This window comes from Desmodus rotundus, chromosome 11, assembly GCF_022682495.2.
Source record: "Desmodus rotundus isolate HL8 chromosome 11, HLdesRot8A.1, whole genome shotgun sequence".
Lineage (NCBI taxonomy): Eukaryota > Metazoa > Chordata > Mammalia > Chiroptera > Phyllostomidae > Desmodus > Desmodus rotundus.
Genome location: NC_071397.1, coordinates 82,388,473 through 82,443,449, shown reverse-complemented (window position 1 = coordinate 82,443,449; position 54,977 = coordinate 82,388,473). Strand labels below are relative to the sequence as shown.

The 54,977-nt window shown below is 41.7% G+C and overlaps 1 protein-coding gene and 1 pseudogene across 2 annotated transcripts; one reads left to right on the top strand and one right to left on the bottom strand.

The window, feature by feature from the left end:
* Window positions 1–11,343: 11,343 nt before the first annotated feature.
* Window positions 11,344–12,217, bottom strand: LOC112297263 (small ribosomal subunit protein eS4, X isoform-like; annotated as a pseudogene).
* Window positions 12,218–23,521: 11,304 nt separating this feature from the next.
* IL20RA (interleukin 20 receptor subunit alpha) lies at window positions 23,522–54,578 on the top strand. Of its 2 annotated transcripts, XM_053914302.1 has the most exons (7): window positions 23,522–23,688; window positions 40,296–40,431; window positions 45,821–45,999; window positions 47,159–47,334; window positions 47,905–48,049; window positions 50,650–50,789; window positions 52,709–54,578. In XM_053914302.1, the coding sequence occupies exons 1-7, from the start codon at window positions 23,583–23,585 to the stop codon at window positions 53,498–53,500; spliced, it is 1,674 nt and encodes a 557-aa protein (XP_053770277.1). In that variant the 5' UTR covers window positions 23,522–23,582; the 3' UTR covers window positions 53,501–54,578. The 2 variants fall into 2 exon arrangements, with proteins under 2 accessions (XP_053770277.1, XP_045044762.2); XM_045188827.2 differs by lacking the exons at window positions 23,522–23,688; window positions 40,296–40,431 and adding an exon at window positions 46,894–47,060 and having other exon boundaries at window positions 45,833–45,999.
* Window positions 54,579–54,977: the final 399 nt, after the last annotated feature.

The following is a 54,977-nucleotide window of genomic DNA, read 5'->3' as shown; positions in this document are numbered from 1 at the left end:
TGTTGACTGGGATGCTATAACTGCAATCCAGCTGTTAACTCCACACGGTACGAATAAAGGTGTCTCAAAATCACTCACCTAGTGACTTATAAACATCAGTGAGGGGAGAAAAAGTAACTTGTTTGTTTCTACTGCATCATAATGATCAATGCATTCTCTTTATTAGATTTCGTTACCTGCATTTTCCCTTGTTTATTTTTGAAAGGTAACATCATCCCTTTGACCATGTTTCTCACACACGTCATTTTGGAGATTTATACACCAGAGTTGGTAAACAAAGGCTGCACAAGGTGTGGCTCTGCCTCGTACAGAAAGAAGCCATTTAAGACTTTAAAGTGATTCAAAAAATATTTAAGAATTAGAGGGTAAGAACCATCATGTAAAGGCATTAAGTTGAGAGAGTTGGTTTCAAAAATGCAAAGGAGGTGAGGGAAATGAGCTGCCTCCTTTTCCCCATGATTTTTATCTCATTTTAACTTTATTTAGGTCCTCTGTATGCAAACACGTCAGTAAACATGCAAATCTGAAATTACACAGCTTGAATTTGAAACATATTATTTAATGGAATACTATAAATGTGACCACAGCTGTTTCTTCACATTCTTCAAAACATAGGTGCCAACTTGGCTCACCAAGCGGCTTCTAAACATTGATGATGCAAAAAGCATTAACTTGGTTTCATGTAATTGGGCACCGTGGAGACTTTGCAAGGCTTCCAATTTCACTGCGTGGGCTGTAACAGCCAGAGGTCACACAGAGAGAAGGAACCGTCTCCCTTTGCCCTCCACTGGGCTACGCAAGCCCAGTCTCCCATTTACCTGTAGATTCTGCCCAAATAGGAAGAACAGAACCATAAACTGTTCACAGCTTTATGTTAGGCACTTTATCTACACTGTCTCACTTGATTGTGACAATAAAGCTATAATCCCCATCGTAACCATTAGAAATTGGGGCTCAAAGAGATATGCAATTGTCCATAACGATGAGATCCAAGATACTCAAGTGCCATCCCAGATAGCAAAAAAATATATTATGCTTCTTATAATTCTAATGATGCGCGTGTGAGTGTATTTTCTTTGAGAAGTTGTGATCTAAATATGAGATATATGGTAATACAAGGGTATTAAGCAAAACATAGGTTTAATGAAAATGCCCTTCCTTCAAACACAATGGTATCATAGTGCGTGAATCTTAAAAAGAGATCAGTGCCTATTCTAGTTTGTAAGCGGCAAACATGCTTTCTTCAAGTTCACCTGTCAATTTATCTGAGTGTATGGAAGGAATAAGGCACTCCTGGTTCAGAATAAGGAATTTATAGATTCCAAATAGAGGGGGCTCAGTTTTTTGCCTCTTTGTAGACACGTAGCACACTACTGACCTCCTGTGGTTACATTTCAAGGTGCAGTCTTCAACTTAAAACCCGCTTCTTTGGAGGGCCAAGCAGCCGCCTCAGGAAAGGACTCTGTGGAGTATATCCCCCGTGCTCCTGTGTCATCATCGGGAAGCTGGTTGCCATTGGACTTGAATATGGAATCACTAAGCTAATAAACACAGCTTTTCTCTGCTTGAAAGCCACAGTGCACATCTTAATGATTTGCCCACACCTTCGCCCACAGCACAACTTCTGAGTTTTGTCTGTTTGTATTCACTGAGCACCTATTATCTTTGGGGCATCTGACAGGTATTTAACCTAAATTGTCTCATTTAATCATTGCAACAATTGTATTGTCCCTATTTTACAGGTAAGAAGTTGAATTTCAAGGAGAAATATTTTCTCCCAAATCAGATGCATAAAAAGGAATTTTGAAAAAAGAATTCACATCTTCCTCCCCATCTGCAAGGTCTGCTAACATCTCCATGAAGGTTTCCACAGCTGCCTGGCATACAGAAATCTCACCCACTTCAAACTTTTGTACTTAGCATACCCTGCTTTGAAACATCGTCTGTGAGTGGTAAAAGCTCTGGGTGGTGTCTGGAGGGGAGGGTGTGGGGCTGTAAATCCAGAACTGAACGTTTCCCAGGGTCAGCATCTGCACGTGTCGTGTGAGAGAACAATGGTGATGGCTGACACTTGCCAGTCGCTCGCCGTGTGTTGGGGACAGGACACCTCAAATGCTTTACCAGCTCTGACGACTGAATCTTTATACCAACCCCACAGTGTGGGTATTGTTAATAACCCTGTTTCACAGGTGAAACTAAGACACTGAGAAGTGAAAAAAGTTGTTACAGGTTGAATTGTGTCTCCAAAATATTCATATGTTGAAGTCTTATCCGATATCTCAGCATATGATCTCATTTGGAAATTGGGTCATGGCACGTGTAATTAGTGAAGATGGGTGTTACAGTGCAGGAGGGTGGGTCCCTGACCCAGTGAGAGTGTGTCCTATTAAAAAAAACACCATGTGAAGAGACAGACGCACACGGTGGGACCGAGGGGAGACGCTGCCCCCAAGGAACACCGAAGATTGCCGACAAACCACGAGAAGCTAAGAGAGTGGCGTGAGACAGATCCTTCTCACAGCGCTGAGAACAGAGGTCATTTTCATTCTTCCTTTCCAACCTGGATACCTTTTATTGATTTTTGCTGCCTAATTCCTCTGGCTAATAAAAGCAGTATGAGGGAGCATTCCTGTCTTGTGCCTGATCTTACAGGAAAAGCTTTCAGCCTTTCAGTATTGAGTATGATATTTGCTGTGAGTTCTCTCATACATGGTTTTTATCATGTTGAGGTAGTTTCCTTCTAGTCCTAGTTTGTTGAGTGGTTTTATCATTAAAGGATGTTGAATTTGTCGAATGCTTTTCCTGCGTCCATTGAGATGATCGTGTGGGTTTTCGTTTATTCTGTTAAGGGATGTACAGGCAGGCCTCGCTTTATTGCACTTCACTTTGTTGTGCTGTGCAGATATTGCATTTTCTACAGATTGAAGGCAAGGTCCACCACTAGGAAAAAGATGACACTCACTTTATTGCAACGCTCAGTTTATTGCAGTGGCCTGAAACTGAACCTGCAATATCTCCTAGGTATGCCTGTATTACACGAATAGATTTTCGTATATTGAAACATTCTAGCATTACAGGAAAAGATGCATTTGGTCATGGTGTTTAATCCTCTTAATATGCTGCTAAATTCAACTTGCTAGTATTTTGTTAAGGATTTTTACACCGAGGTTGGTAAAGGATCTATGCCTACAGTTTTCTTTCTTCGAGTGTCCTCGCTCTGTTCTGCCCAGGGCCCTAGGTCCTGTGTCTCATCCACTCTTCTTTAACTCACGGGGAGACCACACCTGGCCTGCCTGGTGGCCCTTCCCTAACAACGGTACTGAATGAAGCACACAGAGTTAAACTGTTGTGATTTGAACCTTCGTGGGCATGCTGATGTAAAAGAAAGAAGGTGTCTGTAGGAAATTGGACAAAAATGAGTAAATAACTCTTTAAAAAAAACAACAACAACAAGAGAGCGGATGTAGTCCCTGATGTCAATGGGAACTGTTTCTTCTGTCCTCTGGGTGTTCACTTCCTGTGAAAAGGGCGGTAACTCCAGGCTGCTCTCTATCCCTTTGAGGCAGCGATTTTCAGCCTTTTCCATCTCATGGCACATATAAATTAATTACCAAAATTCTGGGGCACACCAAAAAATACATTTTTTTCCTGATCTGACAAAAAAAAGTTATAGTTTTGATTCATTCATACCAGACAACTGTTGCTGTGTTGGCTTTTGTCATTTTATTATTTAACAATCTAAGGGAAAAGAGGTTAGTGCCCCTGACTAAATAGTCAGGTGTTGCATATTTTAAAAATTCTTGCAGCACACCGGTTGAAAATTGCTGCTTTAACTACTTTGCTGGTGAATTTAGGAAGAATAATTAGACATTCTCAACCCCACTCTGCCTTTCTTCCTCTTGGGAGTGAGCTAGTCGGAGAGAGCAGGAACTCCGCTCTGCTTTTTGCTCCCAGGAGCCTGCCACCATCCAGTACTGCTCGGGCAGGTGGGAAGGTACTATGAACCTATGAATTCATAGCAAGCCCATTCGGCTCTCATATGATGCTACATCCTCCGCTTTAAACGCTCATCAGTAATGAAGGTATTATTTTTACTTTAATATTTGCCTTTCTGTTTGCTTTTTCAACTAGTTTAGAACTTACGTAAAAAGAGGGGCATTATCTCTGGATGACATCAACAACTGGCAGCCTGAATAGAATCTGCAGTGAATCAGCAGAGGCTCAAAGAATATTTTTCCTCCTGCAAAGTAGTGCATAGCTTCCACCGCCACTCACAGTGTGGTCTGCAGAATAGAAGCAGGCCCGGTACCCAGGTATTTGTGAGAAACTCACTGTATTGGGTTCCAACCCACACTTACTGCAATGGAGTTGGCATTTTAATAGGATCTGGAGGTGATCCGTATGTTCATTAAAGTTTGAATAACAAGGCTCTAGAGAGTCGGTAACAAATATAAACAAGAATAGCATTGCTTTCTCCCAACTCCATCTTACACCATACGTCTGATTTCTAGTTATTTTATTATTTAAAAAATAGTTTTAATTCACTTATGAATTATGTTTAGTACAGATAGTACCTCACAGCAAGTGTCTTCACAAACTTTTGCAACCGTAATAAAACTGTATAAATATAAAACCATTTTTGTAAGTGCATAGCAACTTGCATTTTGTGTTTTTTTCAATTTTTAAGCTATTTTATTGTTGTTCAATTACAGTTGTCTGCATTTTCTCCCCACCCTTCTACCCCACCCCATTTGCACCCACCTCCCTCCCTTGCTCCCTCCCCTCCCTCCCTCCCCCTTGGTTTTGTCCGTGTGTCCTTTACAGTAGCAACTTGCATTTTAAAAGGAGGGGTAAATATTTTACATAATAGAAAAATAAATGGATTCTATTAGACAGATTTATGTTTATTTTCTACAGTATTTGGTTTTCCATTCAATAGTTTGGCTCTTCCACAGAGGGCCACAACACTCCTGCAAGTGGAATAAAAGCTTTCATAGGGGTCTTTACGAAAGCCTCATTTACATTTTTTGGCGGTGATTCACCACTTTTGACAGAAGAGGGTGAGAGGCAAAGGAAAATGTGACTCATTTATTTCATCTTTTCAACAGACTGTCAGCCTGCGTCTTACCGAACACATCTCAAGATCCTGTTGCAGGATAATACCTGATGTTTGGTGGTGTACCGCCAGTAGCAAAGTGCCTTCCCATCTGTTGTCTTGTCTCGTCCTCCCACCCACCGGCAAGGTAGGTGCCTGAAGCCTTTTCTCCAATGAAGAAAGTCAGGTATGCTGAGGTTGACTTGCCTGAGATGCAAACTGGTAAGTGCAGAACGAGAAGTCCCTTCTTCTGACTCCAAGTCCCAAGTTTTCTCCACATGGCACCTGGGTGGGATTTGTCTGAATGTGCTCTGTTCCACTGAGCTACAACCTGGGTGTGGATATACAAAGGTTAACACTGATAGAATAATTAGCATATTTGGGCACTGCTTTAAATGTTTTATCTTTGAAAATTTACTGAAATTTTATAAGTATCAACATTTCATTCTCACAACAACCCAATAATGTAGTTATGGTAATTTTATTATTCCCCTTATATAGATGTTAGGTACCCATATGTGCTCTTGGTTTGGGGTTCTAAGAAAATTTATCAATACCATGTCACAAATTAGCTTCTATGAAATTCAAAAATTCTCTTTAACCTCCAAACCAGTGAGAAATGAATGTGAGTTGCTTTGAAGGCACCCCGTCTGTGGTGTTTTGTTATGGCAGCCCGAATGGACTAACACAGCAAGAAAGGAAATGTTTTAGGCTCTGCAGGCCACCTACTGTCTCTGTCGCATATTCTTCTTTGTCTGTATCATCCTTTAAAAGTACAAATGTTATTCTTAGCTCTTGGACTAAACAAAAACAACAGGATTATGCCAGGAACTAGATTTGGTCCACAGGCTACGGTTTGCTGATCCTTTCTCTAAGCCTTGAGAAGGCAAATGGGGGACAAAAAATGAGAATGGTCACGGGGTCAGATACTCACGTTCTTTACTGAATATGTGATTTATGTGAAAAAGCAGGTCACACCCTTCTACCTTACAGTGTTCTCTGTGTTAAATTAATTAATTCCTGAGAGCTCTTCCTAAGTACAATGTTTCAACAACCATAGGAAATTATTAGCATTAACCTAAATTGCCCATGAACTACTGCAACTACAATCCCAGTTTAGCTGAATGAGTACCCAGAGCAGAAAGTACCCGCTCCTCGAATGGAAGCCCCAGAAATACAAAAGAACCGAAAGAAGTTTGAGTCATTATTATAAAACCCTCTGCTTGTTCTAAGCCACCGTTGAGGCAACATCCAGGCCTCCTGGCACTGAATAGCAATTCCAACCGCAGCTTGACGTAGCACTGTTCTGGGCTGGGACACCGCAAATGCACTGCCTGGCATATAGATGGTGCTCCGTCTATACTGAGTGAATGAATGAATGAATGAATGATCATATCCAACAGCTGAGCCTTCGTCTTCTGTGAACTACAGCTCTCCCAAGCCACAGACCTAACCCATCTGCTCAGACAGCCCCCTGCCTATCCCAGCGCCAAGTATGGAAATGTTCCCTGGGCTCAGTGGATAGAGACAAACGAAGAGAACACTGTTTATATAAGATATTCAACCATCCATAATTGTTGAATAAATATCCGACCCATTCTTTATATTTTCAAAGTTAAAATATTATAACCCTAATTATGTTCTACTGATAGATAATAATTTTAAATAAATGAATAAGTAGGAGGAAGAAATCTCTCTTTCAGGCGGACTGTGAAGTCCAGTCTGACACTGAGGAGGCGTGTCCTGTGAGCTGGATTGATAGGAGAACATCCTGGGCCACAGGTGAGCATGAGCTCCACCTCTCTGTCACTATTATTTAATGTTCAGACAAAGTGTCATTATTTGAAAATGCTTTTTAATAATTTAATAATCTGGTATATTTTATGACCAAGAATTTTAGAGCATTTTAATTTTTAAAAAGATTTCTACTTGAACACATTAGTTGAGTTTCAAATTTTGATGTCCAAATTGCAACTCATTCCTCTCAATTCTACTGTCCCCGAAACTCCCACCTTCACTCTGGAATGTGAGCTGGGACCCCCTTTTGAGGTTCAAATAGGGACAGTTCTACCTACCTGAAATGTGTTTTTACTTTATCTATTAAGTAAAGTGTTTTACTACATGGACAATGAGTTAAAAGATGATAAATATAGATTCAGGAATCTAGTTTCAGAAAAGGCAAACATTTTTTTTCAGATGCCAGAAAAAAAAACTGTGCTTTTTTTCTCTATCAGTAAATGAGGAAATGGAATTTGGCATTGAATTACAACATGTGTTAGAATCCAAAGAGACACCACAAAGTCCCCCGGAACACAGGAGCTGGAATAATTAGCAAAGCTGGTATTGAAATAAATAGAGAGGGTTCTTCATAGGCCAATTCTAACTGGTCGATATGTTTTTATAGAGTTATGAAATCACGCAGCGTTCAGTTACATTCCACTTTTATTCATCTCCAGTGGAGCCGTGTTCAAACCAGGAAACTCATTTCCAGTAAAAGAAGGATGGAAATACCACAAAGTAGTGATATTTAAATCAAATGAGTGAATCTAGAATTTTTAAAAATCAACCCTGGTGGATTAAAAGACATGAAACAAAGTTGCTTCGAACCTTACATAATTGATCCTAAAATACCTAGCAACAGATTGCTACTGCCAAACCTCACTCACGGAGTGAAGAAAAACGACACCGGTGCCCATCCTCGCCTTCCACTGTGAAACTGAACAGTGGCGGCTGTCCAGCCTCAGTGATTTGTCTATATGAATGCGCCATTTCTGAGTTCTCTGCAGCATCACTTTACTGAGAGGCTCATTTTATTCTTTACTATTCCATGTGTTATGAAACATCTTCCTTTCCACCCACTGGTGTCCCCAAGAGAATAAATTAATTTAGTAAGTAATCTAAGCCTGTGTTTTCCAAACTTCATTACAAGCAACATTATTCCTATAAGATGTTCTGTAAAAATAAAGAGGTTCGTCATCAGATAAATCTGCATATACACTGCCTGAGTTCCTCTCTTGGTAATGCACAGTGGGACCTTGATTTTTAAATTTCTGAGAAGATTGGCAGTGAAGAAACGTATTTGACCATGGATAGCTTTTGAGGTTTTTTTTCCCCATGTGGTATCCCATGGAATAAGTACTCACAGAATACATTTTTTGGAAAACTTCTATAAATAAACTAAGAAGGAGAAAAACTAACTGATAAATAAATCCTATAGCTACACTTCAAAGCCAAACTTTGGCACCAGAGCCTCACTACACGGCTCTGGGCCCTGGGGTTCATGCTGACTCGTTCTTTACTTTCACAGGCACTAGAAGGCCCCAGCACCACCAGGCCTCTCTCCTCCGTTCTCCCTGCAGCCCACCCTAGTCACCTACCAGCACTGTTTGTTTAGAGAACAAAACTCTTTGAAGTTCTTTGAGCTTCAGTAAAAAACCAGACTTCTGCCTTCAGTTGGAAGTTAATAGTACTTGAAAAAAATATAGGCATCTCAGCAGGACATTAAAAGAATGTCTAAGCAAAATAGAATAAAAGCATAAGAAATGATATTTTAAATGTCATTTTTTTAGGGTGTATAATAAGTTTTGGACTAAGCAAAGAAGTAGAACTATGACTATTTCCCTCATAAAATCTCATTAACTCAAAACACCAACAGGCAATTGTGGAAACTGGTCAAGAAGTACAGAGAAGAACAGAGAAGGAAGTGTTGAGAAGTGGCCTGCTGAATTCCAGAATGTTTCTTTCAGGCAGCAAAGTCACAATGAAAATGATCTCATTTCGGGAAACACTGTGTGGTAGGGACGTTAACTAGACTTAGCATGGCGATCATTTTGCAATACATACCTATACTGAATAATTATGTTGTACACTTGGAACTAATATAAGGTCACAATTACATTGTATTTTATCAATTATACTTTAATTAAAAAATACTAATAAAAAATTGTACTTTCACATTCCCCCCTGCCCACAGTACCCAGAAATTTTCAAACACAGCTCTTCACCACGATTTCGATCCTACGGTTCTTGGAGCAATGCTCTGTTTAAAGTCTCTCTCACCCACTAGAGGGCGATCTTCCTGAGGAAAAGCACCGCATGTCTTTGCCCGTGGCTGTGTCAAGCCAAGCACAGAGCCAGCACCTAGAATGAATGCACGGATAAAATAGCCGCGGAAGTGAGGAAAGAAGGGAGAGAGGGAAGACAGAAAGGGATCTTTCTGAGGTTTGGTTGTTTTACCAAAGTGTGGATGGATTTACAGTGCATTGTCTGGTTTTCCTGTGGCCCCAAAGGTTAAGTGTGAACCAGGAGATAATGAACCTGCATAAGCATTAGATCATGACATTTCTTTCATGTGCGTTGTGTTCCAGTCATGTGCATAGAGGTAGTACACCCATGTTTTCAGAGGAAAAAAAGTGTACTTCTTTTTTTAATCCTCACCTAAGGATATGTTTTTATTGATTTTAGAGAGAGAGAAAGGGGGAGAGAGGGAGAGAGGTAGGGGGAGAGAGAGAGAGAGGAACATTGATGTGAAAGAAACATCTATCAGTTGTCTCCTGTACAGACCAGGGATCGAACCTGCAACCTAAGTAGGTGACCTGACCGGAATCAAACCCACAAACTTTTTCGTGTGCGGGATGATACTCCAATCAACTGAGCCACCTGGGCAGGGCAAAATGTAGCTCCTATATCAAATGGACTCCATCCATGTTGGAGTCCATGTTATATGGACAGAGTCGTATGCTCACATGAGGTCATAGGAGGAAAAGAATAGGATGAGAGGAGTTAAACTTTGGTATTTTTATATTGTTTGCATGCCACTGAGAAATTAATATTTGATCACTATGGTTTTCTCAGAAACCTCCGTGTGGTGGGAATCATTGTGACATTCCTAAGGTCGTACTAGTGCTTTGCTGGAATTGGTGGGTGTTCAGTTACCACTCAGTTACCAAGATGCATTAAAAAATTAATCTGATTATAAGGGAAGGAGGAAAATAAAGGGAATCCAGTCATTCTGCCTCACTTTCCATTTCTGCCTCTAAAGCATGACTAGGTGACCCACTTAAGCTGCTGTATATTTCCCCCTATAATTTAGCAAAATCTGCAAAGTGAAACTCAGTAGACAACCTGACAGCATACAAGGCAGCAAACATTTAAATATCATCAACTTACAGGCTTGCTGCATGAGATCACTGATACATTCTCGCAGAATAACAAGCAGGTGGGTGGGGGAAGAAAACTGTTCACTTTTTTTACTCTGGTCAATTTGAAGCAAGCAAAGTCACAAATTAACATCCTTTTTATTATTATTCTGGGGAAGGTGTAGGAAAAAAGTGCTGCTTCAACAAAACAGAAAAGGACTCAGGTGTTCTCATATTTCTTTTCTGAGCCTGGATTTGAGCGGGCCATTCCATCTGATTGTAATTCCTGTAGGTAAGCAGATGTTCAGGAGGCAGGACAAGAATTAGAATAATCTATGTTGGATGTTCCTAAAACATGAGTTAGTGCTTTCAAACCCATAAAGCTTGGGATTTTATGGAGATGAACCACGTAATAGGTCCACGTGCAAGCATGTGCTCATCAAAATTATCTCAAGTGGATCATTTGCACCTCCTGACCTTCTGGAACTGACCTGTAAGATCTCTCCTCAAACCAATGTCTTCCTTCTAAAGATTAAAATCAGATATATATGTGTAACCAGCAGTGATAACATGCATTTTCAGGTTCAGATTTCTTGATCTAAAACAAATATGGGAAACAAGGTAAAATGCCAAAAGGAAATAATTTTAAATTATAATGCATTGCCTCCCTAATATTTCAAGGGACACTGCCAGAGATGACTAGTCAGAGACAGGAGGGTGGACAAATGGGAAAAATCACAGTAGTAAACCAATCTCCACAGACTGTACACAATTAACTGAGAGTTGGCTCTGGTGCAGTGAAAAGAAGGCAGGGCTTGGAATGCAAAAAGCTGGATGTGAATTGGCTCAGACACTTGTCAGTCAGTGGCATCAAGAGGGTATTTAACCTTTTACTGCCAGAGTGTCTTCAGCCTTAAAACAGGGAGAACGACACCTGCCTCACAGTGCAGTTGTGAGGCAATCTGTGTGAAGTCCCTGGAACCCTGGAGTCCACAGCTGCTTCTTGTTTTTCGTGTTTCTTCCCTCTTATATTTTCTCTTTTTCACAATAACACTTCCATTTTTAAAGCATCTGTTTTCCAAGCTCTTCTTCACATAGACTCTTTTTTTTTCATGCTGTATTATCTTTAATTAACTTCAAACACTCTTGCAAGCATGTCACTGGGAGGTCACTTCCCCCACTGCTCTGCTTGGCTGCCAGTCTCTTGTCTCCCTCTCTCCAGCAATGGTGAGGTGGACACCCTTTCCATGGGGAAGGGAAATCCATGGTTTGTTGCCTTTGCCAATAACAAAAATGGTGGGAAGCTGGGTGGCAAAGCTGTTGCCATTGGCATCTTTCACATGAACTATGTCAAAACAACCAATGTGTCTTTCTATGTTGGCAATCACACTGATTCTTCCCAGGTTATCATCTCCGGTGACCATACACTGGTTACTAGTGTCAAATTGATGAAATCAGTAATTTTGCCCATCTCCAAATCAGTCTGAATGGTGCCTGCCATTCACCTTGATGAAAGGATTAGGGTAGCAGAAGATGTGAGCATCACGGGTCACCAGATGAGGGATTCCTTTCCTATGCGCAAAGACCTTCCTCACTTTGCACAGCTTGTAGTTGGCTTCTCCAGGTGTAATACAATGAGCAGCAAAGCGACCTTTGGTGTCATAGATCACATAGAAATTCTCTCCAGTCTCGTCAAGGTTGATGACATCCTTAAAACCAGCAGATAGGTGACATTGGTTCGGACCTTGCCGTCAATCTATAAATTACTGCACATAGATTTTCTTTGCTTCATCTCCTGTTAGGGCATCCTTAAGTCTGTTCCTTAGGAAAATGATGAGAGGGAGACATCCTCTCAGCTTGTGTGGACCAGTAGATGGCCGAGGAGCAAACACACTGGTCATTTATCCAGCACCCAGTGCTTTGGAGCTGCTGTACGCTTCAGGTGCTTCTTGGGCCCACAAGCCATGGCTGTGGCAGGCACAGAAAGAGGCCACATAGATTTTTCTTAACTGATCTCACAGCAAAATATGACATAAACATTAATTCTGTTTCAGATACGAGAAAGCTGAGTCTCACAGTAGGACCCAGGCTAGCTAGATTCTAGCCCTGTGCTAATCCCACTGGACTGGACATTGAGGTGAAGGAATTACATGAAGAAATAGCTCAAAACAGTGAACATAGTCAGAGACCAAAGTTTAATAATGTAAGATTTTTAAAGCTGTTAGGTCAGATAGACATAAGAATATTATGCCAATCCAGATTATTTCAATTTCACTTTTTACCACATAGTTGGGGCTACCAGAGAATGGAAATAAATATCACATTATAGAGAGCACGGTATGGAATTTAGTAGGCTTGTGGAGAGCTGTGAAATGACTCACTTAAAAAAATTCTCTCTCGTTTGTGGTTGTTGTTTGCAGAAATATACAGATAATATGCACACATAAATATATGAGTTAATTAGAAGTTCTTGCCATACTAAAGTTAGTGTTAACTAATAATAATGCCTCAGTTTTAGCAACTTGAAAAATAATAACAATATATTGAAATACTACTGGTAAAACCTTTTTTGTTTTATGTCTATTTTTCATTTCATTACTACCGCTAGCATACATAAATACTATTATGAGAAGTCTTCATTTAAAAATGAAGTTTTAGAACAACTTTATGAAAATCTCAGGAAAAAAAGGTGAAGCAAAGAGGTAACATAAGGGATCAATGTAGTTTTTTTAACGTTTTTTTTTTAAATCGTATTTTTCCCATTACCATTTCATCCCCTTATACACCCCTCTCCCCAGCAATCACCACACTGGTGTCCACATCCATGAGTCCCTTGTGCTCAAACCTTCCACCCCCTAACATCCCCTCCTTAGCTCTCACCCTGCTCTCTAGGAGTCTATTCTGCTTGCTAGTTCAGTGTGTTCATTAGATTCCATATATGAGTTAAATCACATGGTATTTGTCCCTCGCTGACTGGCCTATCTCACTTAGCATAATGTTCTCCATCCATCCATACTGTTGCAAAGGGTAAAATTTTCTTCTTTTTTATGGCCAAGTAGTATTCCATTGTGTAAATATCCCCTAGTTGTTTTATCCACTCATCTGCTGATGGACACTTGGGCTGCTTCCATATCTTGGGGATTGTAAATAACACTGCAATGAACATAGGTGAGCTTATGTTCTTTTGAATTAGTGTTTTGGGTTCCTTCAGATATATTCCCAGAAGTGGGATCACTGGGTCAAAAGGTATCTCCACACTGCTTTCCACAGTGGCTGCACCAGTCTGCATTCCCACCAACAGTGCATGAGGGTTACCTTTTCTCCACATCCTTGCCAACACTTGTTGTTTGTTGATTTATTGATGATAGCCATTCTGACAGGTGTGAGATGGTATCTCATTATGGTTTTTATTTGCATTTCTCTGATGACTAGTGACATTGAGCATCTTTTCATGTGTCTATTGGCCATCTGTATGTCCTCTCTGGAGAAGTGTCCATTCAGGTCCTTTACCCATTGTTTAACTGGGTTGTTTGTTGTTGAGTTTTATAAGTTCTTTATAAATTTTGGATATTAACCCTTAATCAGATGTATTATTGAATATGTTCTCCCATTCTGTGAGTTGTCTTTTTATTTTGTTGATGCAAAAACTTTCTAGTTTGCTGTGCAAAACCTTGTTAGTTTAATGTAGTCCCATTTGTTTATTTTTTTTCTTTTGTTTCCCTTGCCTGGGGAGATATGTCTGATAAAATATTGCTATGAGCAATGTCTGAGATTTTGCTGCCTATGTTTTCTTCTATGATTTTTATGGTTTTAGATCTAACATTTAAATCTTTAATGCACTTTGAATTTATTCATATGCGTGGTATAAAAGGTGGTCTAGTTTCATTTTTCTGCACATATCTGTCCAATTTTCCCAACACACTTTATTGAATAAACTATCTTTAGCCCATTATATATGCCTGCTTCCTCTGTCAAATATTAATTGATTACAAAGTGTGGGTTTATTTCTAGGATCTCTGTTCTGTTCCATTGATCTGTGTGTCTGTATTTATGCCAATACCATGCTATTTTGATTACTATGGCTTTATAGTAGAGTTTCATATTAGATAGCATGATTCCTCCAAACTTGTTCTTCTTTCTCAGAATCACTTTTGCTAAGCAGGACCCTTTGTGGTTCCCTATAAATTGTTGAAGTATTTGTCTGAGTTCTGTGAAAATACCTCATTGGTATCTTGATGAGAAAGAGGGTCTGGCCATGAGAGGAACTGAGAAATGGGCAATACATCTCTAGAGAGTGGGAAAGAGACAAGGTGCAGGGCGGTGCCAGACGGCGCTAGAGAAACAGGCAGGGCCGTGGAGATCTTTGTTCTTAAGAGCAATGACAAACATTTCTTCTAGCAAGAAAGCTACAAGATAGATCTGCTTGAATAGGAAATCTCTTCGGCTTGTTGTGAACTGGTTGGAGAGAGCCAAAATGGGTGTCCAGAAAACAGCCGCTTCCCGGCGGCTGCTGTGGCTGGTGTGGGCGGTCGGGTGCGGTGGTGCTCGCCAAAAACTCGTTTACTTATTGAGCTCCCAAAACAATCTGGGCGATTTATCCCTTTAGGTTAAAATTTGATTTCTATTTAAACACTAGAATACAGGCTCCACAGTAAAAGGGCTTTATCCGCTGTGGCACTGCCGGGTCCCCAGCTCCAAAGCAGTGCTTGTACTTAGAGAGTGGTGCTCAATAAATAATTGTTGAACAACTGAGTAATGAATTTTAAAGGAAAGATTCCTATTGGGAGTGTAGAAAGTTCCAATGGGTCATTCATACCTTGATAGGAATGACGAACGTGAGCACCCGGGGGAGGCGGTGGGAAGCAGTGGGTAAGGCAAGCAACTTGCTAACTTCGTGGTATTTGTGTTTACGTGAGTATGGGAGACGGACAGGTAATGCCTTGGGTTGGAAATCTTAATAGGAATGACTACAGATACACTTGTAAGTCAAACTGTAATCTTGTGTGGTTAAAAAGTTCTTTCTAAATGACAGCAACTTTTATGTTTTGACATAAATTGGTCACTAAACCGTGTTTTTCATTTCTTGGTTTCTTTTTTCTTTCAGGGGGAGGATCTGGGTGCTGTCTTTGCATGTAGTCTGCACTAGCTGTGAAACCCCAGTGATTTCCAGTCCTGGTCTCCGGGCCTGGGCCTGCAGAGGAGCCAGTCGCTCTTGACAGAAACGTCAGTGGCAGCCGTGTCCCTGCTCCTGAGCACTGTTTGGGGGCTGAGACTAAACTCCAGATCACTCATCTCTTCTAAACCTTTCTGTGCTGTTCAGAACCCAAACTCGGTTTTACGTGGGAAGAATAAGTGATCCTGTATTGAGAAGGTCTGTACCGGTGGGTCTCTACCCTCTGTCAGCATTGTAACCTAGGACATGGCATGTTCCTGCGTGGATAAACCCTGCAGGACACCCAGACTCCGGAGCGTGAGAGCACAGTGACATCGGTGGCTGGCCGGGGCACTTCCCAGGTTCCGTGCGCACAGATGGTGAAGGACAGAGCTCACGCCACTCCAGCCTCTACTTCTGCTTTCGTCCTTCCGAGCCTCGGAGCCCTGCAAAACTCCAGGAAGATTCTGGATTCAGACCAAGCAGGTTCTACCAATAATATTTCTACCTCTAAATCTACCTTTCATATTCTCTCCCAGGTTTTTACTGTCAGGATAATCATCTCTTTCTAGAGTTGCAATGTTTTAAGTTGGATCTTAAATGTTAAATGTTAATGTTCAACATTTGAGAAAATACCAAATTCTGAAATTACACTTTGGGTTTGAAAATAAGGTTTTGTCATTCATTCAACAAATGTTTCTTGTGTACCTGCTTGGTACCAGGCAGTAAGCAAAAGAGGAATTCTGACCCTCTTAGAAATCCTCATTGGGGAAGACAGACGGGGAAGTACACAAGCATGTATTTACACACCTATACACTACGGGCGGCCACTATGTTGAAGTGCCTGTGAAAGCATTTGTCCATTCTTATATTGGGTGTCTATTTTTTCTCATCAATCTGTAGGAGTTATTCACACTTTCTGCCTTCTTTTGATGTACACATGTATTACAAATTTCTTCTGCTCTGTACTTTCTCAATCTCTTTAAAAGGCAATTTTTGGATGACCAGCTCTCATTAATTTTAATGAATTCTAATGTATCAACTTGTACTTTATAGTAACTTGGTGTTAATTGCCCAGTTTTGCTTTTCTTTGAGATTATCTTGTTATTCTAGCCCATTTTGAAATAAAAACTCCAAAGGGACCTACGTGCTAACCTAGCATTTTCAAACTCTTCAGATCTAAATTACTTAAATTATCCAGCAGAGGGAACTATGCTACAAAAGAGGAAAGCGGAACTACCTCTGGGTTTGGAGCAAAGCAGATTATTAATGTTGTAGTTTTGTCTTTGCATGTCAGAAAACAGGACTCTTTAATTTCTTTTCATATCCTCTGGCTAATTAGCATGCCTGGCAGGCAGGTGTGACCACCAGCTGAATTATTATACCAGCAGTTGCTGCACTGAGAATTGTTTTGGTGATCACGCGTGCCAAGGACATTCACATTTGCCGGGATTTTCATCTTTATTACCACTGTTCTTTATGGTACTGACTAAAGTAACTTCTGTGGCTATTTATAATCCTCCCAGAAGCCATTGTTTCTATTAGGAGAACTGTTTCCATTTTCCACAGTAGTTCTCAAATAGAAAAGAAATGACCAAAGCAACATCACAAATCCCTTAGTTAAGATGTTCTTGAAATTAAGCAATAATCACCTCGTATCCAGAATACACGTATATAGAAGGTTCTAAATATACAGTTTTCTAAAATCATTCCAGTTTTGCCTTCATATTCAGTTATTGAATTGGTTTGTTATTGTCCCGCAGTTCTGGAGGCCGGAAGTCTGCAGTCAAGGTGTTGGCAGGGTTGGTTCCCTCTGCAGGCTGGAAGGAGGACTCCGTTTCATGCCCCTCCCCTAGCTTCAGGTGGTTTCTGGCAGTCTGGGGTGTTCTGGGCTTGTAGACACATGACCCCAACCTCTGCCTTTCCATTCACACAGCATTCTCCCCGTGTGCATGTCTGCACCCAAATTTTTCTTTTTATAAGGACACAAGTCATATGGACTATAGCCCCCCCCCACTCCAATAGGACCTCACCCTAACTTAACTAATTACATCTGCAACAACCCTATTTCCAAGTAAGGTCATTTTCTGAGGAACTAGGACTTAGACCCTCAATATATGAACTTGAGGGGGGGATATTATTTAACCCATAATAGCTCTTTAATGCACCTCAAATTATTTTTGTATGTGCTATGAAATATGATGATTTTTCTGTAATTCACTGAAAATCCCATTCTTTCCCCCATCCATCTAAAACACCCCCTTGGCCATTTACATGATGTCCACAAATGTAGGGCTGTACACACTGTTTCATTGGTGTTTTAGTCTACCACATTGTCTCACTGTAACTTCACAGTGTCTCTCCTACACTCATTCGTTTCTCTCGTTGCAAGGTTGTTAGACTTGGAGCCATATGTTCCCATTCAAAGGACAATAAAACTTATCTCCTTCAAAGCCAAATGTTTGCAGTCCAGAGTAGGGACTCTACTCTTTGCATTCCCAGAGATAAGAATTCATTTACTTTCCAAAGTACTTGTTGAAATCAGGGACAGAGTTTCTCTCCCTCTCTCAAAACGTGATAGTGGCAGCTAAGCAGTGTGTAGTCTGTGCAAACCTCCAGATGCCTGGCTTGGGGCTTCCTTGGCTCTGGTGCACCCTCAGCTTCCACCTGGCTCTCGTCTCATCGCCCCGAGATAGAAGGAATGGGGCATGGAGAACTGATACAGTTACTGCTACATGTCAGTGATTTTCACCCGTGTGCCACAAGAATTTTTAAAACACACAAATACCTGACTATTTAGAGGTCAGAGGGCACTGACCTCTTTTCCCTCAGATTGTCAAATTAAAAAATGACAACAGCCAACACAATACCTATCTGGTGTGACTGTATCAAAATTATACCTATTTTTGTCACATCAGCAAAAAATATATTTTCTGGTGTGCCATAGCATTTTAGTAATTAGTTTATGTGTGCCACAAGATGAAAAAGGTTAAAAATCGATGCTGTCTGTAATAACTAACTCTGATCTCTGTTCTAGAAACCTCGTTTGTTTTTGACATAAAAATGAACAAATGTAGATACTAAGAACTTTATCATAGTACACTCCCAGCAATAAAAAAAGATAAAAACTACTGATACATGTAACAACATGAATGAACTTCAAAGATACTCTGTTGAGCAAAAGAAGCCAGCTACAAAAGGATACATACTGTATTGTTTCATTCATTGGAAGGTGAAAGAAGAGTCAAGCAGCAGTCAAGTGGTAGCGGAAGTCAAAACAGTGATCTCCTATGTTACTGGGGTCTGGGAAGAAGCCTGAGGGAATCTTCTGGCGTGCTGGAAACACTCTATATTTTGATCTGAAGTTGGTAACTTGGTTGTGTATACATGAAAACCTTAAGATTAGTGTGCTTTGTGCATGTTATGTATGCCATACCTTCCTAAAAAACTTTAAAAAAACCCTTCAGCCAGTTGTTTTGTGGGAATTGGCAAGTGATTCTGAAATGTATATGAAACTGCAAAGGGCAAAAAATATCCAAGATACTTGCAATAAGAGCAAAATAAAGGGACTTGCTCTACCAGGGAAAAGATAAAGTAATTAAAATAGTGTGGTACTGGAGTAATAACAGACAGGCCAATGGGACAGAGTAGAACCCATATTCCCATATGACACGTAGTTTATGAAGAAGATGGGACTGAAGAGCTGAAAGGAAAGGGTGCTGTAAATGACACTGGGTCCATTCGACTCACATTAAAATAAAACTGGAACCCCTACTTTATATCATACATAAAAATCAATTCTAGGCATGTCATAATTTGAAATGTGAAAAAATGAAACAGTAAAGCTTTCAGAAGATAGCTTAGAAGAATATCTTCATGATCGGAGGGTGAGATAACATTTTTTAAACAGGACACAAAATAGAATGACCATAAGAGAAACAATCAATAAGTAAACTATGTTATATTTAAGAACTTCTTTTATTACTCTAGTAAGAGAGCAGAAGGGCAAGCCACAGCAAGAGGAAAAGTACTTGCAACATATACAACTACTAAAGACCTTATATTTGGCATGTGTAACAAATTCCTTCAAATGAATTAAAAACAAAATAAAAATACAATCTAATAGAAAAATAGGCAAGAAACTTGATCAGATCATGACACAAATGGCTAATAAACTTTAGAAAAAGTTCTAAATGTCATTATCATCAGAAAAATGAAAATGAAAACCACCATGAGATACTACTACATACCCTCTAAAATGGCTAAAATTACGAAGCTTGAACATACCAAGTGTTGACAAGAATGTGGAAGACAAACTCTCATTACAGCTAACAGGCATGTACATTGTTACAACTACTTTGGCAAACAGGTTCGGCGTTATTTACTGAAGGTGAAATCACGTCTATCCTATGATCCAGCAGTTAGACTTCTGGATATACATCTGGCAGAAAAATGTGCACCTAAGCAAGAGACACAATGGGTATGTTCAAACAACACTCTTGTCAATAGCTCCAGCCAGAAACAAAGTTCACCAGAAATAGAATGAATAAATACATTGTGGCATAGTCAAACTTCACAGCATTATGCAACTATAAACAGCAACGTGGATGACTCCCATAGTATAATGTTGAGTGAGAGAAGCCAGACACAGTGGAATAAACACCGATATGGGGAAGAAGGGAAGTGGTAAGAGAGAGGCCTCTGTGGGGTTAGCACTGTTCTATTTCTTAACTTGCGTGACACATACCAACGTTGGCACTTTGTGATAACTCATTGAGCTGTAGCATCTATCTTTGTGCGCTTTTCTGTACGTGAATTATACTTACAATTACAACGTCTTTTAAAATGCATGAACCGCTTCTCAAAAAAATTGAAAAAAAAGACGAGAAACATGATGAAGATAGCCTTCCACAGGACTTTAAATAGTAGGTATTATTTGGATTTAAGCAGAGGGCATAGTATAAAAATTGCTAGTGGCTTCACATACCCACAAAGAATGGCAGAGTACACCAAAAGGATTTTAGAAATCTCAGTACTGGATGCTTATCCTCTCCCAATACTCTCTCCTTTCCTCAAATTTGCCCCCACCCCAGCCCTTTCCAGAGAACTTTATCTTGCCAGCTCTTTCCCTCCACCACCTGTCCCCTGATTTTCTGGCTTACTTTTGCAGCAGTCCCCTTAGTACATTCTGAACCTGCCTTGAAATACCGGAAAGAATGGGTATCTGTTGCCATTCACAATTGAGTTTACAGTATGGGAACTGCACCAATGCTGCATTTTCTTAATTAATAAGTATATATCTCAATATGTGTGTTATTTTACAGTTCACCCCTCAAAATATTTGATTGATTTTCTTAAGTGCCAGAGGCATGTAAGGAAGTCATTAAAAGCATGGACTTTGGAGTTAGATTAACCAGGATTCAGACTCCAGTTCTGTTGTTTATTAAAAACATTTTGTAACTCAGGGTACTGTGACTCACTCAGAGAGCTGCTGCAAGGATCTAAGAAGGCAGTAAATGTAAAATTCTTAGCATAACAACTGGCTCAGAGTAAGGAATCAGTAACTTCAGGTGATGATGATGATGATAATGATGATGATGATGGAGGAGAAGGAAGAGAAGAAACATTATTATTATCATTCCTGGAAAGTATTTAAACTGCAATAGGAAAAGTTCATATTTTTTGTTTGTAGTATTTACTGCTGGGGTTGAGGGTGGGAGGTATTGGTGTATGGCCTTTCTGACCAGAAAGCCCCAAAACCCATACAGCAGGCTCCAAAAATTAAGATCTCAGCATGATAAATCATGGCAAGAAGCACAATCTTTATGGCAGAACAAAATATCCATTTAAGTGTGTTGACTCATTTCAAAAATCTCCTGAAGAATATACTATTTATTTTTGACCAGGAAGGTTTAGACTGGGAGGAACTGGGACAGGGGTGAGTAAGACTATAAAGACACAGAAGAAACTCCCTAAGGTGAGTTCTGGGTCATAGGCAAAAAACAAAAGAAAAGCCATAACTCCGCTCTCTAATTTAATGCATGAGAAACCTCAACTGCACACCTAGCAGTTGCTCAGAGTACACTCAGCCTACAAAAACCACAGGTGTACTGAGTGCAGAGTGATAGGTCAGTTAACAGGAATGAGACCTGTAAAATTCTGACCTGCTGTCTGACTAGTGGATAGGGGAAGTTGAGGAGGAAGGGACAGAGGGAGGGAGGGGGACACAGATTACTGGCTCACAAGCAAGGGGTGGCCCACTTATGGGGAAGGACTCCAAGTCCCAGGTACCCTACCCTTTTCCACTTGCTAGCGGAGGAGACAACGAACTGTTACTGATCAAGTTAAGAAGGGTCGGGGAGAAGGGATGGAGAGCCACGAATATGGCTGCTTTAGCCCCTGTAAGGCCATGAACCATTCATGTTTGAACAGAAACGTATACAAGCCCTAAAGCTCATACCAAAAAATAACTGGCGCAAAATATCTTCATGGCAAATAGGCATCACATTTATTAATCCACTAGACTTAAAATGATAATGGAGCTAAACTAATATAATTTCCAGTTAGTAAGAACAGCAGCTCAAGATAATGCCAACGATGTACTAACAAGCTAGAATCTTTCCTAAAATGCTCAGTCCTTCCTAAACGTTTACTAAATCGGTAAGAATCCAGCCAGGAAAACAGAAACCATACCAGTTATTTTAACAGAAAGAATTTGCTATGAGAAGTTGGGTAAATGGATGTTGGAGAATTTAAAAAGTACAGTAAAAAGGGGATTCTGAGACTGAGACAGAGAGTAACTACAGCAAGCAGTCCTGGGGCTGAAGAAACAAGGAGAAGACCGGAGGGGGGGGGGAGTCCATCCTGGAAGATGAAGCCAGGAAACTGCAACTCAGACCTCTGGGAACGGGGCATGGCCAGCCCCTTGCTGGGATCCTTGAGGCAGAGCAACAAGGCTAACGACGGTCGTAGAGGAAGAAGCAGGAAACCAGCCGCAGCTCCCGCCGCGACAGGGACCTCTGGGCGCAGCGCCCCTGAGCTCCTCCTCCAGCTTTGAGTGTTCCTCTAGCGCCCACTACTGGTGGAACCTATAGGACCTGGCCCCAACACAAGGAGTTTGCAGAGTCCTAGGTTCTCCATCACAAAGCCAAGTCCAGTCAAAGAGACAATCTTAATCTGGGTTCATCCTCTGTTTCCAAGTCTTTCTGGGGAGGGGGAGGTAACCGGTTTAGGGGACTCTGAAAATCCTGACCATCCTCTCACTCCTTCCCATCAAAAAAATTAAAACAATCTTTTTTCAATTATTGAAGATTCTTTTTTCTAAGATAAAAAGGTAGTTGAGCGAATTTTAGGGTTGTTTCGCATCATCGGTACATTTGAAAACAGGTATTCATGAGAGAAAGAGAGGTAACCCATCGGGAGTGAATAGTTTATTTTATTTTAGGGCTGTGCCCAATTTTTATAACTCCTTCCAAGGCCTAGAGCCAAGACTGCCTCTCAGATTTTCCTTGTGCCGTTTCAACACGTTTCCTAATTGCAACCCCCGCCCTCCCGCTGCGAAGAGCGTGAAGCCGAGAATCGGGCCTGCGTGGACGTCTCCACGCCACTGCTCACAGGCCTGGGAGGCTGCATTCAGGCCGACGCCTCACTTTCTGAGTCTCCCTGTCCTCATCCGTAAAATGGGACAGCGCCTAATTGCAGGTGGCGAGGATTAAACATGCTCGAATACAATGCATGCCAGAGTGCCTGGCGGTGTGTTGAGAAATAAGTAACCCATTTTATTCTTCCAGCACCGAACTGTGACATTTCAGAAGTTTTAGGGAGGTGGCCACGGGGCCTGGTTACGAGAGTCAGTTTCCAGTGTTCCGCCTCTCGCTTTCCTGCGGTGCGGTTTTGCCCCTGGTAAGCGGCCTCGCTGGTTGTGGCGGCAGAAACTCGCACGCTCGGAACCGAAACTAGCAGCGGCGGGGGACGGGGACGTGAAATCGCCAGGACCCTCCCCCGCGCTCCGGAGTCCAGTCCGCGACTCGGGCCGGACGAAGGTGGGGCGCGGACCCGGCACCGCCTCCCAGGGCGCCATCGGAGCGCTGTGCGCAGCCCGAGCTCCGGGGCCGGCGCGTGGAGGGGAGTCGCCGCCGGCGGCCTTCGGGGCGTCGGACGCTGCGGCCCGCGGAGATGTGACCCGGATCCGCCGCCCATGGGGGGCTCCCGACCCCCAGCGAGGGCGGTGTCCGGCCGCCCGGCCCTGCCACTGTTGCTGCCACCGCTGCTGCTGCTGGCGGCCGCGCCGTCGGGACGCGCAGGTAAGGGGGCGCCGCGGCCGCCTGCTGCGGGACGGGGACGCTGCCGAGCCGACTCCGGCCTGCCGGTGCGGGGCTCGCAGCGCGGAGAGCGCGAGCAGAAACGCTGCGGCCACGTGGGCGCTCAGTCTGAGCCAGGTTTGCAGGGCGCCGCGTTTCACACTTTCCCTTGTGGGTTGCAGTCGGGGGAGGAGGAAGTTTGACGGTGGTCGCCGCAGCCCCTATTAACCCCATGCAACGCTTCAGTCCGCGAGTCGCGGGCTCCCGCCGCCCCCCACCCCTTGCTGGGGCCGCGCGCAGAAGCAGCGCGGGGGGGGGGGGGGTGCGGGGGGGGAAGGAGGGTTGCGCGCTCCGGCCACCTGGACCTGTTGCCCCTAAACGCGGAGCGCGCCGGAGCTGGAGGTGATGTGTGCGCTTTACAAAATCAACACCCCTGAAAGAAAGGCTCTGATCCGAAGGAACCGGGTCTAGAAGGACGCAGCGTTTTTAAAGAAAGGTTCCCTCCCCTGGGCACGTCGTTTTTCCCCTTTCCCGTACTACCGTGTACACGGATATGGGGTGTCCTTTGATTTTTTTTGGAAATAAAACTTGTAACTGATCCATGACATAAGGTAACTGCACTTTTTTTGGTTTTGCTCTTAAGTTTAAACACTACCAGTTGGGATCCAGTAAACCAGAATGTTTCATTCATCTTATTTCTTTTTTTCTTTTGAATTTCTGGTATAGAGAAAAAGGGTTTTTCTCGGAACGTCCCCTTTTTATTGACATAGAATATTATAAGAGCTTTACATGTACAACATGATTCTACATTTGTATACATTGCGGGATGATCTCCACCATAAGCCTATCACCATCTATTACCACCCAGAGGTCAAACAATGCTATTGATTATAGTCCCCATCTGGACAGTACATCCCCATGACTTACTTTGTAACTGGAAGTTTGTACCTCCATCCTCTTCATCCATTTCGCCACCCCTTCTTCCTTTGGCAAGCACCAACCTGTTCTCTCTCTCTCTGAGTCTGGTTTTGTTTTGCTTGTTTGTTTTGTTTTGCTTTGCTTTGCTTTGCTTTTTAAAAATTCCACGTCCAAGTGAAATCACACGATATCTGCCTTTCACTAGCATCATACCTTCAGGGTCCATCCACGTTGTCACAATGGCGAGACTTCATTCTTTATTATGCACACACGCACACACCCTGCATCTTCCTTATCCACTCCTCCATTGATGGGCACAGGTTGTTTGTTTACCTATCTTGGCTATTGTAAGTAATTCTGCTTTGTACATGGGGGCACGTGAATCTTTTCTAATTAGTGTTTTGTTTTCTTCAAATAAATACTTAGAGTTGGAATTACTAGATCATATGGTATCTCTATTTTTAATTTTTTGAGGAACTTTTGCACCGTTCTCCATAGAGGCTGCACCAATTCACATTCCCACCAACAGTGCACAAGGATTCCATTTTCTCCACATCCTCACGAGCACTTGTTATTTCTTGTCTTTTTGATAAGAACAGATATGAGGTGTTATCTCATTGTGGTTTGGGTTTGCATTTCCATGATGATTAGTGATGTTGAACATCTTTTCCTGTGCCACGTGGTCATTTGTATGTCCTCTTTGGAAAATTGTCTATTCAGATCATCTGCCCATTTTTAAATTATGTGTCTTGTTTGTTTTTCTTTTGTTATTGAGTTGTATGAGTTCTTTATATATTTTGGATATTAATCCTTCATCGAATATTTGATTTGCAAATATTTCCTACCATTCAGGTTGCCTTTTCACTTTGTTAATGGTTTCCTTTGCTGTGCTAAGTGTTTTATTTTGATGTGGTCCCATGTGTTTACTTTTGCTTTTGTTTCCCTTGCCTTTAGTGTCAGACCCCCAAAAATCATCACCAAGATTGTTTGATGTCAAGGAGCTTACCTTGTGTTTTTTCTAGGAGTTTTGTGGTCTCAGGTCGTACATACAAGTCTTTAATTCATTTTGAGGTAATTTTTGTATATGGCGTCGTAAGACAGTGACCCAGTTTCATTCTTTTCCATATGACTGTCCAGTTTTCTCAACATCATTGACTGAAAAAAACTATCTTTTCCCCAGTGTATAGTCTAGTCTCTCCATTCTTTTCCACTGATCTACAAATATGCCTGTTTTTATGCCAATACCATACTGTTTTGATTACTATAGCTTTGTAATATAGTTTGAAATGAGGCCGCATGATACCTCCAGCTTTGTTCTTTTTTCTCAAGGTTCCTTTGGCTATTTGGGATCTTTTGTGGTTCCATACATATTTTAGGATTGTTCTATTTCTGTAGAAAATACCATCGTGATTTTGATAGGTATTGCATTGAATCTGCTTTGGGTAATACAGACATTTAAACAATATTCTTCCAATCCATGAGCATGGAATATCTTTCTATTTATTTGGGTGTCTTCTTTAATTTCTTTCTTCATTATCTTACAATTTTCAGTGTACAGGTCTTTCATCTCCTCAGTTAAATTTACTTCTAGGCATTTTATTATTTTTGATCCAATTGTAAATGGATTGTTTTCCTTATTTCTCTCTCTGCTAATTCATTGCTGGTGTATAAAAATACAACAGATTTGAAATATTAATTTTGTACCCTGTAACTGTATTCATTTTTTGGTTCTAATAATTCCTTGGTGGAGTCTTTAGGGTTTTCTATTAATAAAATCATGTTGTTCACAGATAAGTTTTATTTCTTCCTTTCTAATTTGGATGCCTATTATTTCTTTTTTCTGTCAAATTGCTCTGGCTAGGATTTTCAATACTATGTTGAGTTAAAAGTCTCCAAAGTAGGCATCCTTATCTTTTTCCTGATCTTAGAGGAAAAGCTTTCAGTTTTTCACCATTGAGTATGATGTTAGCTGGGGACTTCTCATATACGACCTGTGTTATACTGAGATATGTTCCTTCTGTGCCTACTTTGCTGTGGGTTTTAGTCATAATGAATGTTGAATTTTGTCAAATACTTCTTCTACATCTATTGAAATAATAGTATGATTTTTATCCTTCATTTTGTTAACATGGTATGTCATATTGATTGGTTTGCAGATTTTGAACCATCCTTTCACCCTTAGAATAAATCCCACATGGTCATAGTGTATGATCCTTTTTAAAAAAATTTTTTTTATTGTTATTCAATTACAGTTGTGTGCCTTTTCTCCCCATCCCTCCACCCCACCCCAGCTGAACCCCCCTCCCTCCCCCACCCTCCCCCTTGATTTGGTCCATGCGTCCTTTAAAGTAGTTCCTATAATCCCCGTGTATGATCCTTTTAATGTATTGTTGAATTCAGTTTGCTAATATTTTGTTGAGGACTTTTGCATATATATTCATCAGGGATGTGGGCCTGTGACTGTCTTTCTTTGTGATTTGCTTGTCTGGTTTTGGTATTAAGGTAATGCTGTCCTGATAAAAATGAGTTTGGAAACATCCCCTCCTCTTCAGTTTTTTGGCAGAGTTTGAGAAGGATAGGTATTAAATCTTTTTTGACTGTTTGGTAAAATTCACCAGTGAGGCAGTCTGGTCCTGGACTTTTGTTTGTTGGGAGTTTGGTTTTTTGATTACTGATTCAGTCTCCTAACTAGTAATTGGACCATTCAGGTTTTCTGTTTCTTCATGATTCAGTCTTGGAAGATTGTATGTTTCTAGGAATCTATCCATTTCTTCTAGTTTGTCCAATTTGTTGGTATATAATGATTCATAGTATTCTTTGGTATCAGTTGTAACCCTTTTTTATTTCAGATTGTATTTATTTGAGACCTCTCTCTCCCTTTTTTAGTGAATCCAACTAAAGTTTTGTTAATTTTGTTTATCATTCCAAAGAACCAGCTCTTAGTCTCATTGATCCTTTTTATTGCCTTTTTAGACTCTATTTCACTTATTTCTGCTCTGCTCTTTAGTTCTTCCTTCTACTAACTTTAGGCTTTGTTCTTTTTCTAGTTCCTTTCGGTATAAAGTTAAATTGCGTCTATGAGATTTTTCTCGTTCTGTGTCACTATAAATTTCTGTCTTACAGCTGCTTTTGCTGCATCTCATAGATTTTGGCAAGTTTCACATCCATTCCTATTTGTCTTAAGGTATTTTTTTTCCTTGATTTATTCATTGGCCCATTGGTTTTTAGTAGCATGTTATTTAGTTTCCACGTACAGTATTTTTTTAGTTGTTCAGGTGTCTTCTCGTAATTTATTTCTAGTTTTGTACTATTGTAGTTGGAAAAGATTCTTGAGCATCACTTGTATTCTGTTTTATTTAAATATTTTATTATTTATGCTGTTATAGTCGTCCCAATTCTTGCCCCTTTGCCCCCATCCACCCCGCCCACTCTGCGCTCCCACAGTCAATCCCCACCCCGCTGTCCATGTCCATGGGTTCCTCATACATGTTCTTTGACCAGTCCCTTCCCCGTCTTTCGACCCGTCTCCTCCTCCCTCCCCTCTTACAGCTGTCAGTCTGTTCCTTGTTTCTGCTCTCTCATTCTATTTTGCCCTTTAGTTTATTTTGTCCGTTATATCCCACTTATAAGTGAGATCATATGATATTTGAAGGCAGATGTTTCTTTATTGATTTTCTGTCTGGATGATAAATCTATTCATGTAAGTGGGGTATTAAAGTCCCCTACTGTTATTATATCACTGTTAATTTCTCCCTTACATCTCTTAATATTTGCTTTATGTATTTAGGTGTTCCTACATTGGGTGTATAAATACAGTTGACTCTTGAACAAAATCCCCCAAATCTTTCCAAGATCCTCAAAGAGGGGAAACTATAGAATTTTTAATGTCTATAAACAATTGAACCTAATTTAGTTTTGGAGCTTTAGAAAACAAGCTAAATATCACTACTACACTCACGCTTATTAGAACTAATATACTGTAATAAACACAATGAGGGTATTTGTTGAAGTGTCTCCTCTTTGATATGAACACAGCAGCTTTGGGTATTTTATTTTACTGATACGGTGTTCGAGGACATACTTCATACCCCCACAAATGATTCTAGTGGAACTAATTAAGCTTTTTTGATTATTTTTTTAAACTTTGTATTTTGAACTAATTTGAATATTACAGAAAAGTTGCAGAAAACGTGTAGAGTTTCCATAACTGCCTCATCTAGTTTCCTCCAAGTTTCACCTCCTGTGTAACCATTCTACAAGGTTCAAAACTAGCAAATTAATGTTGGTATAATATGTTTACTAAACTGTAGACCTTGCTGGATTTCACCAATTTTTCAACCAGTGCCCCCTTTCCATTCCAGGACCCACTCCGGGGCCCCACACAACATGAATTGTCATGTCTCCTTCATCTCCTCCCATCTGTGGCAGTCCCTTAGCCTTTCTTTGCTTTCAGGTCCTTGACCCTTGTAAAGAGTTCTGATCAACTCTTCCTTGGACTGTTCCTCAGTTTGGGTTCATTTGGTGTTTCCTCATGATTAGTGAGGTTATTACTTTTGCACAGGAATACCATATGCATGCCCTGACTGGTGTGTCCCAGTGGTTGGGCAATATCCCAAAAGGCGAAAGAAAGGTTGCCAGTTTGATTCCCAGTCCAGGCACATGCCTGGGTTGCAGGTGTGGTCCCGGGTCAGCACACTTGTGAGAGCTAACTGATGGATGTGTCTCTCTTACTTCGATGTTTTTCTCCTTCTCTTTCTCCCTCCTTCTCCTCTCTCTGAAAATAAATAAATAAAATCTTGAAAAACAATACCATACATACTATGTTGTCTTTCTCAGTGCAGCATGCCAAAGCATTTGTGATACTAATATATGTCTTTTTACTGGTGACATTAGCCTTGACCACATGGTTAAGGTGGTGTCCAGAGGGCTTCTCCCTGTAGGGTTAATACTTTCCACTTTGTGATTAATAGATATCTTGTGGGAAGATACTTTGAGATCATGCAAATATCCTGTTTCCCCTCAAACTTATACTCACTAATTTTAGTATCCACCAACGGAGACTGCATAACTATTATGATTAATGGTGATTTTTTTATTTCCCTCTTTTCTTCTCCATAATATTTGGAATACTATTGCAAGGAAGAACCGTCAACTTCTCCCCCACTTACTTATTTATTTGATTGTTTAAATGTGTCAGTAAGAACTCATAAACATTTACTTTGAGTTATCATCCAATACAATTATATTTTCTGCTCAGATTTTTCCAGCTTTGGTCATTAAAAGCCCTTTCAGTTTGGCTCCTCCTCCTCCACTTCTCTAACGTTCACTGCGAAATCCTCACCGTCGTTCCAACAAGGACCGTTTTTCATACTTACAGCTGACTGTCCATGTAATTCCAAGCCAGCCCTCCTCCTCCATTTTAGGTGAAAATATGTATGTTGTAAAAGGTCCATAAACTATCTACTAAATGCTTTACCTTGTTATTTTCAACATTGGCTCATAGTTTTTAAGTTCAAAGTATAATACCACATGCAGTTCAGGAGCAGATAACACAGGGAAATGCGGTGTTTGAGAGGATCAGATGTAATGAAAAAGAATTACCTTAACTTAACACCCCATGCATCCATTCTGAGTTTTCAAAAGTTAAAATGTACTTGGCACACTATGATTTTTAAATGATCGTGCTTTGAGCACTTTCTATTCAGTCATTCATTCATTTAGTGGCCTTCATTCCTACCTTCAGGAATGAATGTTCTAGGCATTGAGGTGATCAAAAACAAGGCTTCTTCCTTCATGGAGCCTTCAGTCTCAGGCGAGTTATTACCTTAAAGTATAAATGCCAGAACTGAGGAAACCAAGCTCATTTAGAAGCACAGGACAAAGCAATCAATCTGATTTAGGGGTTAGGCTGGGCTTCCTGTAAAAGAAGTCTTTTAAACTGAGTCGAGAGTTGCTACGGGGTGTGTGTGTGTGTGTGTGTGTGTGTACACACATCTGTCACATCACACTCACTCTGCTTGTGGAGAAGATACGCATGGACAAGAAATGATGTGTCCATGTAAATGCCTTACTGTGAACAACTACTTCAAAGCCTTTTAGAAAAACATAAATTCAGTTAATAGTCACAGATAGGCTGCCGTTCATCCACATTGTGTGAAATGATTATAATTCAGTATAAATTCATACCTTTTCATTTAAACTATTAGCAAGAAAATAAAGCTAAATTCTGCTTTAAAAATATTCTATCCATAAATTACCAGGTAGTTAATATTCTTCTTTTTACACGTACATTTCTTTTTTATAAAACTGCAGATCAGCAAATAAAAACCTAACAAAAAATAGCAAAATACCAGGAAAAGGACAATATTTTTTAGGGTGGTATCACCAAGTAGGTAGGAGTAAGGAGCTTCATAGCTGTAGGCAGCCTGACCTCAAGGTCATTGTCAGCCTCAAAAAGTCACCCCGTGGTCTGCGGCTCTACTCTTCTCAGTACTGAATCAAACCACAAATAATTATCAAAGACCACAAACGTTCAACTGTGGTTTTCTAAGGTAGACCTGCTGTCCTATGTGCTCTTTCCCACTTTCTGAGTCAACACAATCCTTTGAGTCTCTGTGGGCTTGAACAAGCACGAGCAAAGGATATGTCTTAATTGATTCATTCTTCCAGTTGTTCCTGCGTTAAGTTCCACTGTTGTCAGTATCTTTGACTCTTCTTCATGGGTGGCTATGCATCGTTACACTGCTTTTATCCTAACCAGCGGTTTTTGTTTGGGGTATTTTTTTTTTTTAATATCTTTGTGGCAAGAAAGTACTTCAAGAGATCTTCAGCAAGACCTATATGGAAGGCCTCTTCATTTTATTGCATTTAGTTGTACAACTTTGTCAAGGCATAGTTCAGCCCTGAAGAGTTCTGAGCCTAGTCCTGGTCACCCTGAAAACATCAAAGCATCGACTTGCCACTACAGAGTTATCCTATTGGGAAATAGTTCACCTTTGACAGTGTTTTGACAGCTACTGTACTCTTCCATCTTCATCTTGTCAGTTGGAAAGTCTGAGATCACACTATCAACCTCATTTGCCTCAAAATGCCAGGCAACAATGGACACAAGTCAATTCTACTAATTACTTCCAAGTCTCCACTAGATCATTTCTTCCATATTTCTACTAAATAACCATTTTTAGACCTCTTTCTTTTTCTATTCATTTTTGCTCACCCTTTTATCTTATAGATTGTTTCTTTAAAAATTTCAAGTGGTGGAGATATTAATGAAAGAATCACATTATCTCTGTGAGGATAAAAAGAAGTACTAGTTGTGAAAATGATTTGAAAAATAAACTGGATGATATATGTTGATATTTAATAAATACCATCTGATTGAACTTGGAGTTCCCAACAGCTGTTCTTTCCAATACCTTAGTGGTTCCAAGTGGTTTGTTTTTGACTCTCTTCTTTCTTTTATAGTTTTCCTTCTACAGCAAGTTAGCAAGTAGTAGAGACTCCAACCCACATTTGAATTTACTTTTCCACAGTTACTGTGATGCACATTACTACCAATCAAGACTAGTTGGCTAGTTGGAAATAGCCAACTGTGGAGAAAATCAAGGCCCTGGCCTCAAAAAGCTAATTTCCAAAAGGGAAGGGAAAGGAGGGGAAGCTATCCATACACGGGATGACATAAGATATTAGGACTAGTTTTCTAACAATGGGTCTGGCATATAAAAATCAATAATGGCATCTTGAAAGTGGGTATTTTAGGAGGCTATACACAAAAAGCTCACAGCAACATATTTCTTAAACTCCTCTTTACAGAATTCCAGGTAGATCCTGGCACACCTTGGTCAGAAAAAACATTACGTGGTAAACCTTCATCTTTGATACATGGATTTAATTTCACAAGTATTCAAAGATACTTCCAACAAACTTGGGTAATCAAGCTGGGAAATGCTATGTTGGGCAAAAACAGAGGTGTGACTATAAAATAATGAGGTGGAAGTTATTGCGTGCCTAGCTGCCTTGGAGATAATTGCAGCTGCAAGGAAGCATGCCTCGGATGCCATGAGCTGAGCAGCACCATGGGGATAATCGTAAACACACCCAAGTGAAGTGGGAGATACACACTCCTTGATGGGCAAACTGGAAAAGCTCCAGTACATTTACTTTAAAGTTCTACTTGCTATCAAGCACCAACAGCAATATTCAAAAACGTGGTTAAAAGCACATAGATTTATTTATTAAGGTGTGGCTGTAAAGAAAGAACATCACTGTTGCTGTATGACTTTTGCATGGCTCACTTATATAAACGTGCATATACCTGGATACAGTGGCATAAACTGATGGATGGCGTCCCACATTCAGAAAGTATCTGCTCCGTGAGGGCAGGGCCTCCTGCGCGTTTCTGTCTGCTGCCCTGCCCCAGGCTTTCCGTTTCCAGCCCAGAGCTGGCACCCAGTAACTGTGTTAAGTGAATGATATGGCTATGCATAGTTCCACCAGGTGAAGCTTCAGTAAGAATAAATACTGGGGCTTGATGAGAAATTCCTCATCGAATTTCTTCTGTCTCTCCTTAGAAGCAGTCATCTGTAACTTGCATGCTTTATAATGACCTTACAATCCTTTCTTCCCACAACCTCCTTCCTTAGAGCATTTCCTGAAGGCAGTAGGTGAGTATCTTAGTAGACAGACCCCTGTGTGGTCAGAACACGTGGGTTCAGGCACCTGACAAAGCGCTGAGTCACCACAGGTGAGTCATTCAGCCTCCCTGGGCCTCTGTCTCTGTTCAGCACTAAAGTGAGAATGGTAATTATGGAGGACAACACGGAGCTAATAATTCTTGAGCTCTTTCTTGATGCCAGGCACTGTGTCAAAGATCCTGTCAACGAGCCTATGGAGCAGATAGTACTATTGTCTCATTTTAGAAATGAGTAAATTGAGGCACAGAGGTTAAATAAAATACTTAGAGACACACAGCTGGTAAGTGGTGAGCAGGGAGGAGGCCCCAGTGTCACCCTAGAATGCTCATCATTAGAACGTCTGTCTGACAGACACACAGTTATTAAAACGACGAGATAGGGCAGGTGGCAGTGCCCTGTATAAATGCATGGTGTGTGTATTGGTAGGCAGGTGTACATGTGTATTATAGAGAAACTGAGGCAGCTTACATGTACGGCAGTGAGTGGGCAGAGAAAGCAATCGTGGGGATGGTGGCTGTGGGAACATAATTCAGTGCTCTGTCCACAGAGAACACAGCTGTGTATCTTTCCTCAGGTGAACAGATTCTGAATCACGTTTTAAGTGCTGCTTAGAAGGCTTACCTTTTAAGGGCACTTGCTATATAATTAGGTGGTGAGGAGGAGAGAGGAGTTAATGGTTTTCAAGACAATAGTTTATACTATTTACTATTATAAATACAATACTATACTATTATATTTATGACAATAGTTTTCAAGACAAATTATAATAGTTTATAATTTGAGACAAAAAACCCCACACCTTTCCTTTCACCACGATGAAGTTAGAGCAACACTTGCGATAGCCTGACTCCAGGCAGCCGTCCTGCTGGCTGTCCTTTGTGAGGGTTAGGATGGGCCATTGGAAAGCTTTCAAAGCTTCTTGAAATTGGTTAATCACCCTCTGGTGCTTTTTGTACCTTAACTCTTTTTAACCACATTTTCCACAATAGAAAAGTCATTCAGGGGGTGGTCTTTTTCTTTTCTTTCTTTCTTTTTCTTCCTTTTTTTTTTTTTGCAGGGGTGGGGTGAGGTGGGGTCTTACACCATATTCAGGTATGTAGCCACCACTTGCCGTGGCTACTGCTTCTTCATTAAAAAGCATCTGTCGTGCTGAGCCCCTGAGTATAGTGTAAGTGTACCGAGGTGATTTCAAGTTCAGGCTGTGCGCCCTCATTCAGATGCCTATGGGTCCTGCCCTGATCCCATGGTTTATGTAAGCCCCACCAGTCCCTGATTAGTTCAGGTCAAAACCATTTCTGTCTGCCAGGCACTGGGGATAGAAAGGCTCTGTAGGACATGGTCCCCAATGACAAACAGCTCACAGCTTCGTGGTCCCTTCACTCTGCTCCAGCGTCAGCAGGACACTGTGGACTGGCAGGCTGGAGGCTTTCTCGGGACAAGGCTGGGCAGGGCTTCCTCAATGCCAGGGCTTCTCTAGTCAGTCAAGAGCTTGAGGTACTTGAATAGCTCCAAAGCAGAAGTCTCGTAAGTCTGGTGGTTTTCTCACCAGTGGAGAAACGTACTGTTTTTCACGGAAAAGTTGGAATGTCTCAGCCTCAAAACAGAAGTCCGGGTAACCACAAGACCAGTTACCCTGGCTTGTTGTGAGTCCACTGTGAGACCCTCACCGCTTCCTGGTGTTTGTCAGGCACTGATATATTCAAAGCATTTAGGCTTCTCCCACAGTATAATGAAGTGCAAATACACTTTCCTGGCAGGCATGTAATTAAAACTGCAACATACTTAGATGACGACCTTGATGCTAATTTTGAGGCCATTAGGAAAGTGCCACATATCATTTCACTAAACCTAGAGACCTGTCTACAAGGTAGCTCTTGGAAACAATGTAACAGCCATATTTTACAAAGCTCTACCAATGAAGGTGTCATAGACTTCCCCATTGCAAATGCCATTTATCTGTTGTCTTCCTCCTAGAAGGACACAGAGTAGACACAGGACGTTCTTCCTATGACAAAGATGAAGACAGCCTAGAAGGCTTGCCCAAAGGCCAAGCGGTAACAAAAGGAAAACAAGCACTGAGAGGGAACACCAATCTAAATGATGTGGCTTACAGGATACAGCTAACCAGTCATTACCTGGAAGTTCGTTAAGTGTAAACCTCCGTGCAGACCCCTCACAGCTTTGTTATGGCATAGGCCATCCTAAGCACCCACAATTCAATGGGGCACCCCAAGTGTTCAAAGCCCAGGCAGTCAGAAAAGCTGAAAGGGAATCCAGAGAGGTTCTGCCCCTGTATGAGATCTTACAAGTTCAATTTTTCTCTTCAAAGACTAGACTGTTACCCAGAAACTGTTGTCAGTCTTCTCATTGGGTTTGTAATTTTCTTTATAAAGATAAAATTGAGCTATTACAAAGAATGCTTTTTCAAGATTGTTAATGCCCACTTTCTCTGGCGGAGACCATGCATGCCCTACATAACATCACCGCATCATTGTACTTCAGTTGCTAACATAGTACAGGTTAGTAGTCATTGAATGGACACACACATGCAGGAATAAGGGCTCTTTAGTTCCAAAAGACACCACAGGGGAGGGCACCCAAACTGTGAAGGCACACAAGAGCAGAGCAAGTTAGGGCACTGCAGGTAATTTGGTGTGGCCGGTGAACATGGTACATTTGGCAGAACTGCAAAGGAGAGGTCAGACCAGACCATGAGGAATCTCGTGTTTCAAACCAAAGTTGTAGTGGTACAGCGTTCTCAGAAATAACTGTGCATCAATCCAACAGCTGTATGATTGGGGCTGTGAAATCAGTGGACTGTGACAGGATCAAAGCTATACTTTTGGGCCCGAATCTATGTGGGAAAAAAGTGCTTTTGTTGCCCATGAATTGGCACTTGACTCCTGATGTCAATGTGGGTGTGATATATTCACTTTGGTGTTAAGTTATCAGTGCAGGCAGGTTAGAAAAATGCCTTCCATCAATTGGAATGTTTATCCATTCTTTCTCTCTCTTTTCCCAACTTGGGAAAATGCCATGCCTAAAAACTGCAAGGATTTCACACCCACAAGAAATACTAGTTACCAATTCTTTGTTTCTTAAATGTGCTATTTCTACCCTTTTAAAAAAGTGCTAATTCTATTTTTATCACTCCTTTGCATCATCAAAACAAATAAAAGGGCAAGTATTCCTTAATAAATCCTCATCTGTTCATTTCGTTTTCACAACAGAATGCCTCTCTCACTCATGAGACTTGCAGCTCAGCTTCATCAGGATGGCCTGTTGCTTCTGCTTTGAAAACAGAGCTCCAAGCTGCCCACCCACCTTCATATCCACAGCCAGCCTCTGGGTGCGAGCTCAGCCTCCCTCCCTCACTGGGGCAGCTGTAATTATGGGTTACTGGTTTCTCCAGTTCTGTCCTTGCCCCCATCCAGTCTTCTCCCAGCCAAGGTGAAGTAATCCATTTGAGTTATAAATAGGCTCATGGTGTCTCCTGATGACAAGGCTTAGCTACTTGCCCACTGAATTTCAGGTATAATCCCAGCTCCTTTCCAGGGCTTACAAAGAAGGGGTCTAGCCCCTTTGTACTTCTTCAGTTGCTCTGGGCCACTCTCCTCCTTTTTCACGGTAGGGCTGCCTCCAGATGACACTTGGATTTATTGACAACGAGATGATCCAAAACTGATAGCTCTTCCGCCTACACAATTGAAAAGAAAGATGATGTCAGTCCAAATGAAGAGTGTGCAGGACTAAAAAGCCTGGATGTTCTCTCCCCAGAAACAGTGTATAAAACAGCGACACGCATTTTAAATGAATTTCTGTTAAAGCTATTTCTTTCTCTGATTCCTTGTCAGTGTACTTACAATGACCTTAACTAAGCATTTGTCTTTTTAAAAAATCCAAAACGCTGTTGCTGTGATCTTCATTTGCTACTAAAAGTCTACATTTTTAGTCTTCTCATTGGGTGTGTAATTCTCTTTATAAAGATAAAATTGACCTATTACAAAGAACACTTTTTCAAGATTGTTAAAGCAGGATTCATTTATAACATTACTGGGAATGGAGGGGCCCTACTTTTTTTCCTCCTGTTTAATTTGCGTTTTTTTTTTTTTTTAGTGATTAATCTCTCTGGGTTTCTCTCCTTTTCAAATCTTTATTGTATTAGCTATGTATTGGTGTGTAACAAATTGCCTCAGAGCTTAGCAGCTCAATACAGCCAACACTACCTCGCTGAGTTTCTGAGGGTCAGCAGTCCGGTGATGGCTTAGGTGGGTGCTTCTGGCTCAGGGCCTCTCCTGAGAGTGTAGCAAGCTTGTGTTGCTACAGATTGAAAGGCTGGGGCTGAGTCATCCGCGGGACCCACTTCTAAGCTCACCAGCATGCCTCTTGGAAAGAGGCATCCAACCAAGAGAGGAGAGCAAGGTAGAAGCCAACGTGTCTTTTATAACCTAATCTTGGAAACGGTGCACCATCACTTCAGTCCAATGCTCTTGGTCACACAGACCAACCCAGTGCCATGTGGGAGGGAACTACACAGGCTGTGAATGCCTGGTGGAAGGAATACCAGCGGGCCATCTTGGAGGCTGGCTATCAACATTGTGGTGATACATACGATTTACCCAGAATGTGGGCTTGGCAGAGGAGAGGTACACACATTATTGTCAGGTTATTAATTCCCTCTATTTAACCTGTCATTACCACAGTTTGGCAGCATTTTGATCATCCGCATAGCATTTCTAGAGGATTATTTGAACAATTACAAAACACCGAACAAAATGTTGAACCGATGAGCATTAATGACTGACAGCACATTGCAGGATGCCGTTCACTTCAGAAAAGCCAAATGGCTTTGTTTCCTCATGGCGCTGACCAAGAAAAATAAAGTAAATTAAGTTAAAGGAGCATTCTGTCATTTTTTTAAATTTTTTAAACCTTTTGGGGTATGTTTTAGCCATCTTGTTCCACTGACTGTTTTACTTATATTAAAAGATGAGCAGAAACCAATGTTGCATAATATAAAGATTTGTATAAATCACGCACTCTCTGAGAAAATATGCCTGGACTATAGAATCTAAGATAACTTCTGTTCTAAATGTCCAAACCCGAGGGGCCACAAATGAGAACATTCTAGTGCCTTACCTGATAGTTCCCTGGCAGCCCGTGTCGGGAATGTCTTACATCCGTGATACTGGAATGCACAGTCTGTTCTAATTGTAGTTCTTACAAGATGCTCGCCACTCTTTGCATGTTAGCTCACCTGCACGTGCAGAACCATATCTAGCACTTAGGTCTGGAAAGACCTTTGGAATTTTTTACATTAAAACTTTTGAATGGCTGAGAAATACTGTCCTCCGTGGTTGTGCCTCCCCATGTTCTCTGTTTCGTCCTCAAAAATATGACTAAAATTTCAACCTTGCGATAGCATAGAGCGGTATGAAATCACTGATCCTTACACACTGCTAATAATCTCCAGGAAAACGCCAATACCACCTGGTACAGTGTAGTTCCAGAGAGTGGGAAGCGTAGAAATCAAAGGAGGACAGTGGGCAGGCTGTGTCCTGCTGAGAGCCTCTTTACTCCTTCTACGCACATACCCACACAGGGATCGGTGTGTAACTTTCTTTTTAAAAATAAAACTGAGATACTAAAAAATGACGAAGGTTAAAAGCAGAAGCCATTACAAATACAGTACCTGCTCACACAGACACACATGCAACTGCCTGCATTTTGGTCCCTCTGCCACATGTTAAAGAGATTATTGAGGCTTAGCATTAAGGCCATGTAAAAAGTTTAATGCTAAGGTAAAAAAAAAAGTCTGCCTTTTCCTTTGGCCTGTGAAATTGGAATACATTGCATAGAGCTACTCTTAGCTAAGGGATACCAGAAGCATAAAACTAATTCCTTTCTCTGATGAGTCCCAGCTAATGTACACAGGAATTATGGGACTTGAGCTGAATTGGACCAGCCTCCAGTGGCTTAACTATATTTTATTTCCTGAATCTGATTTTTGGTATCAAAATTTGATGTTTTCCACGTTCATTGACTAGAATGTACACATTTGTGATGGGATACATTTTTCATAAAACTCAGTTATTGCCCAGTGCTCTGTGATCTCTCCCGTAGTTTAATGCTTTGATTCTTACATGTAACCACTGAATTTCTTTACTTACTTTAGTTCAAGGATCATCCTTGTTTTCTCTCATAAGAAACTATCTTTCAGTCTCCTTTTCTAATTTTTTGGCAGTTTCTCAATTTTCCGTCACTTCCATACAGAGTATTTTTATAAATTAATCCTCTAGACACAGTTTTTCTTAGATCACAGTGCGAAGTTATCAGCATTTGATTAAATAATTGTCTTCTTTTGCTGGTTTCTTTTCTAGTTATTGCTTGATACATACTTTTTAGTAAAGCTAACCCCAGCTCCAATCTCCAAGCCTCTGCCCTTCTGGGCCGTCTGTTCTAAATTCCACCTCTGTATCTAATAATGGAATTACTTAGTTATCTGCTGGTGTACAACAAGCTACCCCAAAATAGTGGTTTTAAAACAAGCACTTTATTTTCTCTCACAGTTCTGAGGGTTAAAGGGGGTGCAGCGGGATGGTCTGCTGGTCCCCCTGGGAGTCCCTCATGCACCCTCCATCTGTGGCAGGTGGCTGGGATGCCCACAGTGCTCCTGCTGGCCCCGTGGGGGAAAGGCCGGACTCAGCTGGGACAACTGAACCTCTCCCTCATCACATAGCCTCTGCACACGGTGTCTCCAGCAGGGTAGCACAGCTTTTATGTGGTAGCTCAGGGCTTCCAAAAGGCAGGCCTTTAGCCCCTCCGTCACTTCTGTCACATTCCGCTGGGTGAAGTGAGTCACAGTGTGCACTCAGGCTCAGTTTGGAAGGAAATGCACAGTGTGCCAGTGCTGGAAGGCCCTAGCTGGAGACTGGCGACCCCCGGGGCTCCATTTTCCTTTCCTCCACCAAGACCTTGATTTCTCTATTCCTTTTTCAGTTCCCTGTGTCCCAGGTGGTTTGCCTACGCCTGCAAACCTCACCTTCTTATCCGTAAACATGAAGAATGTCCTGCAGTGGCGTCCCCCGGAGGGCCTACCAGAAGTGGAAGTTACTTACACTGTGCAGTATTTCATGTAAGTTGGTCCTTTTCCTTCCGGCTAATTTATAAACACAAGACTCAGACTCCAAATAATTGCACAAAGATAAACCATCTTTTGTATTAAGTAAGTATTATATTTGAAAAGAAGAAAATTTTAGGTGTTTTGTGTTAAATTTTATGTTTTTTTAAAGATTTTATTTATTTATTTTTAGAGAGAAGGGAAGGGAGGGAGAAAGAGAGGGAGAGAAACGTCAGTGTGTGGTTGCCTCTCACACGCCCCCACTGGGTACCAGGCCTGTAACCCAGGCATGTGCCCTGACTGGGAATCAAACCGGCGGCCCTTTGGTTCCCAGGTCTGCACTCAATCCACTGAACTACACCAGCCAGGGCTCTTGTTATGTTTTGTTAGGTTAAATTAGAAAAGAGTTCTGTTGTCTTCTTTTTTAGAAAAGAGTTTCTTGGTGGAGATGGGAGCATTGGGGGCTGAGGCAAAGGGAAGTTATTTAAATGGGGAAAAGAGTTTGGTCAAAAGATTATTAGGTGGCTGAGCAAACAAGGAAGTCCACCATCTCTGAAACATCTAAACTTAGGAGAATTATAGACATTTTTAAGTGAAACTGAGCACAGAATTATGTGCAACTAGCTATTCCTATTAGAGATAGTAATGAATGGCAGTTTTACTTTTCACCTCTCCCTCAAAACTCAGTGCACGCAAATCAGATAGATGAAGCCCATTTTCAGAGCGACCCAGGGAATGGCCACAACCCCTAAGCCACTACTAGGAGGTGCACAAGCCAAATACTGTGAAATCTGTAAGAAAACAACCACAGAAGCTTGAAGTAAACCCTTACATTCTCAAATGCCAACGAGTTTTCAAGTTAGAAAAATAACTTTACAAGTATAAATGTCACAGTACCAAGCTTTCTTTTAACCTAACAACCTAAGGATATGGAACCTAAGGATTTCCACCACCAGAAATTGAGGAGATGTCCCCGTGGAGTGCCAGACTGATGCCACAGAATGTCAGAGGAGGAGGAGCTAAAAGAGAAGTCAAGGTCAAGCGATGTATCTATCCATTGTAGAAGCTCGGTAGCAGCCCAGGGAGAGACCCTAGTGAGACGGGGCAGGCAGGAGGGGGGCAGCCCAGGGAAGTGCCATCAGCCACATCAGCCTCCTGCTGTTGAAAACATGTTTCATAAACATGTTTCTAATGATAAAGCTTACAGAGAAGTAGCAATCTCTTCTCAAGGAAGAGACTCTAAGACCACAGAAAGAACTTTTTTTTAAAGCAAGTGGGCAGGGCTTAGGAAAAAGGTGGAAAATGAAAATGTGAAATAATAGACTTTTAAAACTTATCATAGCTAACTGACAGTGATAGTTGACCAGGTAATAATGGCTATCTGGAATTGCGTGTCATAAATGCATGTTATGTCCAGCAAACTTAATAAAAACAACAGCAAGGCGTGCCTTGGTGAAGTTACTGGCCTTTAAGAAAATGAAATGATTTCTGGACATTGTAGCAAAAGCAGGACTTAAGTCAGGTCGGTGGCAGGGGCGGGGCGGCGGTGATTGCTGTTGGCAGCACTCAGCAGAAAACGGTGATGCATCTTCTGAAAGGAAAGTAGGTGAGGCCTGAGACTCTTACAAGTTCAACAGAGGTATTTTCAAGCATTTGGGGAATTCAGACATCGCTCCCCTCAGACCTCATTGGGAGTGAGGCGAACCACTAACTAAAGACAACAGCCACCTGACATTTAAAAAAAATAAAGAATGAAGATGAACCTGAAAAAAGAGCTCAGTAATGACAGGATGATGGCGTGAAGATCGGGAGCGTGCGTTGTAACAGTCGAAATGAAGAGCCAAGACTAAATTGTGATGGGAAGTATAATTTCTCACGAATGTTTAATCCTAGACAGTAACAGAACAAATCAGAAGGTGGGGAAAAACTATGTGTACTGAGTTTCATAGCAGGAAACCATTAAATATGATCTAAAGTGAAAATACTTTATTTTCATATCTAAGCTCTCGATATTTTTCCAAAAACAATTTTCTTAATTTAAAAGATCTTGTAAGAACTAATATCTCTTATGGTGATGGAACATTTGAACTATAGCAATTTCTTTAACTTCACTTTTTTATATTAAAGTTTAAGTCAAGTTAAATTTAATACTTTTATTACAACCATATTGTGTGGTATAATCTGGTTTTTAGCTATGTATTCAGCTGTCTAATTGTCCTTCTGGTTATACATAAGCATAATGCGATGTCCAAAATCATGTATGCCAAATATTCCAGGATAAGGGGTTTCAGGGTGATTTATTTCTCTCTTTATTCTACTTTTCTGATCATTTGAGTTTTTTTTTAAAATATACCATATGAACAAAAAAGAATAAAGTCATTTTTATCTTTAAAAAAAATTCTGGCCACCAATGGTGGTAGGACACGTCAACTGCCGTTCCTAATGACCCCATTTATCTAGACCCTCGTCCTCATGTCCGAGGAGTCCCCAGGAGCCGGGTTTAGGACAGAAGAGACATCATGTGCGAAGGGAAATGGCTCACGAGCGGGGCCTTGCCTCCTTTTCCATTAGGTGGAGCAAAGAGCTTGCTGTGTCCTTTGTCTGTCTCTGTGATTCAGAAGAGGACTTTTAAAAGTGGGCAGGGTCATCACTGCTCTCTGACAGCAGATAACTTAGATTGCTCAACTTCTGAAACAGAATATTTAAAAACAAATGTATGGGTGGGCAGGAGTACAGGGCGGTATATTTCATGGGCAGGGCTCCAGGCTCAGCTCCAGCCAGACAGTCCTGGGTTCACGGCCAGGCTACGAACCTAGCTGGGTAACTTTGGGCAGGCTACATATTATACTTTTGAGTAAACTTTGTTTCCAAGTAAGAGATGAAATGTGAACAAAAGTTTATATCTGCCAAAAGAATTTAACGTAAAAAAATGTAATGTAGCACTGAAAACTCAAGCTGTGGCATCAGGAAAAGTGTTCAAGTCCCAGATACGTCTTTTCCTAGTGACATGAACTTGAGTGGTTGGGTCCCTTAATCTCACCGAGCCTCAGGTTCCTCATCTGCAAGATGGTATAAGAAATAATGGCACCTGCCTCCTGGGGATACCATGATAATTGAGATAAGTGTGCAAATACTAAACGCCACTGGCACACGGTCAGCACTTGGTAGTTGTTTCCTGCCACTACCTGAAAGCAGTCCGCGACCCCCGAGGGCCCCTCGGGACCTTTTACCTTGCACAAATATCTGCTGGAATATTTATTGAATGATTCATGACTGTCAGCTTGTCAGATCTACGAAGCATTTTGTCTGGAACCCGGTGAACAGCATTTTCTTCTTCATCAGCGTCTGTCCTGGGAAGCTGCCCCGCCCTTGGCACAGTGAGGAAGTTTGAGGAGGGAGGGTCAAGTAGGCAATGGCAGTACTTCTCTAAAGACACGTCAAGACCTGTTAGTGGGCCGTGAAATCAACTTGGAGGGACATAACTAACGTTATTTTTAATGGAAAGGAGTGGAATGGTATGGAGGGGATTGGGATAGAAAATAAGGGATGCATGGCGTGCAGCAAAAGTTAGGTGTTATCTTATAAGACCTTTGTTTTAGTATGGTAGGTATACGTATGATTTCGTGAGCTGGATCACAATGGAAAATGTCTTTCTTCACGTGGCTCGCAGTCACAGTTTGAAAGTCCTTAGGCAGTGGAGGTCGCTTGGACGGAGAAGTTGGTCAGCGAGATCTGACTGTGGCATTTCTAATGAGTTACGATAGGTATGAAGCAGGAGGTGTTCACTTTCAGGAATCTTGCCATATTCTGAAAAGAGAAGATGCCCTTAATCTTTGACAACACTTGACAAAACTCATATTTCCTCCTTCTCAAGACGTGTGCTCCCCTTGCCTTTGTGATATTTGTTTTCTCCTCTTTCTCTTCAGCTGCTATTTCTGTTTTTATAGGTTTCAAGTGTACAGTTCTATAATACCTCCTCTGTATATTGTGTTGTGTTCACCACCCAAAGTCAAGTCTCCTCCCATCACCTTTAAGCCCCTTTTACCCTCTCTGTCCTTGCCTCACTCCCCTTTCCCTCTTGCAAGCCCCATACTGTTGTCTGTTTCTAAGTCTGTTTTGTATCCAACCTTTAAATCTTGATGCTCCTGAAATCTTACTCTAGGCTTTGCTTTGTCCCCATGGATAATTCATTCACACCTGCGCCTTCAAAGAGCCCTTTTTTGCCATTTATTTCAAAGTCACTACCTCCCACTGACTACTCTCTCCTGAGCCCTGGTGTCTGTGGACATCTGCATTTGGGTGTTGTTTACCTGCCGCAGGCTCAGCATGTCAACCAGATTCATTATCTCTCCTTCCCTCTACTCCCCGCTCCCTGTTTTCCAAACCCACTCTTCTTCCGTCTTCCTTACCTTGGTAAACGTTACCACCATTACACCCTTGTGACCCAGACAGAAGGAAACATCATCCTTAACTCATCTCCTACATGCACTCAATCCCCAAATCCTGTGGCCTGATATTTCTTCATTTGTCCTATCATTAGCTCCGCGGCCACCATCCTTGTCCAAGCCGCCTACACCTTGCACCTGGACTACTGCAGTATCTTCCAGCTCCTCTCCCTGAGACCCCCAGAGGTATCTTCTCAAGCCTTAACACTCTGAGTCCTTTTAGCAGCCTCCCATGCAACCCTGTCTCTTTCTTCAGCTTATCTCCTGTTGCTTTCTATACCTCAGTCTCTCCCACCTACAAATATTCCCTCCTCTGTATTTACTCTGTATGTTGTGTTTTTAATAAAGGAGAAGAAAAGTCCATGTGAACAGCCTAGTGAACATTGTCATCATCATCATCATCATCATCATCATCATCATCACTATAATTATTGAAAATGAAGCTTTGAGCACGTATATCAACCTAGTGAATTTCCCCTAAGCCCCTGAATGAAAGTAGATTTTTAAGTGTTATAAGAATGTCAAGGTAATTTTTCTTCTAAGAAAAAAAAAAGGATTACTAATGTTTCTTAAAACTACCTGTCAAATTCACCAGAGTATGCATGGTGGACTAAACACTCACATAGGTATAATTACTGAAAGAACTGATCACAATATGTAAAGCCTCTGCTGTAGCCCAAGAATTATAACAAAGCACACGCTTTCGAACTGTACTATTCCACATGGTAACTCACAGAAAAGAAAGGTGCTTCCAGAAACTCTGACTCATGTTCCTGACAGCTAATGAAAAAAAACTGCCAGCAGCAAAGCGGTTTCTTTTTTTATCTCAGTGACAGGCACTTCTGTTGTTCTCAAGAGAAGGTCTTAAGTTCCATTCAGTTTTATATAATGACTGTGTTTTTCCTATTGCAAAGCAGAGAGGGCGCCACATTATTAATTCACAGTTTCATTCCCAGCAGATATGGGCAAAAGAAATGGCTGAATAAATCCGAATGCAGAAATATCAATAGGACCTACTGTGACCTCTCTGCTGAAACTTGTGACTACGAGCATCAGTATTATGCCAAAGTTAAGGCCATTTGGGGAACTAATTGTTCTAAATGGGCAGAAACTGGACGATTCTATCCTTTCTTAAAAAGTAAGTAACACACTGGTCTGTTAAACGCAAATCAATATCATGTTCATCTGATGTCATAGTGTCAACAGTTTCAGCCGCACAGACAGCTCTGCCCGAGAAGCCAGCTCTCTGCTGGGCTCCGCTCTGCGCTCTGTTCATCAGCTGGCGGAGTGACCAGCTCAGGGAGCCTCTCTTGCTGGATCCCGGAATCTCATCTTCAGGGTGAGCTCTGGCCACATGACCTCTAATATCTCTCCCAGGTCCCAAATGGATGCTGGACGCCCATATTATGCAGTTTCCATTTTAATTTATCATTTAGTGGAGACTGTGTAATTTGAGTTACAACTAATAGATTTTTAAGAAATGTTGTGGGTGTGTAAACCATTGACTATGTCCACAAAATTGATTAAAGATTATTCTGATCACCAAACTGAGCCTTTTCGTGTTGTAAACTTGGTGGTGTGAAGGAGTCATTTCTAGGCATAACTCAGAAGTAAGACGACATCTGCCCGATAACTGGTTTTTAATGGCTGCGTTCCTGATCTGTAGCTGACTCGGATAAAAGTCTCACTCAGAGCGGCTGTAATGAAGCTGGCATGTTCTCCTTTGGGTCCTCAAGCTGGTGCCTTGGCCCTGGTGCCCTTCTAGATCCAAAGTCAGCAAACTATGCCCTCAGCCAAGTGCAGCACCTCCACCCCTTCTCTGTGTTTCTCTACAGACCAAGAGCTAAGTGGGTTTTACTTTTATATAAATAATAGTTGCAACAGACATCATATCTGGGGGCCTAGGGTAAAACTTTGCTAACCTCCGTTATAATCACTCCAGTCACATCTCCAAAGGTCTGTAGCAATACTTCACTTTTCCATGTCCAGTTTTTGCCATGTGTCAAACCATAATAATGTGATTTATCACCAGTTTTTCAAGCCACAGCAGTGTTAGAGTTTCACTGTATTTACTGCCATCAAGTACTATTTACTCACATGACTGGGAACTCAGTGAATGCAACTCTTCGAAATGCTTGCTTCAAGATCTGGTGGGACTCAGACCTGCCTTAGATCATCCGGAGGCATCTCCATTAGGGGGTGGGCTTGGGAGCTTTGATACCAGCAGGATTAGACTGTAGCTTTATCCAGAGTAATTTCTACAGCCGAGCATAATTCCCTCTCTTTTCCTTTTTAAGCACAAATTGGCCCACCAGAGGTTGCTTTGACTCCTGATGAGAAATCCATTTCTGTTGTTCTGACTGCTCCAGAGAAGTGGAAGAAAAATCCAGAAGAAAGTTCCATTTCCATGCAACAAATATACCCTAATCTGAAGTACAATGTGTCCATCCATAATACCAAGTCCAACAGGACGGTAAGCCCGAGGTGGGTCGGGGGCACACGGTCTGTGTCTCTGTTTGCAGTTAGTGCTGAAGCCAGTGGCTCTGAGGCTTTAAGTCTCTGCCTGTGAAAATGGGAAGGTGTGATGTTCCAAAGAGATGGCATTCAAGTCACAACTGAAGCAATGTGGAAACTCAAAGGACTTTCTTCAGCTCTCCTCTGCAGAAACTCTCTGTTAATGGGGTGCCATGTTGCAGTTGGAGAAGTTGTCCACCTTAATTGGATGGACAGCCTCCACTTGCATTACATCTGTCAGGCACTCTCCAAGAAAGAAAAAAAATGTTAACAAGAACACAGGACAAAGTTGAATAAGAAACCCATCCTTATGTTACTATTTAGCATTGTTCCCAGGATTGTTCCAGTCCCTGACCATGCTTTGCTGAGCTAAAGGAAAAGGGTATTTTAAAGCTGTTGCTAAAAGGAAAGCTTGTAGTCACAGTAAAGGATTTCATGGTATCCTGGTCTTTTATATCCTGTAGAGTTATGGTCTGGGTGGTACTGGAAATCTTTGCCTGTAACTGCTGTTTGCAATCCCCTAACCTAGTGGTCTGAGTGGGTGACCAACCACACGCTGGTGCTCAGCTGGCTGGAGCCGGACACTCAGTACTGCGTTCACGTGGAGTCCTTTGTCCCCGGGCCTCCTCGCCTTGCTCAGCCTTCGGAGAAGCAGTGTGTCAGTACTTTGAAAGGTAAGCTTTAAAAGACCCTCAGCTGCTCTGAGGAAGGGAGTCTGATAAAACTAGAAGAGAACATGGCAGTGTAGATAAAGTATTGGCAAACCCATTCTGTCAGAAACAGGTTGAGGCAAAGGCAGGAACAGCTGCCACCAGAAATGCACTGAGCAGCCTGGGACACTGCCATTGAACTTGGCCGACGTGCAGGGGTGTTTTCACCCCCTTGGGGGACTCTCAGCACCACCAGTCCAAGCGCTTGCTGCCAGCAAGCCTTTGCCTTGGGAAAAAACAGTGAAGAATTTTTACATACATCTTTTTTCTTTTTAAAAGTTGTAGTCACCCTGGTCAGTAGAAGTTCTGTGGTCTTAAAGAACATCAGATAACTTTACTGGTACAAGCAAAGCATTATCTTAAAAACACTTTGAGACAGAATCCGTTGCTGCTCCTCAGGCATCCAGACGGCACGCCCCACAAGCTGTGCTGGGGTGTCACTGACGGGCTAGTCTGGGCCCCTGGTCAGTGATGGCTGCCTCGCTCTGACCGTTGCTGCTCCCTCCTTTCTTCCGTTTGTCTCCTTCTTATGTTTTCCAACCTTGGCTGCCAAGGAGTCTCTTTCCTGTTAGGAGACATAAAGTTAGGAACTTGGCATTTGTGTAATTATTCTTCCCCCAGGGTGAGGGGAGCTTATACTCAAAATGTGAAATTTTAAAATAAATCCTAAAGTTTACTTTCATTGAGTGGCTCTTCAGCCATGTTTCTCTCTTCCAAATGTGCTGGCCTGAGACCAACATCACAGCCTTGTCCCCCAGCTTTGGTTCCATCACCAGCTATGGGACAGGAATGGCGGGTGGTAGGCCGCTGCTCTCCTCTCCCCTCACGTCTCCCTCACTGCATGATGGAAATGCCCCAGTAAATAAAAAGGGAATTTTGTGAGCACAAGTAAAAAGAGAAAAGCTTTATTTTTTAATCTTTAATCTTATCATACCTTTCCCTTTCAAATGAAGGGTTCTCTACATGTCAGATAAAACTAAAATGCTAAGCAAGCAAAAGCCAAAGGAGATAGAAGAAATCATTTTTGTGTTTTCAATAAAGTGCTCTGTTTACTAACAGCTTGATCAGTGGCCAAATGGACTGCATTCCAGTGGAAGTTGTGTAAGCAGTTGGCTGTGCTAAGCAACTAGAGTGCAGATTAAATTAAATCCTTCCCCGTGAGCACTGGAGCAGCTTCCTAAGTAGTTTAGGAAAGGCAACAAAACTACGAGCAGGCACACTTCAGGCCCTGACCTTTTCTATGACACCCCAGCTGTTAAATCAACAGCTGTTAACTCAGATACCTTTCCAAGGCACTGCTATGACAATCTTCCTTGTAAAAAAAATCAGTATTATCTCTTTTGGGACTTTTCTGTGAAAAATACTGCTGCTTTCCATAGTCCTCCAACCCCTAAAATACAGATACAGCTTCTTAGGCTCATTGTAGTCAACATGCGGTAGTGTACACCAAGTACTTCCGGCCATCGCTGTCCTGGCTCCTCTTAACTAGGGCAACTTCTGCCCAGAGACCCGGGGTGGTGTCAGGAGGACCGGACTGAGCTGCAGCCTGAAGTAGGAGCAGGTGACGCTCAGCCACCTGCAACATCTGCGTTGTGGCGATGGCACCTTTCTATGTGGAATTTGATGACAGATGTGCTCTTCAGGAATTGTTCAGAGCAGAACCAGAATCTGCAGTTGCCCCCCCCCACCGGGTAACCTGCTTTACTCAAGTTTACTAATTCAAATGCCAATTTTGTCTTTAAAAATGCCTTCACCAAATATCTAGAATGATGTTTAACCAAATATCTGGGTACCATGGTTTAAACAAGTTAACACAAGTAAAATTAACCTCAGGCTTCCAAGTACCCCATAGGAGCTTGACAAATAAAAGCCACAATGACCCCTGTTCATCAGCTGTGTACTCCAATCAGTGGGGGGCCAGGACCCCTTTTCTTAAAACTATTCACCAGGTCTTTTTGTTCCCCGATGGACTTTTACTCATCCTGAGCCCATACCACATGAAAACCATTCCCAGCACACAGCAGCTCAGCCACCTGCACACACACACCCCCAGCTCCAGGTAAACCCAGGATGTCTGGCCAGCCAGTGCAAGGACAGTCCTGTGGGTCACATAGGAGGTGGCGCCAGGGATTCCTGTCCTCTACTGAATATATGAAAAAGATTGAGTCGAGTGAGTGGCATGGGAAAGTGGGGCTGCCTAGTGGGATCTTGACAAGAGGGTTTCATCACTTGGTTTGGAGTGCTGTGAGTTGCCTGACTTTCAGGTACATTTACCTTCAAGTATAAAACCCAACAGGAATCTCATAGGCAGACGTAACATGTTGGAATATATGCTGACCTGGGTTGTTCATGCAGCCTTACTGTGAAGGTTCGAGGCAGGCCATATGATTCCTTAAGACCAGCTATTGTCAGAGACAGTAAGTATTCTGAGAGCCTTTATAACATTATTTATAAATGAGAAAGCTGAATTCCTAAATGGAAGCAATCTGTCTGCCCAAAGCCTCTTGACATGGCCAATGTTTTCCCACCACACAAAATTACGTCTACCTCCCCCCTTTTTACAGATCAGACATCAGCACAGCAGGTTAAAGTCATCTTCTGGTATGTTTTGCCCATATCTGTTACCATGTTTATCTTTTCTGTGATGGGCTTCTCCGTGTACAGATACATCCGTGTTGGCAAAGAGAAACACCCAGCAAATTTGGTGAGTGCTTAGCGTGGCAGGACTTGTTGTAACAACACACCTGCAGGAGGGTAGAAAAGGAGACTCTAGAACAGACACCATTCCTTTTAGGGTCAGAGGGAGTTTAAGGTTCAAGGGCCCATGAATTAAAAAACACTTAACTAGATTAACTCATTAGCATAACCAAAGAGAAAAAGATTCCTTAGCTTTGACAAAGATAGTATGTTTAATGACCAGATTAGACTAGGTCTTGGGGTACGACAGAAAGTAAGCCATGCCCTTCCAAAGGTTCAAGTGCAGGTGGGGACAAGAATTTCAAAGTGATATGTATGGCTAAGATGAAAGCAGGCGCTGGGGATCCTCAGGGTACAGGCGGGCACTGGAACTCTGCATGGGAGATCAGGAGCAGTTTCATGCCTGGGCTTGGTTACGAAAGGTGAGTAAGAGTCAGGGACCTACTACAGGCAGAAGAACAAGAGAGGTAGATATTTGGGAAACCACACAGTATTGCTAAATCCTAAGGTTCCTAATGAGGAGCCGTGAAAGATGAGACGAGAGTGGGTGGGAAGGCCAGGTAATGAGAGAATTGGGCTGTTGTTCTAAGGAGCTTGGGCTTTTTTTTGTTGGCAAAGAAATCTCTGTAGGATCTTACATTGGGAGTGTCATGGTCAATAGTGTATTTTACATAGATCCAACTGCATAGTGGGTCTAGGACAGCATCAGGGAGAGTGAGACTAGAAGAAACAAATAAAGCAACTAGGAGGGAAGAGGAGTGTCTTAAAGGAGGAGAATAGGGTGGAGGGCTGGAGATGAAGCCACAGAACGGAAGCACACTTTAAGAGGCAAATGGCGAGGATGTCATCATTTGCAGTGAGGAGAAGCAAGAAAGGAAAAGGAATAAATGTTACGCTTCTGGACCATACACTGAAGGGGTTTGAAAGGCTGAGCATAGTTGAACAATAAAAATGACTTCTTTGGGAATTACTAAAGTGTATGTTCACATGTACATGATGCATATGGGTATTCCTATTATTTCAGTTTTTAAATGTTTCTATGAATCTGCCTGCATTTAAGTTTTGGAGTTATCTCTTTAATGGCATAGGGAGACCTTTCCTCGGAGGAAAATTCACAGAACTGATCACAAGTGATTTTTGGAAACCAATAAATTTGTAAAAGAATGAAGCTGAAAGACCTGTTTGATAATGTTAAATGAAATCACATCATAGATTAGACAATGAGGGTTGTCACATAACTCATCATTGGCCATCGAAGCAGGCACCTCCCACTTACCCCCAGCAAGATTTTAATCCAAAACAAGTTTTTCTGACCTGATTTAGAGTTTCTCTATCTGCCGTAAACTGGCAAATGGATTTCCTTTTTGGCTGCCTTATAACATGACTGGACTGGCATGTGGATGGAAGTAAGAAGACCAGCCCTACTCATTCTTATCTTCCTTTTTCCATCTGGTTTTCATGCTCATTCACATTTTTTTGTCCAGGTAACCGCAGCTTATTAACAAATACTATAATTAACTATAATTAACAAAGCAATTTCAAAACCTCTATCTCACTCAGTTCCCACCACTCCTTATGTGGCAGAAATTCTGATTTTGCAGAATTAAAAACCAAGGCTGGAGAAATTAACTCCCTGAATTTCCTGAGCCAGTTAGAGGAGAGGACAGTCACACCCTTATCTTTGACCTGGAAAAGTACCCACTCGTGAATCACTTTTCACTTGCATGTGCATTTCCTGGGCCTTGGGTCTCAAACCCCACGTGAATGAGGTTTTCTGTATATTCCAAGCATAACTTTCACTTCCATGAGTTGGTAAGAACAGATTTTTTCAAACCATCTGATGACAGTATAAGTTCTACTTAACAACTGTTTTTAATGTCTCCCTTAAAGTGAAAAGGTGAAAACCATTCTCTTCTCTCTTTATAGATTTTGATTTATGGAAATGAACTTGACAAAAGATGCTTTGTACCTGCTGAAAAAATTGTGATTAACTTTATCACCTTCAATATTTTGGAGGATTCTAAAATTTCTCATAAGGATATAAGTGTGATGGAAAAAAGCAATGATGTGTTGGACCTGAATGAGCCCAGCAAAGGCCAGGAGCCCGGTCAAGAGGAAATGGAGGTGAAACACTTAGGGTATGCGTCACATTTGGTGGACGGTTTCTCTGACACTGAGCAAAGCTCCGGAGGGCCTCTCCTGACCCAGCAAGCGTCACTCAGCAGAACAATACCCACAGATAAGATGGTTGTTGAGTACGAATATGATGTAAGAACTACTGACATTTCTGTGGGGCCCGGAGACCAAGAGCTCAGTTTGCTGGAGGAGGGGTTCCTGCGAGGAAAAGTGTCTGAGCTACAGGCGGCCGTGGCAGACTCGAGCCTACACACTCTGCTGTATTCGTACGCCCCTCAGCTCAGGGACCTGGACCACCCGCCAAAGGAGCATGCGGACCCAGAAGAGGGGCCAGAAGGAGAGCCATTGACCACACTGGTCAACTGGGACCCTCAGACTGGCAGGCTGTTTATACCTTCATTATGTGACTTTGAACATGACTCAGACGTCTATGAGAATCCTGAGTACAAGGAGCTGCCAGATGAGAGCCTTTTGTCTAGACTTTATGAAGCACAGGCTTCAGACAAGCCTCCGGAAGAAGATGAAACCTGTGTGGTGCAATTTTTGGAGGAATGGGGATTGTATGTACAAATGGAAGACTAACACCCAAACTTGCCTCCCTCATGAGGCGCATGAGTGTGAACAATTGAGTGACTGAGCAATAAAGTACCCGGGATGAAAGAAGTTTACCCCTATTTCTCTGTCAGGGAGAACTACTTATTTCTTCTCTCTCTTCCCATAGCACTTGTTTCATTCTGCCTCGTTGGGGTGGTTGGTCCATGCCTGTGGGTCTCTTGGTGATGGCAGGCCCTGGGGTTCCGTGGCTGGCACACCGCTTTGTATCCAGTAAGCACTCCAAAATATTTGCCAGATTGGATGCAGAATGTATTCAGGTGGATGTAGTACGGCCTCTTTGTGACTTTCTGATACGCGCACTTCTACAGTTATTTTCTGGGCACTTAAGTGTGTAACACTGCAAAAATATTTCATGTCATAAATACTGCTTTTTTAGAATTTGGCTTATTGTTAGAAGAATGAGATATTTAAAACACGCAAATATCACTAAGTGGGGAGTAAGTTGGTCACACTTAAGGACCCTAACCCACCATTGAATCAATAATACATGTGCAAAGTGAACAAATCAAGCACAGACCTTCTTCATATCACACACTTTGGGCTATTTTAAGTGGTCATATCAACACTTTATGAGAAGTTCTGAGGCATAAACATAACTTGTAATTATTAGTTTGTAGTCAGATAATGTCCTCTCAGGAACTTAGTAGGGACTTTTTAGTAGGGGACTAGCCTGAAAGAAAACAACACATTTTATAATAGAATATCACACTTATTTCTGGAAATGTTTTTCTTCAGTTAACTTTATTGGGGTGACATTGGTTAACAAGATTATATGTAGGGGTCAAGGGTACATTTCTATGACACATGATCTGTATATTGCATTGTGTGCCCACCACCCAAAGTCAAATCATCTTCTGTCACCACAAGTTTGGCCCTCTTTAGCCTTTACCAGCCCCCCACCCCTTCCCTCTGGTAACCACCATACTGTTGTTTGTGTCTATGAGTTTCAGTTTTAGGTCCCGCATATGAGCGAAATCATATAGTTCTTAGCTTTTTCTGACTGACTCATTTCACTTAGCACACTATTCTCAAGGTCCATCCGTGTTGTCACAAACGGCAGTATTTCATCTTTTCTTACGGCTGAGTAGTGTTCCATTGCGTATATGTGCCACATCTTCTTTGCCCAGTCCTCTGTTGGAGGACACTTCGGTCATTTCCATGTCTTGGCCACTTTGAATAATGCTGCAATGAACATAGGGGTGCGTGTGTCTTTGTGAATAAATATTTTCGAGTTTTTTGGGTAGGTACCCAGGAGAGGGATTTCTGGGTCATATGGCAACTCTATTCTTAATTTTTTGAGGAACTGCCAGACTGTTTTCCTTGTGGCTGTGCCGGTCTACATTTCCACAGCAGTGGAACCTTCTCCGCAGCCCCCCCAACACCTGTTATTACTTATCTTGTTGATAATAGTCATTCTAACAAGTGTGAGGGGGTATCTCATAGT

What these genes read in the sequence shown, in the direction of transcription:
- IL20RA (XM_053914302.1), top strand. Translation starts at nt 23,583, where the DNA reads ATGGGGGGCTCCCGACCCCCAGCGAGGGCGGTGTCCGGCCGCCCGGCC. An exon ending in ATACCAAGTCCAACAGGACG is followed by an intron (nt 47,335 to 47,904) that starts GTAAGCCCGAGG and finishes CCCCTAACCTAG; the next exon opens with TGGTCTGAGTGGGTGACCAA. An exon ending in GTGTGTCAGTACTTTGAAAG is followed by an intron (nt 48,050 to 50,649) that starts GTAAGCTTTAAA and finishes CCCTTTTTACAG; the next exon opens with ATCAGACATCAGCACAGCAG.